Consider the following 72,089-nt stretch of genomic DNA (forward strand, 5'->3'; position numbering starts at 1 on the left):
TCCTTACAGCTCCATATGCTGCCAGCTGCCAATCAAGTGGCCTGGAACCCTGAAACTAATCGCACAGCCCCCTCCTCCTCTCCTCTCCGTCTCCTCTTCCTCTCCTTCAGCAGAAACGAAGGAGTTGGAATAATGTTTGTGTGTAAAAGGGGGGGTGTGAGAAGAAAATAAAGACATACAGTAAAGAAGAAGAAAATGAACAGATGAGACACAGGCCTAAAGCAGTATATCCTCCGTCCACTCAGAGCCCTTCATGCTTGTTTCTACCTAGAGCTCTTTGTTTCTGTTTTACTCTATGTATTGCATATAATTTAGTGCTTATGTGGGAATTGCTGTTCTGCTATAAAGGCTTTAAAGTTCCAAAAGTAAACAGTGTTTATGAAGGAACGTTGTATAATGTCCTAGTTAGCTGCACAACTCCAACACAGACTGGGCCAGAACTGCTTTACACTGTTGTGATTAGCAGCAGGTGAATGAAAATGGCAAAATAATTAAAGTTAATTAAAGTTATGGATTTTATCTATCACACGGTGTACTACCAGCTGAACCCACTGTCTTTCTAAAACAAGAACTGTCAGGGTGGTCCCCACTGTGACACGTTGCTTAACAATATCTGCGCTTCCTCATTATACAACTGTGTAAACTAAAGGAGAGACACAATGTGTGCAGGACTTAACCACAGGCTCAACCCCCATATAGTGCAGCAACACACTTAGACAAGCTTTCCATCATTAGAGAGACAACATTACACCTGCCTTGTTCCACATGACGAGGATTCAGAGTACAGATTTGCAGGTGATCTTCTCTGCAAATGTAGATGATCATGCACTGCAGGTATTTTTGCTTTCCGTTCATCTTGCATTTGCAGAGAAAATATAAAGTACAACTAAAGAGAAAGTGACAGCCACATGGTCTATCACGTTGTAAATGTATCACCGTCACGTCACAATATTAGATATTCTAACACTTACTGGTTTTCAGCTTGAAAAAAAAGAACAATTATTTATTATAATATAGAAACACTATTTCATAGGAAATAGATGCATAAAGCTCTGATTTACAGAACCAATGTTTTTAGTCACCTTCCTAGAAAAAAGTGTAACCAAACATCTTTCCACTGATGTTTCAGTTTGAAGACCCCGTGCCAAAACCAGTAGCTTGCAACATTTAAGGAGGTTCATTGTGGAGTCATTGGTATTGTAGTTTTCTTATGGAAGTTTTAATCTTTTGTCTTTTTATACAGGCTGTAATTCCAGAATAAACCAGTTCTTAATCAAACCAGTTTTCTCCTACACACACAGGCTGCTGGTTGCAAAACAAGTCCCTTACTTAAACAGTCCACCATCATCCTTCACATCACAGGAATTTTGTTAGATCGTTTAGCTTTAAACCATTTTTACCAACGATAATTTGCTCACTGTGGTCAACACAGATTTTACTTCATTTCAGTGGAGTTAAGTTAAATCATCTGCAATGCTTAACCACTTAATGCATTGGTATAAATTTTAAAGAATTTTAAGAAAATTTAAAAAAACATTAAATAAAAAAAAAAATCCCTATATTAAAATATGTCAAACTAATAAGAAAAAAACAGGAATAAAATAAAATGCTATTACATATCATGTAGAAAAGACCCTGCCACTCAGCTACTTCTGCCCAGAGACTGATGACTGTTAGGCAGCAGCCAATCAGAATTCAGCTTCCACATATCAAGTGAATTAATAACATCTAGTAAATGAAGATAATAAATAAATTATATGAAAAATAAATACATAAATAAGGAGTATCCATCTATCCATTTTTTAATACATCATAGTTCAGTTCAGGGAGTCTCACTTAGCAGGCAAGCGGCAGAGTAGACCGACCGGTCACCATTGCAGTTAAATAGTTGTAAATAAAAGCAAATTAATTAAGAGAAAGTAATTATATTTAAAAACGCGTTACAGTAAACACAGGCCAGAAATGTTTTTTCACTGGTTCCACCGCAGCTGAGGAGGGACTCAAACAGTGGCCTTTCTGTGTGGAGCTTGCATGTGTGCATGGGTTCTCTTCTGGTACTGCAGCTTCCTCCCATCATCCACGGGCATGCATGTTGGGTTAGATAAACAGGTCCCTCTTTTAAATGAAATAAAACAGAAGTGGTTTCACACAAGTCAGCCAGAAGTTCATTCATTCCTGCAGGAATACGTGAGACAATCGTCGGTAAATGTTTGAGGCGTTGCCTTCCTCTGCAATTTGACAAAGTTTTGTTGAAGTGTTTTAATTCATGTGGTGGATTTTATAGAAAGACTTCACCATCAGTCATGACATTTACAACTAGAAGCTTTTAGAGTTCTGGAGGTCTCTAAATCGTGTCTGGTATGTAAAGAAAATGGGAAACAGTGTAAAGAATGAAGTGCATTCCCACACACTGAACAACAAGAAATATAAATCTAAAAATAACCCACTGAACATGTGTGTATATACTGTAGAACTGAGTTTGACAAAATGACCCTTGTAAACTTCTGACACTGCTGAGAAGTGATTTTTCAGGAACACTTTACAATAATAATTTTTTTTTTTTTTTAAATTTTATTTATTTGTTCATTTCATTTCATGTTCAGTTTAATTTTACATTGTAATACATGAACAAATAGGCACAGATAGAAGATTAAAATGTGTATAATCTGCCCCATTAAGCACGAATAATAATAATAATAATAATAATAAGTTGACTTAACTAAATTAGATTAACCCTCACCCTAACCATGTCACCACACACTACTTAAGCAAAACAATAAGAAAAAAAACCATTTGTCTTGTTTATCTGTAGATAGATTTAGTAAACTTATAATTGTGTATACAGTCTCATAATTCAATCCTTGTACATTTTTTTAATATGAAAACACTTGTGCAACATTGTAGCTCACTTGTAAATTTGCTTAGTTACTGGTGAACGCCTAAGGAATGAACCAGAGATAAATGGTTAATTAACCAGGACTTACTAGCGAACACAAAGCCAAAACTTATTATGGGACTACTGGTTAGTCATCAGAGGAACAAATGGGTAGTTAACCAATACTTTTTCATCAATGGGAAACATAAGTTTATAAGATACACTTGTTCTGGGTACACTGGAATTCATCAGTAGAGCTTTGAGTTACCAATGATGTTTAGTTAACAGAAATTATGGCAAATAATCAGTAAAAAAGAACTTACTGAGTACTAAATAATAATAACTAATAATTACCTACTGATTCTTTTCATGTACCTTAATGTAAAGTAAGACATTTTACCAAGTATCTACAAAGTACTGAATCACTAGTTAATAATTACCTACGTAGTCAGATTAATTAAATTCCGTTTCATTCAGCTTTTTTTGTATAGCACTACTTCACAATAATGTCATCTCAGGGCGCTTTACAGACAACAAGTCAAGCCAGTTCATGATAAAAAGCCGAGCTGAGAGAAACCAAAGGAATGCATCAAATCTAGACTTTGATCAAATCCCCATCCGGAGCAGCACAAGGCGACAGTGGGAAGGAAAACTCCCGGCAGAACCCGGCTCAGGGTGGGCAGCATCTGCCCTCAACTGGTTGGGGTTGAAAGGATAGGAAAGAGACCAACATGCGCCGCAGCTTTTATCCAGGAAGACCTGAAGAAGAAGCAGGAATATGTTAATGATGTCATATGTGTATACACAGAGGAAAAGGAGCAGAGGAATGAAAAGGAAGCGCTTAGTGCATCATGGGACGACCCCATGGCTGCACGGATGGCTAGACTCCCTCTAACTACAATAAAACTTCAATAAAATCTACCTGAAATATCAAATCTGGTGCTTCTTGTCTTGAACTGCTGATCAGCTCTGCTCCTTCATTCAAAGAGAAATTTGTAAAAACCAAAAACAACAAGCTCTGCATCATTATGAAGTCTGTTGTTTTGTTATTCAGAACAAGCATGCAAATAAGAACATTCTCTAATTATAGTGACTACCTGTTAATCTTTTTTAAACAAACAAAACAAACAGAGTGTGTTGCATCAGTAGGGTTTCTCTTCACTCATCTTTGCTTTTCATATTTGAGGTCATTTCACTCATCAGCAGCATACACATCTTTCATTTTTGGGCAGGACGCCTCTCAGAAGACATGATGTCCTTCAGTAAAAAGTCAGCTATTGTACTGGGTATTTCTGTGTATCAGAGCCTGTCTCACACGCAGTCCTCATCGTCTCCCTCCTGCTATCACCATCATGTGCGTGTAAGTGATCCTGTCTTTGTGAGGTTAATTGAAGGCATGAGCGCTGACTGTCTCAGACATAATCTGCCTGCGTGAACAGTGTGTGTTTGTGTGTGTTTGTGTGTGTGTGTGTGTGTGTGTGTGGACAGAGTAGTGATATATGAAAGGAAAGGATGCTGTCAATGTAACCATGATAATTCTCTCTTTTACATACAAAAACACAGGAAGAAAACGGACAACTTCTTTTTTTTTTTTTATTCCTCCACCTGCTACTTCTTTACCTCAACTATAACCCCCAACAGAGATTAGCTGTGTGTGTGTTTGTGTGGGTGGAATTAGGGGGTGGGGGTCTTTCCTGGGGATTTGGGCTTTACAAAAGAGACAAAAAAAAAGCAAGAGTGATGCCATAAGGCTTGCTTTTTCCTCTCATATCAGCTCTTATCAGGGCAGTCATTTTTGACAAGAGAAAAAGCCTTTATCTGGAAGAAACTGTGTCCGTCTGGTCCCTGTGTGTGCACAAACACTGACAACCACACACACACACATATACAAAGAGTCATACTCAGGGCCTGGATAGGCCAGGACACACACACACACACACACACACACACACACACACACACACAGACACTGACAGAGCAAGTAATCGGCTCACTGGAAGAGTTAGGGGGCCAGAGAATGGAAGGAAAGAGCTCTCTTTGACTGGATTAGAGCCCACCAGTATTCAGTCCAGGTGCCCTGGAGGATGGAGGGGTGAGGGGTCCCACGTAGGGTTAATTTTCCCTGCAGTGTGAGACCACATCCTGCTGTTTGCCGTCTGACTGATCACATACGTGGGAGCCTTGGCTTCAGCCTGCTGCAACATCTGAACATGGAACCACACCTACAGAACACACACTCATTCCCCTAGTAATAAAAAAAAAAAAAAGCCCACTCTTGGGGCCTGCCACTGTTAATTTTCAAAACATGTATTACTTTATTATCATGTCATGTCTTTAGTCACATGCATATGCATCATGTTAACTATTACTATATAATAACACCATAATTGCTGCCACTTCAAGTGCAAGATGGTGTCTTCTTTAAATGAAGTGATAGTGTGTTTCTATTGTTGTGGATGACAGGGGAGGAGACATAAGTTAATTAACACTGATTAGGAAGAGCTGCAGTCACTGAACTAGCCAGGGTTCTAGCTCAATACTCAGCTCAGTAATTACTTCCTTTACCTTTTCCATCCTCTCCCTCTCTCTGACTGCTCCCACTTATTTCTTGCTTGTGTCCATCCATGCATGGGAGGTTTGACTTTCTAAGGAGAGAGTTGGAGCGCCCTCTGCTGGCAGTTTGGGACCGTTCACCAGTTTGAGAATCAGATGCGCGTGCGCTGTAAAACTAGGTGGAAGATATTGATTTGCAGTGTAGTTTGCTACTACAGCTGTGCTCATATGTATTCATAACCTTTCATTAAAGAAAAGGCTGAATTTACAACAGTCACTCAAATAACTGGAGACTTTAAAAAGGAACAATAACTAAACATTTGCAAAAATATAATTTAGTAATATAAGACACTTTTTTTTTTGTTTGTTTTTTTTTTTTTATTTAATTGAGTTGAAAAAAACAAACAAACAAACATATTGGTCCGGGACAAATAGAGACTTTTCTGTTGAACAGTGGGACAAAATACCTGTCAACAGGTGCAGAAGTCTGACTGAGAGGAACAGAAAACACCTGACTGGAGCGGAAACAAAGGATTGTTCAACTAAATATTACTTTATGACTGATGTAATATGTAATAAATTATCTTATTTGTTTGCTTTTTAAAAAAATATATTTCTATTGAACAAGAATTAGAAAATATAATAATTATAATTTTTTAATGTATTATTACTTTAGTCAATTTCAGCTTATTTTACAGGCAGCTGTTCTTTTCTTCTTTAATGAAAGGGTATGAATAAATATGAACACAACTGTATATTGACATATCGATGGATAAGAGACCCAGGCTGAAGCGTGTACCCATTCAAGCTATGAACAGATTTTTTGTTTGTTTTTTAGCTGTGATGCATGACAGACAAAGAGAAAAATGGCTGTAGTAATAGAGAGGAGTCCTGATATGTCATTCATGTTGATTTTATGTGTCTTGGCAGCTGTGTGCAATTTTCTGTCTTTTTGTCTCACACGGTGATCCGATCTGTGAGTTCTTGGGTCAAAATAGTGGACATTTCTGCAACTATTTGTCAGGTTTTGGGGAAGTTTACTTAAACGCGACTCAGAAAAACACAGAACTTTGATGGTTTTTGTAGTTCTAGATTAATTTAACAGTAAAATGTCTGATTATAAGGAGTAAAATTGATCAATTCTGCACGATATAGTAGCTACTACTTCTGGAAAACTAGTAAGACGTTGTTTTCCATTTGTCGTACAGCCATCTTGCCTCTACCAGACCAGACGTGGAAGTTTTCCTGCTCAAAAACTCCACAAGTATGCCACAAAGTTAAGTTAGTTTAATCAAATAACGTTATTGTGCCTCAGGCTTTACAATCTGGAGGTGAGATATTTATTGTTACTTCAGGTGGGAAAAGCTCTAAGATGTTTAAAGTCCAACTCCAGTGGTTATAATCCCCTGAAAACTTCTCTGGGTTTCTTGAATTGTACATTTCCAACCTGAGATGGCCTTAAAAATAGCCAGGATGTGACTAGAATTTGGCCCTGCCAACATCTCAGTGGCATCTTGGAATTCTGCATTACTTCATGCATGTAATAGCAAGTGGAAGTATTACAAATATAATAAGTTTATGGATTTATAGATGTAATATTATAGTATTTATATCTTTACATTTTCTCATTTCAGGAAAAGCAGAAGGTAAAATTATAAACAAACACGTCCCCATTGTTACGACTCACCATTCAGTCCATTTAATTTACTTTTCTCCCACAATTTCACAGCAATATATTTACAAAAAGAGATTTATCTCTTATCGTGGTGGAGGGGTTTGTGCATCCCGAAGATCCTAGCAGCTATGTTGTCGGGGGCTTTATGCCCCTGGTAGGGTCACCCATGGCAAACAGGTGCCTAAGGGAGGGACCAGACCAAGCACGGCTCATCGACCTCTATGATGACGACCAACCTGGGCATGAATGTTCCCTTGCCCAGACGCGGGTTACCGGGACCCCCCTTTGAAGTCAGGCCTGGAGGGGTACTTCGCCCATGGGGCCCGGTCGGGCTCAGCCCGAAAGGGTTACATGGGCCCCACTTCCCGTGGGCTCACCATCTGCGGGAGGAGCCGTAGGGGTCGGGTGCAATGTGAGCTGGGCGTCAGCAAGAGGTGGGGACCCTGGCGGTCCAATCCCCGGCTGCAGAAGCTGGCTCTAGGGACGTGGAACGTCACCTCTCTGGTGGGGAAGGAGCCTGAGCTTGTGCGCGAGGTTGAGCGGTTCCGGCTAGATATAGTTGGACTCACCTCAACGCATGGCTTGGGCTCTGGAACCAGTACCCTTGAAAGGGGCTGGACTTTCTTCCACTCTGGAGTGGCTCATGGTGAGAGGCGCCGAGCAGGTGTAGGCATTCTCATCAGCCCCCAGCTTGGTGCCTGCACGTTGGGGTTTACCCCGGTGGATGAAAGGGTAGTTTCCCTCCGCCTCCGGGTGGGGGGACGGGTCCTGACTGTTGTCTGTGCTTATGCGCCGAACAGCAGTTCAGAATACCCACCCTTTCTGGGGTCCTTGGAGGGAGTGCTGGAGGGTGCTCCTTCTGGGGACTCCATTGTTCTGCTGGGGGACTTCAATGCTCACGTGGGCAATGACAGTGAGACCTGGAGGGGAGTGATTGGGAGGCATGGTCCCCCCCCCTCTGAACCAAAATAGTGTTTTGTTATTGGACTTCTGTGCTCGTCATGGATTGTCCATAACGAACACCATGTTCCAACATAAGAGTGTCCATATGTACACCTGGCATCAGGATTCCCTGGGCCGCAGTTCGATGATCGATTTTGTAGTCGTATCGTCGGACCTGCGGCCACATGCCTTGGACACTTGGGTGAAGAGGGGGGCGGAGCTGTCAACTGATCACCACCTGGTGGTGAGTTGGCTCAGATGGTGGGGGAGGAAGCTGGTCAGATCTGGCAGGCCCAAACGTGTTGTGAGGGTCTGCTGGGAACGTCTGGCTGAGTCCCCTGTCAGAGCGAGCTTCAACTCCCACCTTCAGCAGAGCTTCGAATATGTCCCGAGTGAGGCGGGGGACATTGAGTCCGAATGGGCTGTGTTCCGTGCCTCTATTGCTGAGGCGGCCAGCCGGAGCTGTGGCTGTAAGGTCGTTGGTGCCTGTCGTGGCGGTAATCCCAGGACTCGTTGGTGGACACCAGCAGTGAGGGATGCCGTCAAGCTGAAGAAGGAGTCCTATCGGGCCTTCTTGGCCTGTGGGACTCTGGAGGCAGCTGATGGGTATCGGCGGGCTAAGCGGCATGAGGCTTCGGCTGTTGCCGAGGCAAAAACTCGGGCATGGGAGGAGTTCGGCGAGGCCATGGAGAAAGACTTCCAGACGGATTCTGGTCTACCAGTCGGCGGCTCAGGAGGGGGAAGCAGTGCTCCATCAATACTGTGTACAGTGGAGGTGGGGAGCTGCTGACCTCAACTCGGGACGTAGTGGGTCGGTGGAAGGAATACTTCGAAGACCTCCTCAATCCTACCAACACGTCTTCCGATGAGGAAGCAGAGCTGGTGGACTCAGGGGTGGATTCTCCTATCTCTGGGGCTGAAGTCGCTGAGGTGGTTAAAAAGCTCCTTGGCGGCAAGGCCCCGGGGGTGGATGAGATCCGCCCAGAGTTCCTTAAGGCTCTGGATGCTGTGGGGCTGTCCTGGCTGACACGCCTCTGCAGCATCGCGTGGACATTGGGGGCAGTACCGCTGGATTGGCAGACTGGGGTGGTGGTCCCCCTTTTTAAGAAGGGGGACCAGAGGGTGTGTTCCAATTACAGGGGAATCACACTCCTCAGCCTCCCTGGTAAGGTCTATTCAGGAGTCCTGGAGAGGAGGGTCCGCCGGATAGTCGAATCCCGGATTGAGGAGGAGCAGTGTGGTTTTCGTCCTGGTCGCGGAACAGTGGACCAGCTCTATACCCTCTTTGGGGTCCTGGAGGGGGCATGGGAGTTTGCCCATCCAGTCTACATGTGCTTTGTGGACCTGGAGAAGGCATTCGACCGTGTCCCCCGGGGGCTCCTGTGGGGGGTACTCCGGGAGTATGGGGTACCGGACCCCCTTGTACGAGCTGTCCGGTCCCTGTACGACAGGTGTCAGAGCTTGGTCCGCATTGCCGGTAGTAAATCGGATTCGTTTCTGGTGGGGGTTGGACTCCGCCAAGGCTGCCCTTTATCACCAATTCTGTTCATAACTTATATGGACAGAATTTCTAGGCGCAGCCGAGGTGTTGAGGGGATCCGACTTGGTGGCCTCAGGATTGGGTCCCTGCTTTTTGTGGATGACATGGTCCTGTTGGCTTCATTTGGTCGTGATCTCCAGCTCTCGCTTGAGCGATTTGCAGCTGAGTGTGAAGCGGCTGGGATGGGAATCAGCACCTCAAAATCTGAGACCATGGTCCTCAGCCGTAATAGGGTGGATTGCCCTCTCCGGGTCGATAGTGAGGTCCTGCCTCAAGTGGAGGAGTTTAAATATCTCGGGGTCTTGTTAACCCTAACCCGATCTACGTTCCTATGGTCATGAGCTGTGGGTCGTGACCGAAAGAACGAGATCTCGTATACAGGCGGCTGAAATGAGTTTCCTCCGCAGGGTGGCCGGGCTCACCCTTAGAGATAGGGTGAGGAGCTCGGTCATCCGGGAGGGGCTCAGAGTAGAGCCGCTGCTCCTCCGCATCGAGAGGAACCAGTTGAGGTGGCTCGGGCATCTGGTCAGGATGCCTCCTGGACGCCTCCCTGGTGAGGTGTTCCAGGCATGTCCCTCTGGGAGGAGACCCCGGGGAAGACCCAGGACACGCTGGAGGGATTATATCTCTCGGCTGGCCTGGGAACGCCTCGGGATCCCCCCCGCAGAGTTGGCAAATGTGGCCGGGGAGAGGGAAGTCTGGGCTTCCCTGCTTAGGCTGCTGCCCCCGCGACCCGACCCCGGATAAGCAGCAGAAGATGGAGATGGAGATTTATCTGCAAAAACAAAGAAGAAGAGCAAAACAAAAGCAAACATTTATTTCTCTGAATAGTACTTGTGGAGCTTTCAAGCTTATATTTTTAAGAGGAGTTAATTTTGTGTGTTCAGTTTAATGCAAAACACTTTGAATTATCTCCAAAGGTCAATTAGTTTAATTGAATTTATCCCTATATCCTCTATTATTTATAATTCTAATTGTTCTATTTGGAATTTATTACTTCAGTGTTACCTACATCTTTACACAGAAACTCAAGTATGCTAAAACTGATGTACAACATAAAATATATAGTATATTCTGGGGGGTTTTTTTGTGCCTCGTGTTCGCTACAACAGTGATGTTCTGGCCAGTTCTCCCTGAACATAATGTGTTGTCTCCATAAAAGGTTTTATGGTTCAGTATCACAGAGGAATTTCATCTAATTCACTGGTTATATTGTCAACTATTCTTATTTCCAAAAAAACAACACCACTATTTTAGTTTATTTAGCTGCTCTGCGAGAATCTCCAAAATCTAAAGCAAATCCACACATACAGACAAAATGTTTGTGTAAATAGCACAATCTAACATATCCAGTCCTTACTCGTGGTTAACGGGTTATTATGTGGTCAGACATTAACTTCCTGTTACATTTAACAATGTTGGAAATGCACATCTTCCCACTTTGTCAGCAGAGGTCCACACTGATGGCCCATCGGGCAACTTGCAGCTGCAAATGCTAAAAACCTCATCACAGGTGATTAAAAATGCACTCGTTTCTTGTTCACATTTACCAGGAAAAGTCATCTAGTTAAACCATCTTTGGACAAGATGTTGATTTTTTGATTGATAAATGTGTCAGATCTAACATCTTGAGAAGAGCAGAACACACTAAGTAACTTCCCTCCTCAACTTCTGCTAACTTGTCTTCATAACTTCTTCCAACTGTAAAATCCTCATCCAGGATGTAGTCAGGATCATTTCTGCCCATCATCTACACCAGTTGTTCTCCTGTAAGTACTGCTGTCCTGCATATTTTAGATGTTTCTGCATTTACAGGCTTTGAAAGAACTTGATGATAACATCCATTAATCTGAATCAGGTGTGTTGACAAAGGAGAACGTCTCAAATCTGGAGGGCATTGATATTCTTTACTTACTCATTCATTTCATCCTTTTCACCATGTGTTGAACTCCAAAAGAGGAACAAAAAAACCTAAGGTAAGGCAACTGTAACACAACAATAATAAACACATTCCATGTAATAAAAAAAAAGAGAAAACTAGAGTAGGAAGTAGAATTATTCTTATTACTCCAAATCCGTTCTTATTTCAAAATAAAACAAATGGATAGCATCATGAACAGCAAACACAGCTAAGAGATGCTTTTTTCCCTCTTCATTTTCCACTATACTGATTCGTAACATTCTTTTCATACATTTTTAGCATGCAATCTTCATATTTATATTTAAACTGAAATAAAAATTGAACAACTTTAAGATCACTTTAATTGAGCATCATTTTATGCCACCCACTAAAATACTCATTTGTTTGAGTGTTGTTGTTTTGGTGTTTAAAAATCACAATTTAACCAAAACAACAACAAAAAAGTTTGTAGTCCCAGTCACAACAAGAAATATTCAGCTTTATACGTATTTGAGGAGCAGGATTTCTGATGATGGCATCTAGCTTCACCTTTCTGACACTGCAGGTGAGGCCACGCAGATTAAAGCACAGACCTTTAGTTTTAGCATCAGTGGCTAATTTTGTTCATGACATCTCACTCTTACTCAAACATTTTATCAGGATCTTTAAAAACCTGATGTTTTTCCATTTAAAACATCTTAAACAGGAACATGAAAGCCAAGAAGCACAGCTCTAAAACTCGTGTTTATAATGATAAAATTTGATTAAATATACACGAATAACACAGGAACGAAAGTGAAAATAATGGAGTTTTTTCTGAATCACATGCAGCACGGATCAGCTGAGCATTTAATAGCATCATCATCAATAATAAATAATAATAATAATAATAATAATAATAATAATAATAATAATAATAATAATATTATTATTGTTATTAATAATATTAATGATAATAATAATAATTATTATTATTAATGATAATAATTATTATCAATAATAATTATCATTATTATCATTATTATTATCAATAATAATTATCATTATTATCATTATTATTATCATTATCATTATTATCATTATTATCAATAATAATAATAATAATAATAATAATAATAATAATAATAATAATAATAATAATAATAATAATAAAGCCTTCTCTTAGCATTGGGAGCAGCAGTGAAGGTGCCAAAAGAGCAGTTTCTTTTTTGTACATTTTTGTGTGTGAACATCAGGATATGCTTAGAAAATAACAGATGAAAGCCCCTATGCGTTTACACACTTTTAATTTAAGATAAAATATGAAAACAATCACATTCATTTAAAAAGTTACAATATATTCTCAAGTCTCTGTCTTCCTTTTCTGGATGATGTTGAGATGAACAAATCAGTCCCATGAGGTAATGTAGGATTTTTTTTTTTTAGTGTGCGTTTTGTATTTTCTTTTGCAGCCATCACTATTCTCAGTTTAATCTCTTTGTAATTGTGCAAGGTGAAACAGACGGATTACGCTGCAGGAACAGGGAGAGATAAAGCACTGGAGACTGAAATGGGATTGTTTAGAGGAGGCGGGTGGCTGGTCTGCTGCACACCAACTGAACCCACAAACAGCTGTTCATTTCTCAAAACCCCTCCCTGCACACATCAGTTCTCCTACAATTCCCCACATCTATCGCGCTCTCGCTCCACCCCTCCCCAACCTCTCTGTCCCAGCTGACCCTTTTTGTCTCCAGCCCAGCAGCCAGTCCTGCCTCCCACCTCAATCTGCTGCACTTGAATCACATGCAAAAATCTGAACAGGAGGACATTCGTTTGCAATGAGGAAGATTATTTTTATTTAAATATCTGTTGTTTTTACTCTTGTTGGTTTTCCAGGAAGTTTATGAAGTGACTGAACCTAACATTGGTCTTTTCTTTCAGTTCTTCTAAAACTATAACTAAGCTTATATTGGGCGTTAATTTTAAGCCTAAAATGTCCTTTTTAAAATTGGCTTTACTTGAACTATATTTTAACAGGTATAATCTACTGAGAACAACTTCTTTACATTGATGAGCTGGCACAAGCCACAGCAAGCAAAACAAAAAGGCAAAAGCAGACTAAACAAAGACATTTTCATCATTTCTTCTTCTCTTCCGCATATTTGATCAAACCAGAGCAGGTGCACAAAGCATTTCACTGAACATTGCATGGTGTGAATGTGACAAATAGAAGCAATTAGATTTAGATCTCAGCCTGAGGTCTGGATTTCATGGAGGCCATTTTAAAAGGTATGATTTTAATCTTCTGTTTTTATTCCAGGCCCAGTTTTCAGTCATTATTCTGTTGGTGCATCACATCTACGGACAAGCATTTTAAATTAAAAACACCTTTTGAAATCACTGTTATTCAACCCTCCTTCAAATCCCCTCCACTGGAAGGTGTTCGATCCTGGCTATTATGACATTGAGTAGATAATGAAATGTGTTTTGGTTGCTGTCCATGAATCTGTGATGAGAGGCGGCGTTTCTAGACTTGCTGAGAGCACAGCTCCCCGACTGAATCATCATACATGTTCCTAACTCATGTGCTGAACATTTGTCTTGACAGGAATGTAATATTTAAGCTCAACAAATTCCATCAAACTTCAAAAATATTTAGCTTTACCAAACTGTAGGCCATCATCATCATCATGCAATCATCTGTTGATTTTCATGTATAACATTAAACTTGGTTTATCTGAAAAAGCCATTGGATGGCTGCTGATCTGTGGATCGACCTTCTGTTGGACGCTTTGATTGGGTGAAGGCATGGTAGACTTCTGTCATGCCAAAGGTCGCTTATTTTTGTTTTTTCTATCCATTTGGCAGACTTACATGTGAGAAGTGATCAGTTAACATAACATGCATGTCTTGTGGGAGGTAGGAAACTGGAGAGAACCCACCCAGCTGAGGCTCAAACCAGTGGGGCCACATTGCTAACCACTACGCCTCCATGCAGCTCTTTCTTTTAGAGAGTTTCCACACAGAACGTCTTGCTTGTCATCTTCGGGTCTGCATTTTTGAGTTGCACTACGTAATGGTTTATTTATATAGTGCCTTTCAAGATTATTTAAAAAAAAAAAAAAAAAAAATCATAAAACACTTCACAACAAAACATTAAAACATAAAAAAACAAAACATCTAGAATAAACATAAAAAAAGAAACTAAGTAAAAGCAAGATTAAAAATATGTCTTGAGCTGCTTTTTAAAAGAGATCACCGACCCAGCCTATCTCAGGTCGAGAGGAAGGGAGTTCCATAAAGCATTAGCATCACTTTGTACCAGTCTGGCAATCATAAATTGTTTTGGGTTTACTTTGTGGTTGGAAAACATAGTAAATTGATGCCACCATATAGTGGTAACAATACGCCTCTGCCAGGTGCTGGAAAAAACAAAGAGTCACAAACAGTTAAATTTCTTAAAATTAAATGGGGTTGTACTCCTCATCTTCACTCTTCCAAACACTCCGGCTATACGCGGCCAAACAAATATCATATGAGCTACTTGTAAGGATCAAAGTGACCCAGATGCATGTTAACAACAGAGCTGGGAGGCAGACTGATGAGGGAAACATGTTTAATAAAGCCTTGACAGGAGAAATCGAGACTATTAGAATGAACTGGGAAGAAGGAGCTGGAAACCAAGAGCTTAAATACACGGAGACTAACTGGGCACAGGTGAGATGAATGAGCTCATCAAACCAAAATCAGACCAAAAAAAAAAACAACTAATGACAATAAACAGCTAAATAGAAAACCAATAAACATAAACCATGAACAGTAAACAACAGAGCAAACAGGTCAGGAAAGACCCTCGCTAGACCTTGTCAATGTCAATTCACTTCCCTGTAACTTAAACTTATCTTTGACTTGGGGTTTGTTTAGTAGTTTAAAATCTACTTGGTCACTACTGGTGTCAAACTCGTGCTTTTTTATGATGGCAGACACAAGCTGTAGTCAATTATGATCCCTCAGTGGTATCAGACGCTTCGTCAAGTTGTTGGCTTTCCAAGTGGACTCGTGGATGGGAGGGTAACTGTTGTTGATGCTGTAAAACCTATAATAAATCACAACTTTTGTCCAAAATTGTCTTTATTTCCATAAAACATAGATGTGCAATAAATTTGTTCCTGAAAGAAAAGTTTAAAAAAAAGAAAGAAAACTGACAGTATGGCCAAACAATTATATCCATGAGTGTGAACATTTACACATTCTGTCAATTACAATGATTTACAATGATCAGAAAATAGTTAATAGAAATCATTTTGTTCTTACCAGGTTTTAAAATGTGATCCATACAACCTAAAACTAAAACTAATAATAAGAGCAAGCTTGATGCACTGTTTAATTTATTTTTTTTTAAAAACTGAGCAGAAGTAGAAAAACTAAGTTCATCCTTACTACTTCCACAGCTCAGCTGCAGCTAATCAAATGATGAATTCTTCATCAGCAGGTGTAATCGCCTCTATAGTGGCAGGAGTTGTGTTTTAAGGAGGACAGATGGAAGCAATCATCTTAGAGAAGCACCTGTTGCTGCAAGAAGTTATAAATGCAAAGAATTGGAAACGTAACGGAGCAGAAATGGGCATCTTCTGTCGTCGAGGGCTGCAGTTCTGCAGGTTTCAGAAACATCCCTGCTCAAACACACCTGAATCAAATGAAAGGGCTTGTTGTCAAGTTCTGCACAAACATGTTGATTTTTCTGTACTGCAACATAAAACATCTCAAATCTGTAGGACTGCGGTCAATGAGGACCGACTTTGTCCACCCTGTTGTAGACACCCAGGGGTGGGAAACGTACTGAAAATTATAATTACGTCTACCAAGGAGGTTATGTTTTTACTGGCATTTATCTGTTTGTTGGCCTTTGTTGTGTTCAAGATGACTCAAAAAGTCATGGACAGACTTTCAGGAAATTTTTAGGAGTTGTTGGAAATGTGAAAAGGAAGAACTGTGGTGATCCGGATCACCACTTGGATTCAGGAACTTTTTAAAGACCTTGGCGGAGATTTGCGCTCTCCGGGTGCTTTTCTAGTAAATTAAAATATCTTAACTTTGCTTAAATTCCACTCAAGAAAAAGTAAAAGTACCCATCTCAAATTGCACCCAAGAAAAAGTAAAAACAAAAAACTGCCAAATTTTATAATTTACTTGGAGCAAAAGTTACGTAGTTACTGTCAGTTACCTGACGCTAACAAAGGACGAGTCGTAAATCCAACCCAACACTGCTTTTAATGGACTTTCAAACAGTTTATCAGTGAGAAATCCGTCTGCACAAATCCGTGCACGTCATGCACGCATGTACATGCATTTTCCTTACAGTGGGCGTCAAATGTGAGCGAAGCGCATCAGCAGCGGAGATGGTCAATGCATGACGTATTGCTGTTCAGACTGATGCTTTTTCCCTGCATTTCATCTCTTACTCAGTAACGGGGAGATTTCCAGTGTAGTGAAATAAAATACTTGGGTCAAAATGTACTTGAGTAAAAGTAAAATTACCAATTTTAAAAAATACATACAAAAATTGCAAATTACTCACAAAAACTACTTTATTACAGTAACGTAAATGTAAGTTACTTTCCACTTCTGGGTGTAGAGAACCCAATGTTCAGGGAACTTAAAATCTCAGACCCTACAAGGGCTCAGTTAAAGACACACTGCAGAACTTTTGCCTTTTTCCTGTCACGCGGCCCCTATCGACAGTTAATTCAGCATCCATCCTGCCTGACCTGTTAGCTCTCTCCAGCCAGCAGAAGACGAAATTACGATGACTCTTGTTTTGTCTCTTTCTCTCCTTTAATCTTCTAGAATTTCTTTGCTGAATCAGCCACGTTGCATGTTCAAAATAACCAGTGCGTTTTCTAGCATGAAGCGAAACTCTACACGCGGCGTCCCGGATGTAAGTTGTCTAGAGTCGATTTCTCAGTCATTGAGTCCACCATTAACTCTTTTGTACGCTGAAGTATTGTAGAGTCACATGTGAGGCGATGTGTTTGACAGCTAAAGCTTGACTGAAACCGAGTCACGCACCAGGACAACAATCCCAAACACAGTAAAGCTACAACAGAATGACTGAAAAAGAAAAGCATTAAAGTTTTGCAATGATCCAGTGAAATTAATAATTTTCTGATTGACAAGTTGCATTGGGACCTTTAGAGAGCTGAGCATAAATTCAACAAGCCTCACGGACATTTTATGGCTGGGACATACTCGGGAGTTTATGCTTGCGTACACAGCAATGTTTGTATATAATTACAGCAAACAACACAAGCATGATCCGGCCTAAACGTTCAATACTGGAGGTCACTGCTAGGGGGCAGCACACAGGATTTGGAAATAATGAAAAGGCCAATCTGCCAGTCACATCGTATTTGTGGGAAATCTCCGTAAACATGACTTTACCAGTCTGTTGTTAACTGTTAAGGCGGCAGTGTTTGTCACTGCAACAGGAAAGAAAAGTTGTGGAGATGCTGAAAGTTGCAAAAGAGGTCCAAGAGGTGATCTTCAGAACTATCCGGCATCGTGTTTACTCAACCAGCAAACATTTAAAAGTCTATGCAGAAGTGCAAAAATGTTGCAGTTTCCCCTTCATCCACTCGGGGCTCCAAAAACAGAGTGAATCCCCACAGACTCCCATGTTAAAAAGACCAACTTCACAGCAGAAATAAACATGTTTACATCCTAGTTCAAAAATCCATTTTCAGTTTAATAGGTCAGGTTTACCTTCATTTTTTGATTCTACTGTTTATAAGTAATTTCATCTCAATATTCAGCAAAGTTGGGGGGCATGTACTTTTGACTGAGAGGTACCCAGGAAGTATTCTTCTGCAAAAAGGCAGCATGAAGCATTACCGGTTTTTTTTGGCTGGTTAACAGCATGATTTAGCTTTAGCCCGCCTACTTCTGTTAGCTCTTAGCTCCTCGTTGCTCCAGTTTAGCTCAGTTAGCTCTTAGCTACAGTTAAGTCAGAGTACAATAGCTGTCAATCATCCACCCCCATGCTCACAGCCCCCCTCTGAGCACGATTTCTGCCATTTTTATTATTTTCCAGAAGAGACAACACACATGATGCTGCCCATATGGCAGTAGGAACCGCCCAATGAGCTTCAACTCAGCTCTTCAGAAACCTACGGATGACGTCACGGATGCTCCGTCCATCTTTTAGATACAATCTATGTGTTTACCTCGGATCTAGGGTTCATGCTCATGTTAGCATAAGTGTTTCTAGCACTCAAGTCAATATTGCAACTCGTGCATGCAACACATTACTTTGTATAAACGCAAGAAGCATATCTCCCAAATGAATGCTAGGCTGCCATGATTCATATGCAGACGCGTTGCTAACAGCAAATATATCCCAGCCTTCAAAGTGGCCAAATATCCTCTACACTAATATAATGTCATGATAACATTATACAGAAAAACGTTATTGCTGCTGAAGTTGGTTTTAAAAGTTTTATTGGTTTTGTGCTTGCATTTTGTATAAGTTTATTTCTCTTTACAGTGTAACATGTCATATAATGTGTTGTATGTCTGAACCATAGATTGTATATAAAAAGATGGGCGGAGCCTCCGTGACGTCACCCGTAGATTTCTGAAGAGCTGAATTAAAGCTCAGTGGGCGGTTCCTACCATCGCCATCTTGGCAGGGGCATGCATGTCGTCTTGTCCGGAAAATACAAATATGGGCAAAGAGGTGGAGCTGAGAGGGGGGCTGTGAGCGTCATGGTGGATTATTGACATCGAGCGAACTTCAAGCTGTCTGAAGCTAAGAGCTGACCGAGCTAACCCGGAGATAACAGGAGCTAACCAGCTAACATTGGTAAGCGGGCTAAAGCTAAGTCACGTTGTTAACCGGCTAAAAACCGCAGTTGTTCTACGTTCTTCTGACTTGAAACGGTAGATCGGGTACCTGTCAATCAAAAGGACACGCCCCTAAATATGCCGAACTTCGAGATTAAATTACTTTAAAACAGGCGAGTTAGAAAAAAATTCACTCCCCCCACAGTAGTCATGAAGGTAAACCTGACCTATTAAACCTAAAATGGATTTTTGAACCAGGCTGTAAACATATTTATTTCTGCCGTGAAGTTGGTCTTTTTAACATGGGAGTCTATGGGGATTTGCTCTGTTTTGCAGCCCCTAGTGGATGAAGGGGGAACTGCAGTTTTATGCACTTCTGCATAGGCTTCACTTTTAACCGCCGGAGGCTCCGTCCATCTTTCATATACGGTCCATGATCTGAACTATATGGGTCTAATCCTAAGACCCAAAATCTTCCTTTATCTTATATCTGTAAACAATTTCCATCTGAAACTCCATGTCCTACAAATGTGCAGCTGAGTCTCAGTGCAGGACATAAAATGAAGATTTTTTTTACTCTCCGACTGACCATGTTAACAGCTCATTTGCTGGCACCCAGCGCACGACCCACCAACACAAAAACCAATCCAGAAATGAGCTCCAGAGGCACACCGGCTGCAGCTACCATGAACGACAGCCCGTAAAGTAGTGAAACCTGTGGGTTTGGACATGATTGTTCTCTCTCCTGCAGAATGTAGCTCCTCACATCCACCACTTCCATCCACAGGACATAGAGCAGCAGCATGAGCAGGAACAAGCAGGCTGTCATAAAGAGAGACAGGGATAGAGATTATCAGTGACTGTAGAGGAATGCAGCTCCTCTTCCTCTCTGCTGTTACCACAGTGGCAGTGTTTACACCTGCTGTTGTTATGGCGACAGCTCTGCAGACTGACATCTGCTGCTCTTTGTGTCGTGTTTACCATCTGACTGGTATGAACAGCTGACAGCCGCCGACACTAGAGCGTGTTTGTCTCAGAGAATTTCCCCTGTTGGCAGGATATGTTTCACACCACACTATGAACTCTGCATGCACATATGGTCTTCTATACGGTACCTGCAGCGAGGAGGAAAGCCCCGCCCAGCTTGTACAGTTTGTGACTGAAGAAAGGAACACCACAGACCAAGAGGAAGCCTCCAGCAAGAGCCGAGACCAGCCCCAAGATTATCAGGACAGTCCAGAAACCTCGAAACACTGCAAGGAACACAAGCAGAGATGTTGCACAAGATGCAACTGGCAGCGAGAACGCAGGGTCACACGTTCAGGTCTTTTTTTTTTCAGAATTTCTCAGAGTTTCCCAGGTATTTAATCAATAGTTTGAGAATTTGTTTCTGCTTTCCTGACAAATTTATGGCAAGATTAGTGATATTAGTCACATGTGAAGAAAAAAATCTACTTTTTTTTTTTTTAACTCATGTTTGAGGTAACTGGTGCACAAACATGCACACCACAGAAACTATTAAGCAGTGGTTCTCATACTGGGGGTGGTGACCTTAACAGGGATCGCAGGGTGATTTCAGATGAACGCCAGATGATTGAAAAGTTATTAGCCCATTTAACCTACATCTATCAAACAAAGTTGGGATTTTTTTTTTAATCACAGATATCAAAATAAAACTATTAATGCAGAAATAAATTTGCAAAATTAGCACCTTAGTTTTTTAACACATTGAACAACAGAATACAGATGTCATATTAAAAATCTGTCTTTGGCATTATTGTGGTGAGAAAAGCTGATTTTGGACATGTAGGTGTTTTATATCCACTGCTTAATCCTGCTTATTTATGAAACTTCAAGTAGTTTTTGAGCTTTATATTTAGAGTGGTTACAATATGGAGCATCTGCATGCTTTAGAGGCAACCCTCCTTTAACACACCTGACTCAAATAAATGGCTCATGAGCAGGCTTACAAGGAACTTGATGAGAGATTTAATTAATGTGACTCAGGTGTGTTGGAGTTAGAAGGAAGTAAGACATGGAGGGCAGGGTCCCTGAGGGTGGAGAATCGCTGTGTTACACTGTGGAAAGCCGTTACTTCATCGTGTTTTGGTCCATTTTTCTGCTAAAACTTTACTGCAAAGAAAATACAATGTATATTCTGTATTTTTTCATTTTTCCTGTTTTTCATACAGAGAAATACCAATAAAACTGACTAAAATGATACTGTAAATTATGTCTAATGTAAAATAACATGAAAAACCTGAAGTTATAATAATTAATATTTCTTAGAGGAAACATAGCTTAATTTATTATTTTTCCAAAATGTAATTAAAAGAAATTATTAAACAGCTGAATTCAAGTCTAATTCTTTTCATAATCTTTCATTTAACTGTGAATTTATTTGTTTAGTCATGTAGTATACATATGTGTCATGATATTTTGTGTTTCTCTTCAGTTCTAGTTTCCTATTTTGGTTTGTAGTTTTCCTTGTTGAGTTCTCTCATGTCTAGGTTCCTGTTCATTAGTTCACCTGGTTTGATTTTCTGATTCTTTCCACCTGTGTTTAGTTACTTCCTTTGTGTATTTATACACCTTGGTTAGTGTTCTTAGTTGTTGGATCATTGTGTTAGTTTCCTAAGTTCCTTCTGAGCCCATTAAAACAGTCTTGATCCTACATCACAGTTTCTCGTCTCTGCATTTGGGTCCACACCTTCACCGCCACCGTGACACATACGTGTGTTTAGGTTAAAGACGTAAACCCTGGTTTAAGTTCTGGGACGACAATAAACAGAATTATTATATCATTAAACATCAACCAAAACAAAATAACTTATATTGATGGTATAACTGGATTTTTATAATGAAACTTTTTTGTAAAATTAGCACTTCCTATTATTTTACATTATTTTCAGTTAGTTTTTGTTACTGATGAAAAACTATCATTTTGTACATTTTATGCTTTAACTTAATGAAAACCTAAAGAGATATAGATTTTATCGTAACACTCTTTGGATTTATTTTAAAACTATAACACGAGAAATTCAAACCAAAAGTTGAAATAGGAAAATAATTGTAGATTTTAGTTTGCCTGCTTAGTAAATAGTTTTCAGTTTCAATGTTTTTCTTGGAGATTTTTTGTGGTTGGCAGCATGAAACTTTAACAGTATTTCATGTTGAAACGGAAAGAACAAAACATTACAATCAACCAAAAGAAGAAACACAAATTAACCACTATGCAAGACCACCTTGTGAGACCAGTAATTCCAGCTTCAGTCCTGAGATTCAAATGTATTTATTGCAAATAATCTTCCAACACCACTGAATAATTTAAAGGAAGAGATAGTAAATCCCATCTATGTGTGTTTGCATACATGTGTGCACACATTTTGTCTTCAGGAGGGAATTACCTGCAGTAGCATCATACTTTGGATGGGGGACTTGTCCAAGTGCAACTGGCAGTGGGAAGAGGTAACCATGGATACATACTTTGGATTCTGGCTGGTTAGCTAGTTGAACAGAGAGGTTCAAAAAGAGAAACACACAAATGTAATAACATGATGTAGCTGTGTTGCACTTTATTATGCAAGGAATAAATGGATTTCATCTTTATTATGGATGTTTTATTCTTTCCTGTACCCATTGGCATGTAAAACAAAAGCAACTCTGCTGGCAACATGATACACAAAGCCAAAAACCACGGAGCAACCTCAGCAGAAGAAAGCATTATCTGCGTACTGAAGAGCGTAGCCAGGAACGCGTGTGTTGTCGGCTCCAGCTGAAACACACAGCGCCAGAAAAAGCCCTCATGGTGCAGAGTGAGAGACGGAGGAGAAGCTGTCGTTGCTTCTTCTAAACGGATCTAAAAGAGAACAGAAGGGACAGACTGACATCGCAGAAACAGATGCTAAAAAAAAAAAAGAGATGGATGTTTTCTCATTTTTTTTGTCAGCTTTGTCAACACATGTCTGTAAAAGCCCCTCCGTGTGATTCCGTGTTTGACTGGTGCCACGACATCCAGCATGGTTCTGATTATGGCCTGCTGGTCTGTGAGGTTTTCTACAGGGAACTTATGAACACGCATGAGCGATACTCTCCAGCTACTTGTCAAAAACATGATTGATGGTGCTGAATAACACAACAACTTTAATCATCGTCTTTTATTGAAAATGAAAGACTTTATCCTCCTGTGATGTTGCAGAGAAGCTCGCTTGGGGATTAGCTTTATAAAAGAGAAACACATCCCTAACTTTGTGCCTTGAGAATTTCCATGCAAATGCTGCTCAGGAGAGGAAAATGGAAGATTAAAGGAGGATTCCACTGATTTTTCAGATGAATATCTCTGGATTTGTTGTGGGGGGGGGTCTGGACTCTCTGTGTGAGGATGGTTGCATAGTTCATGGAAGAACTTTAAGCTCAACCTCAAGGATATTTTTGTTTTAAAAGCAACAATGATATTTTTTTAAGTTTTTATTTAACCCTATAATGGGCGATTAACTTTTTTTTTGCATGTTAAAAACACAATGGTTGTCTACATAACAGAGGTCAATCTTCATCTTAAAAACAAGGCAGAACTTTGGTTCTCACAACTTACTATTGTACAACGCTGGGATTTTAGTAAAAAGTAACCAAATTAACCAGTGATGTAACCAAATAAGTCTTGTATCCTCCTATAATATTAGATAAAGAGTTAAATATCGACCAGGGAATCATGCAACGATGCCTCAACTTGGGTCCCTAAAGATAACAAGATCACAGGCTTTGACTGTACAGAGACTGTGTGATTATTGAAACTAAGGTCATGTCCCACACACACACACACACACACACACACACATTTAGAAGTAGCCATATCAGTTTTTTTTATCATTTGGATACTTTGTTCACCTGGAATTTACTTTTTTCAAGCTAAAAAAAACCCACATTTCTAAAAACCTTCAGGTGAATAAATGGGGGTCATACATATCTAAAATATGAAAATGTGTTTAATGAATTATAATTTATATCCTTAACAATAATAATAATTATAAAAACTAAACTATTTAGAAGACCACACCTTGTGCAGCCATGCTTTGGTTGAGTAATGTGGTGGAGTTATGTCCTTATCTATGCTGGTAACCTTGATTTTTTTTTTTTTTTTTTTTTTCTGCAGCATTTCATGAATGAAACAAGTCTGAGAAATGCCACAGTGCAGATTAACAACAAAGCCTAAACATAAATAGATAGCTTAACTTCTATTTCATCAAAGAACAGCACAGGCGTCGACCAGAATGAGTCATAATGTGAAACTAGCGAGCTATAATTTTTAGCCAAACATGGTTTCACAGCTGGATAAAGGAGCAGTTCGCTACTTTTAGGTAGCTGCATGAAGCCATCCTCAGGTTGAGAAGTCCAGCACTACTATGTAAACTCTGTAATACAAACATTTATTCAAAATAAACAGACAATTAAAATAACAATTCTGATTATCAAGGGAATCATTCACTTACGAAGCCACTCCTGGCAAATTTGCTCATCAAAACAACGCTCTATCGTTCTGCTTGATTTAATGATATGGAAAACATTCTTAACCCTTTGAGAGCCTGCTTGACTGTTTAGGAGAGCAAGTTTTAACTGAATATAATGAATTTTATTAAACTGTGTAGAAATAAATCTGCCTGAACCATCTCACCTCTTGGTTTGGTTTTGTGATGCTAAAAGTATGTTACTACTTTCATTACTGCTTTAAAGTTCTAACATTTCTTTGTTGGTAATGCATTACTAACTAATATTTCCACCTAATTACTGTCAAAAGGGGGGGTAAAGTTGCAAATTATGCATTTTTATCTTGTTTTTTTTCTAAATGCAAACTTTAAATTGGGTTCAGATTTAGGGATGCTTGGTTGATGCAACACCATAGTTCAGTCTAAAATATCACAACAGCTGCATTGAGCGCTGTCTCAATCAAGTCTCAAGTATTAATTATAGTCTTAGTCATTACAGTCTTGGCTGTGCACCATTCCTTAATCACCAAACATGCATAACCTACAGCTAAAATACGATGGTCATCATAAACAACCCTTCTAAAAGCATGCTAATATTAGCAATTAGCTCAAAGCAATGCTGTGCATACCTACAGTTTCACACCTGCTACAGCTTTTGTCCATATTTTATTAACAAAATCACCTAAAACATGCTGTTTTAATGAAATGGGTATTTATGAAGCAGGAATGCATTAGTGACAAGATGTTCTTTGGCTGTAAGATCATGTATTTTGAGGCTTTAAATCAGGATACATCAACCCTTCCTTTGAGGATTCTAGCGTGCCTCTTGCTCCTCCTACCTAAAACAAGTGCAACACTAAATTACTTCAGTACATCTTTAAATATATTATGGTGGCACAGCTTGCACGCCACCGCACACAACATCTGATCCGGTTCCACACTTGTCTGTCTGACCACATGAGCTGTCATCTTCAAAGTGCTGGGACTCATTTGTTTTGATGGAAAGCATCAAATACTTTTAACAAAAATCAGTGACAATAAAATTCCCTCTGAATTTTATTTCTATTGATGAAAATAGAAAATTTGTGTATGGACATTTATACCCTACCTCAGTCCCATTGGCATCTCTGTCCAGTGTAGTATGGCTGGGCCATGCATATGGTCCACAGTTGTCACTGGCTACCAGCCAGTAGTCTGTCCCAAAGGCCAAGAGGAAACATAGCGTCCCCACTATCCCAAAAACTCCTCCTGCCAAGGCTGCAGCTCCCACTCTCATTGCCCCAGCCTTAAACCTTCTTTTTGTCCTTGTTGTCAAGCTTTACGTCTCCTGGTCCTCACGGACGTCCACTGTGAAACCCTCTGCCAAACCCAAGTTCTAAAGAAAAGGCTGTCCCGGCCACTCCCTGGCATGCTGAGAGCTGCAGGGAAAAGAAGCTGCAGTAACTGGGGAGGTCAGATTGGGGGACAGGAGTTATTTTGGGAGACCGTAAGCCTGTCCTTGTCAAATTACCACTGGGTGTGTTGTGCATTTGAAAAGGAAACAAGGAGACGCTGGACTGTGGGTGAGCATGCTTGTAATGTGGACAGTGGGTATTAGTATTTATTACTTAAAGGTATTTCTAAACTAGGTGCTACTCTTGGAGCACCGCTTTGAAAATGAGTTCAATGGAAGATGCAAATAACCCTTCAACCTTCAGAAGAGCTGCTCAAACTTGGAGAAGAGGACAGCTTTATTGTCAAGATAAGACAACCATTTTGGCTCATTTTATTTGGAAGATTAGACTTTGCTGAAACCTTTCAAACCACTATGACCTCACCACTATGACTAAAACAATAACAGGTACAGATCCTTCATACAGCCATGATTTTCCATGTTTTCCTCTCCGTAGCCTTGTCTTCATGTTTGCTTCTCGTTCTCCAAAATGAAACTAAGTTGTTTCTTTGGGGCTCTTTCCATCGGGACCTGGTGCTGTGCACAAGCCTGGTCCTGTAAAGTAGGTTTTGGCTCCAATGGCCGAGTCTGAGTCAAAGCTGCTGGGACAGAAGAGTCCGGAAGGAGCCGCCTCGGGCTTATGGAGCACACTGCCAGGAGGGAAAAGGATAAAATGATATGGTTCAAGCCTGAATTCATACAACTCCTCATCTGTCGTTGTTTTGTTTGAGAGAAAAATCATAAATCATGCTGAACAAAGTACTTATTTTGTTATGATTAGCCTTTCCATTGAAGTCCAGCTCATTTACTTACAGCAATATATTACTTACTTTTAAGGAAAAAAGTAAATAAGCATCAGATCCATATTGCGAGTACCAGGTTGGAAACTATTTTCCCTTCAGATCCGCCTTAATTCTTGGTTGCATAGATTCAACAAAGTGGAAACATTCCTCAGTGATTTTGCTCTAAATTGACATGATACCATCACACAGTGGCTGCACATCCATGATGAGAATCTCCCGTCCCATCACATCTCAGAGATGCTTTACTGGACTGAGATCTGGTGACTGTGGGGGCCGTTGGAGTACAATAAATTCATTTTCATGTCAAAGCAGTTGGAGACGATGTAAGCTTTGTGACACGGTGCATTATCCTGCTGGAAGTATCTATAAGAAGTTGCTGCACTGTGACCATAAATAGATGGACACGGTCAGCAGCAAAACTCAGATCAGCTGTGGTGGTTAAAGCATGCCAAATCCCTCCACACCATTTTACCACCAGGACCAGCCTGAACTGATGATCCATAGCGGGGCTCAATCCAGCCTTTATTGTTGTTTGATCAAATTCTGACCCTACTAATGTTGCAGATTATTTTTATGCTCAGTTTGAACTTCAGCAGGTCGTCTTCACCATGATGAAAAGCATTGCATTGCCACCGTGTGATTGACTGATTATATATCACATATGTGTTATATTAGCTGTACCTGTGTGAGATCTGCTGAGTCCTGTTCTCACTCTGCGTGCCTCACTGAACTCCCCATTATCCTCCTGTGACAGTGAAAAACAGAATAAAACACCAACAAGGACATTCTCCACGTAAAAAAAACCCTCTTGTCATCCAAACATCTCAGAGCTGCCATTTTGTCTTGTAGGCTCTTTAAACTTAATGTTGAATTTTCTGTGATACAACTGAGACTTTATCTCACATTTTAAAACAAAGAGGCTCAAAATGAATATATCTGTCCAGTGATTAATTGTTGAGAAAAATAACAATAATATACGACACATAACTTCATTTAGAAACAGGAACTGGTACCTGTGGCCAGTGTGTGATTGTATTATACGTGCATCCATCTCCCAGACTCTGATGCCTGAGAAGAGGCTTCCTTGTTCTGCTCGTGGCGACGTCTTGGTGCAGAGTGTGTCTGCTGTAAGCTGGTGTTTGCTGGAGTCAAGTTGGACACATTTCATTATGCGTGCTCAACAGTTATAAATGATTTTAGTACATTGTTTAGGTAAATCCTTGGGATGCACCAATACTGATACCAGTATCAACTGATCTGGAATCACCTTAACTACATGACGTATATCTGAATGATCAGTTGCCAACGGCATCCCACTCCACTACATCTGCCACCCTCATCAAAAGTCATCTATACCTGACAATTTGACCCACATATGATCAGTGCAGTTTTTAACATTTATATAAAATTATATTAAAAACAAAAATGGTTATAAAAACTAATACATTTCTGTGTTTGTGGGTCAGAATATTCCCTCTTGTGGTCCAATCAGATGTTTCTACTGCTCAACAGTTTTAAATCCGAGCTCTTAAAATGTTAACATCCGCTGAGTAAAGGCCGTCCTTTCCAGGCACCCTTGTTTATACCGTGTGTGCTCATGTACCAAATCAAAGTAACAAAATAATGGTAAATAGGTATGTGTCTTTTACAAACATCAGTACCCAAATGTGTGTACTCGTACTTGGTATTAATAAAAGTGTACCGATACCACACGGGTCAAGCCAGCGCAGATGTGTTTGATGCTTCGGACATGTTTTAAAAGAAATAAATGCCTTGAATGTTAAAATGTGACATTTTTTGTTACACTAAAAGTGAGATCTTTGTTTCAGAACCACCCATTTATAGTTATATTTAGGTAAAATGTGACAAATCAGAATAAAACTTGCTGAAATAGTTCGATCTGTAATGTTATATTTGTATTGGTGAGGTAACTTCAGAAAGGATGGGTCATTTATTACAACCTAATGAAATCTTACACATTTATAACAGCAATAATGACCATAGTCACAATAATGGTCACATAAGCAGATTTGGTACCTGCAAATATTGGTATCGGTAGATATTCAAGTTTCAGATATCGGTATCAGAACTCCCAAAAAGTGAATCGGTGCATCCCTAGTAAAAACAACATGTAGGTTTTCTTGCACACTACCTTGTTAAAGTTTTGAAGGTTTCTTGAGAGTATCCGCCTGATGCTGTCCATCTCTTCTGGCAGGAGGGGACGGCTGCTGGGTCGAGGATCCAACCTGAAAGCAAACTTAATATTTGTCTGTATCTTTTGTGGCTTGCCAAACAAATATTCTACAACTTTAGGGTTGAAGCTCCACGCTTATGGCTTTTAAACTAGAGCTTAAGAAATGGCTCAAAACCAATCAAATCTGTCAACAAAGGTAAGGTTTAATATGTGCAATATATTTTGTTTGTTGGATTGTTTTCTGTATATAATGGATATAAGTTTTTATGAGTCTTGTAATCAGTTACTATCTGAGGAATACAGATGGAAAGTAGCATCTGGCTAAATCTGCCATATTTACACAATGTACAGAAGTTGTACAAAGAGCTCATCAATGTGGCTTTTTCTCATTAAATTAAACTAATAAAATAAATAAATCAGGGTTCACCACTGATGAATATCAGGAACAGTTCTGGAACAGGTCCTAGATCCTTACGTTGGAGGCGCCTCCTCATCGCCCCTCTGCTCCCTCCTCTCCAGCTCCTGGTAGACTCTGAGGATGCTGGAGCGAGCCTGGTGTTCTTCACGGATCAGGAAACGCCGAAGGTACTTCTTGTTGAACTGCTCAAACCTCACACACACACAGATGCAGAGAGAAAACAGACAGCATTATGAAGCCTTTGCTGCCACCAGCTGGTAGGTTTAGGTTTTTACTTTTGAGGGGAATTTTCATGGAAACCCACAAGCTGAAGTAAAGCAATAAGAAAAACTAACTTGTCTTTCCAGTAGTGCTGCCCCCAGTAGCCAACCACATCTTCTATTCCTGCCAGCAGGTGATCTATGAGCTAAAAACATGATTATGGTTCGGAGTCGATGTGTAAATCATGACTTTGTGTCATCATTGTCTGATTCATTTCTTTCTCATACTTCTGGATCTTTCCCACCTGTTTTAACTAACGACAGGTGAGCCGAACAAATCTTCAGCTACAGTGTGTTTCTCACCCTGCTGTGGATCTCCTCACTGACAGTAGGCAGAGCTCTCTTCTTCCTCTTCACATCCAGGAGCTCCACCAGAGGCTTTATGGTCATCCCCTGTAAACAAAGCTCAGCCAATAAAAGCAAAAAGATACCCTTTGAATGAACGTCGCTGTTTAGAGGCAAATGTGAATACAAGCACACCCTGAGGTACTAAAGACATCAAAAACAATGATCTGGTCTTAAAATGATTTTTAAAAAGTAACCATACATTAGCAACCTGTTACGAAGTCCACTTTCCCAGCTTCACTGGGGTATTTGGAATTGACTGATTATAACGGTGGCCCTGAAGTGCAAACCACAACAACAAAACAAAAAAACGCAACAACAAATTCAGAAACAGCAACAAATTGAAAATGACAACAATTAAAAAATACACAATGACAAATTAAAAAAAACACGACAAATTTAATTAACACTACAAATAATTCTAAAAAACACAACAAATAAAAAAAAATTAAAAAAAAAACACAAAAAATGATACAACACAATGACAAATAAAAAACAACAACAAACTTAGAAAAAGCACAACGACATTAACATACTGGAAGAGGTAGGTACCAGTGGGCAACAAGAGAAATCGCTGATTGGACGATGGTGCCAGACGGCTTTTGAACTGGAAGTTGTCGTACTTTTGTACCTCGTTCAGTTTGAAGTAGAGGAAAGGCTGAAGCAGTACTAAATCCGTTGTGTTAAATACTACAGAAGTGTTCAAAGTAGTTTTAGTGTGCTGATTGAGACACATCTTGTGTAAAGTGTGTAATAATCAAAATATTCTTGGATAGCAGCAGCTATGTTCAGGCTCCGGGTTACGTACATGTTTTGAAAACTGCGCTACATACACAACAACTTCCGGTTCAGAAGCCGTCTGGCACCATCGTCCAAGCAGCGATTTCTCCTGTTGCCCGCTGATACCTACTTCTTCCGGTATGTTAATGTAGTTGTGCTTTTTCTAAGTTTGTTGTCGTTTTTTTATTTGTCATTGTGTTTTATCATTTTCTTCATGTTTTTTTATTTGTTGTGCTTTTTAGAATGTTTTGGTAGTGCTAATTCAATTAATTGTGTTTTTTAATTTGTCATAGTGTTTTGGTTTTTTTTAAATTTTGTTGTCATTTTCAATTTGATGCTGTTTTTTTAATTTTGTGTTGCATTTTTTGTTTTGTAATTGTGGTTTGCACTTCAGGGCCACCGTAGATTATCAACCAGTGTGAACAACCCAAATAAAAAGCTGTTTGCTGGTCCCAATCATCCAATCTTTAGAGAAGTCATCGTCACTGCTAATCAGTCTGGGGAGGGTTATAAAGCCGCATTTTGCAGTAAGAAAGATTATCAACAAGCAAAACATTCAAGACAGCTGCAACCCAGAGGCTTCAGTTCAACATCATACCATGCAGTAAACCAGAGAGCTGCGTGTCAGATCTTGATACGTTAAACGTTACGACAGCACCATCAGAGAAAGGCTGAACAAGTTTGGAAGGTTTTCAGGAGAAAACACAACTTTTGCATCTGAATGAAGCAAAAGACTTCCAGAATAGTGACCTCTGAACAGACGACACCAAAGTGGAGGCATTTAATCATAACGTAAAGCACCTCATTGGGTAAAAACCAAACGGCAAGAACACTTAGCAACATCTGGAAGAGTCAAAGTGAGGCTACCTGGCTGTTTTACAGTGGTGTACTGTTTGTTTTTTACGTGCTGTATTCTTTTGCATGTACAACTGTGTTGTTGTTCATCTGAGGATTTATTGAACCAATTAAAGACCAGATTAGTGTTTATCGTGACAGATAAAACTACTGACGTAGAGGGTGCAGCCCTGCTGTGTTTATCAGAAGTAAGTTGCCTCTAATACGACTTTCACTCCCCACCTGTACGAAGACAGTAAAGAGAATGACCACAATGGTAGTTGTGATGATGAGTCTTTTCTTTGGGAAGTCATCAATCAGGAAAACCAGGGAGAAGCAGATTGCCCCTCTCAGGCCACCGTAGGCAATAATGAACTGGTCTCTGAAGGTCACTGCGTTCCTCCGAAGCTTGTTCACCACAGCAGTCAGCAGGAGAACACCTTACAAGCAGGTAAAATGTGAGCTCAAGTGAACTTTGTATAAAGTGCAGGAAAGACCCTCTTAAAGGTACCTGTAGCCCTCCAGGTGAGGCAGAGCAGGAGGGTGGAGCAGACAAAGGGCCAGCTCCACATATGGATGTCTTGTATGGTGGACACACCCAGGAAGATGAAGATTAAAGTTTCACTCACACTGCTCCACATCTTGAGGAAATACTGGATGCTGGTGTTACTGCGCTCCGACACGTTGGCTTCCACGTACTGCTTCATGGTTACAGCACAGGTCACGATACTGCAAGGTGAAGGAAACATCTCAGCCGTGAGACAGCACAGTAAAACAAAAAACCCAGAATAAAAAGTGGAACACTGTGCAAAATGGGAATAAAATCATTTCTAGAATTCACTCTGATAAATTATAATAGAAACAAATTAATAAAAAAAAGATGTTAATTGAAGCCTAGTCCATCAATCACAAGGCGATGGGCAGGGTACACGCTGGACAGGTCGCCATCACAGAGCGCAAAGGGAGAATTTAGAGTGATGAAGTGACCTAGCATGCATGTCTTTGGACAGCAGGAGGAAGCAAAGTCGACAGGCAGAACCAACCTGTATACTGAACAAAGCCTACTCTTCAAACCTCCCCAAGCTGAGCTCAAACCAGCAACCTTCTTGCTGTGAGGCTGAAATGCTAACCACCTCACCACCATGCAGCCTGAGGGAATAATTTATTAAATGTAAACATGTTAAGATTAAGTACTTTCTAAGAATAAAATAATTGGAAAATACAGAAAAACAGCCTTGCGGAGGATAATCCATGCTGGAGAAGAAAAACTCTTTTAGTAATGAAAATGACCGATATGACTCAGGAACCTATGGTCATGAGCTGTGGGTCGTGACTGAAAGAACCAGATCTCGTATACAGGCGGCTGAAATGAGTTTCCTCCGCAGGGTGGCCGAGCTCTCCCTTTAGAGATAGGGTGAGGAGCTCGGTCATCCTGGAGGGGCTCAGAGTAGAGCCGCTGCTCCTCCGCATCGAGAGGAACCAGTTGAGGTGGCTCAGGCATCTGGTCAGGATGCCTCCTGGACCTCCCTGGTGAGGTGTTCCAGGCACGTCCCTCTGGGAGGAGACCCCGGGGAAGACCCAGGACACGCTGGAGGGATTATATCTCTCGGCTGGTCTGGGAACGCCTTGGGATCCCCCCCGCAGAGTTGGCAAATGTGGCCGGGGAGAGGGAAGTCTGGGCTTCCCTGATTAGGCTGCTGCCCACGCGACCTGGACCTGGATAAGCGGCATGACGATGAAGACTCAGGAACAGTTGCTGTCTGCTTCAACCGGTTTGAGATTTGTCTGTATTATGAGATAAGAAAAAAACGATCTTGTCGCTGTGGATCTCCTCTTCAATTATAAGATAAATTAGATTTGCAGCTCATTTTATTCTGTTTCTATGTGTAAAAGATGTTTTATTCACATTTTGCACAGCATTTAAACTTTATATGAAAGTGAGAGAAGCCAGGAAGGGAAAGTTAAGTTGTTTCTGGAGCACTCACGCCATGATACCGGAGAGGTGAAGCATCTCAGATGTGAGGTAGGATAGGTAGGAGTAAAGGAAGACGAAGAGCGGGGCGATGACTTGAGCTCTAGAGGTGAAACGTGAGGTCAGGGCTGCCACCAGACCGAAGAGGAGACCGACAAACAGGCCTCCCAGGCCCACCACCACCACCCTGCACCCCCCCAACAGGACATCCAGCCCAGACACGGATGGCAGGCGCAGGAAAGACTCAAACAGCTTGTAAAGCACCTGAGTGGAAGAATTGTGTTTTTAATATGCACTTTATATCAGGGACAACCTGCCTGGACACACACCACTTCATATCTCACCACTGTGACGGCATCATTGAGTAATGACTCTCCAAACACCAAGATATGCAGCTGTTCGTTGACCTGCATCTCCTGGAAGACGGACAACACGGCCACAGGGTCGACGGCAGCGATCAAAGAGCCAAACAACAGGCAGTGGAGCAGAGAGATGTCTCCTAAAGAGCTGGAAGCCAGCAGGCAAACACCGTACAGAGACAGGCCAATGCCCAGAACGTTCCATAAGGTTCCCAGTACTGCATACCTGAAGGTGTTCAACACAAAACCAGCTTTAAAAGATCTGGAGTGATGAATCACCAAATGGTTGCATGTCAGACAGCATCTGCATCCTCCACACTGCAGTCATGGAAAGTAGCACATAAAGTCCCACACAGACACATAAAAACACTTATAAACTACCAACCAGAGAATGGTACCAAGGTTTTCAAAGAACAACCTCCCTGGCAGGAAATATCCTGCATCCAAGACGATGGGCGGCAACAGAAAGAGGAAGAAGGCATCAGCGCTCAGAGTCGGGGGAGCAGAGTGGCGGACCCCGTAGATTACCCCTCCAACAAGGAGGCCCACCATGATGAGGACGCAGCTTTCTGGGACAACAGCTGGGACTCGACCGGACCAGTGGAAGCCTGACACAACGAGACCCAGAGAGGGGAAAAAAAACCACAAACATCAAAAGATGTTTGGAGTTAGCAGAGGGGTTTTCTGTCCTTCTGAGCTTCTAAAACCCACCTTGGGATGTTCAGCTTCACTGAGTCTGTGATGTTATTGTATCTAACCAGATCAAGTTTTTTTTTATTCAATATGTTTTTTTTTATGTTTTGTATTGTCTTTTAATCATTTAGCTTTAGAAAGCTAAATAGCTGTGATTGCTTCCATTTTGTGTTAAGCTGGAATTTCCTGAGGTTTTCCAGGGAACCAATACAGAGGAGATGGGGAGCCCAGTTGTTTCTCCAAGTCTTCAGAGGTGTTTGTTTTGTTTTAGTGACTTCTTTTTAATTCCTAAATAGCAAATGTTTTCTTTATGTGACGTATCTGAATGGCATGTGGGCCAATTTGGTATCCATCCATTTCCTCAACCTCTCTGTCCAATCAAGGGCCACAGGGAAGCTGGGGTCTATCCCAGGTAAACCCAGGACAGGTTGCCAGCCAACACAGAGAAACACAACCATTCACACTCACACTCCCTCCTAGGGACATTTTAGAGTAACCAATTAAAGCTGAGGTAGGTAATCTTAGAGACATTATTTGTCTCTGAGTGAAGTGGTTCCTCGCCCTGATAGTAGTCTATACATTTTGTAATCATGAACAATAAGAAATATAGTTAGACCCCTCAGTTTACTGTAAAAACCAATCCAAACGTTCTGACCCAAATGGAGTTGTTCATTTCTTATATTCTGTAAGCTTCTTCTCCCGGCTCCCCTCCTCCCCCTCCAGCAGTGCATACCTGATAGCCACACCCTGCATATAAACAGCGTGTTAGGATGAAAATACAAACTAGTGAAGAAGAAACTCGGAAGGCAAACATGGCTGAGAAAATGCAGGAAGGATTTCCCGACCCAGTTCCGTTTATTTGCCTCCTCCTGTTAAACAGCCGAGAAAGAGAAAATCGTTGGTGGAAAAAACTGCAAATAAAAAAGCCTTGGATCATGCAAGGAGCACAACCAGAGGGGGAGGAGCCATAACAGGGGGCCACTTTCACATCTTGCTAGCTCCCCAACATTACCTACCCTAGCTTTAATCTACCATGCATGTCTTTGGACAGTAAGAAGAAGCTGGAGCTGTTAACCGGGAGAGAACCCACTCATACACGGGGAGATCATGCAACTTCCACACAGAAAAACAACCATTTGAACCTCTACCCCAGCTGAGGCTTGAACCAGCAACCTGTGAGCCCACAGTGCTAAGCACTACACCACCAATACAGCCCATCTTAGTTTCCAAATTCTTTAACATTGCTGTAATTTTGTTCTCGGGCGGCACGGTGGAATAGCGGTTAGCACCGTGAGCTCTGTGACTGGGGAAGTTCAAACCGTGGTCTGTCTATGTTCTCCCCGTGTATGTAGAGGCTCACTCCAGGTTCCTCCTGCTGTCCAAATACATACATGATGGGTGAATGGGTCACTTTAAATTGTCCCTAGGGGGAGTTTGAGCATGAGCAGTTGTTTGTCTCTCTGTGTGGCCCTGTGATGGACATGTGACCTGTTCAGGGTGTACCTGCCTCTCACCTGACAATTGCTGGGACGGGCTCCAGCTTCCCTGTGACCCTGAAGTGGACTAAGTGGTTTGGAAAAGTATTTTATTCTAAAACCTGACCAGAATGTTCTTCACAGATCCCCATGATGCACACGAGGAATAGAGTACATGAATATATGATGTTATTAGTCTCTGATAGCATCAGTTCACAATAAGGCCACTCAGAGTCACACATTTACATTTTTCACAGATCTCCTGCATATTAACAACAACAGGTAGTGTGTCATGTGCCAGCAGCAATGCAGTTGAGCTGAGGCTTACCCAGCTTGGCCAGCGAGGCCAGCATGATCCACAGCACGATCTCAAAGGGAGCCTGAACATGGTGGTAGTCCACGCTGAACACCCTCAGAGCCATAGGGAGATCCACAGACAGGCTGGTGTTGAAGCCCAGCGAGGGGGCCAAGTTGTGGGGCTCATGTCGCCCAACAGGTGGGGTCAAGGCCAAACATCCCGACAGAGGCAGAGAGGAGCAGAGGGAGAGTCCACAGAGCAGCCATCCTGCAGCCATGCTGGGAAAACAGGGGAGAGGCAGAGGGAGGAAGCTGGACAGAGGTTATTCAGACAAGGGGGAGGGGGGGGGGCACTCACTCACTCACTCACTCACTCATACACAAAACAACCTGCGCTGAGCACACACAGCTGCTAATGTGCACAGGAATCCCTGAGCTAGCAATGACCCCCCCCCCAGCTTGTACACATCCACACACCCAGTCCTGTTTCCATCAGTGCAGACGACATATTCAGGGGACAGAGTGACCACCAGGTCACCTAAAGCTCCATCTAAAAATCATCATTTACGCTTCTGTTCCTGCCAGATTCCAGGAGTACATATCAGAGACATGAGCTGACTTTTAGCAGCTTTGCAATGATGTGCATGTTTTTATAAGCTTGGATAACATGAAACATCTGACAATATACAGTTGTGCTCATATTTATTCATCCCCTTTCATTAAAGAAGGGAAAAAACAGCTGTCTGTAAAATAAGCTGAAATTGACTAAAGTAATAATAAATAAAAATTTTATGAAAATCATTACATTATTTTCTCATTCTGGTTCAATAGAAGTTTTTTTTTTTTTTTTTTTTTAAAAAGCAAACAAATAAAATAATTTATTACATATTACATCATTCATAAAGTAATATTTAGTTGAACAATCCTTTAATGTTTCCGCTCCAGTCAGGTGTTTTCTGTTCCTCTCAGTCAGACTTCTGCACCTGTTGACAGGTATTTTGTCCCACTGTTCAACAGAAAAGTGCTCTAATTTGTCCAGGACCAATTTGTTTGTTTGTTTGTTTTTCTTTCCTCAATTCAATTAAATAAAAAACAGTGTCTTATATTACTAAATTATATTTAAACTAATTTTTAGTTATTGTTCCCTTTTTTTAAGTCTCCAGTTATTTGAGTGACTGTTGTAAATTCAGCCTTTTCTTTAATGAAAGGGGATGAATACATATGAGCACATCTGTATTTCTCTACATGGAGAATATTAGAGAAGCTTCAGGAGTTCATTTGCAATATTTGCTTCCAGGTTGTGACAGTAAAGCTTCATTTTGCCTTAATTTAAGACACATCAGGTCCAAATCAAAGAAACCGCCATGGAAAAGTCATGTTAGGACTGCAGAACATTTTAATTATATTTTTACTTTATACTTTAATTATAATGTGTAATATATTTCTTCAGTTGTGACAACAGTTATGCTTTTATTATCAACTAAAACTGTTTGATTCAGGTGATCATAGTCCCTGATTAGTTTCATCAGACTTTCAGTGTCATCATGGCAAACAGGGCAACAGGTTTCTACTCTGGTGGTTTATTTCACAGTAAATACAAAGAAATGTTGGTTGTATGACTTTTTATTTCCCCCAATGTTCTGTAGAGATGCTACAGATGTAAGCGTATTTATTTTACATTTCCTTCATATTTAAAAAAAAGAATACATATAATAAAACCTAATTGGATTGTCGTGTCTGAAGTTTCTTTTTCTTAACGCTGGTCATAAAACAATAGTAACAAAATAAAAAAAAATTAAAAAACCATCAAGACACAGTTTAGCATTTAAAAATAGAAATCAAATCGAATCTAATATCAAATATAATCTAGTTAATATAAACTATTTTATATTTATCCTCATGCTGAAGGAATAATAGAATATAAAATACAATGATAGTGTCAAACCAAGTTTTAGATTTTTCTATCAATTTAAACAGTCAGAAGGTATCTGTGACAATTTTTTCTATTTTTCATTTCATTTTACTTTTTTTTTTTTAAATTTCATTTTATTTCATTTTAGCATGGCTCAGTTTAACTGTGATATATTTCTTTTTATTCTTTATTTTGTAAACAGTAATGCTACATTTCTTACAGCTAACTTACACAACATTAAAGAAACTAAGTAAAAAAAAAAACTGAAGAAAGTAAAAGCCTCCACTGGCTTCCCATCGTGTTTAAAGTCCCTCTTCTCACTTACAAAGCCCTTCATGGCCACCTGCTACCTTACAGAGCTCATACATCCCTCCACTCCAGTCCACCGACAACAACTTCCTTTAGACCTCCACTCAGAACTAAGCAGAAAACCTGGAACACAGCCAGGTAATATGCCTCAAAACGAAATAAAAAAAATTAAATTAAATTGAATTCAAATAAAATAAAATACATTAAATTAAATAAAATAAATTGAATTAAATTATTATTGTTTATCAAAGTTTTTATTTTCATATATGTGTTATTTATAGCATAAAACAAAATTGTTCTCTATCATAATCATAAAAAATTAATGAATATGAATAAGCATATACTTAATAAAATGAGTAAATAAATCCCAATGTTTAATGTACAATCTGTCTTTTTCTTTTCTACTTTGAGAAAATTAGAAGCAACTAATGCAGCTTGAAGACCACCTGGAGTGAAACTGATTCTCTGTGGAGTTGCTCGAGATGTTTCCTTAACTCACCAACTCACATCATAATAACTGAATTACCGCTGCTCCACAGGAACATCCTGACACACGTACAACTATCCCAACCAGACTTTTGAAGTCAGTCTCACACTCCAGCATGTGGGAGGATCACAACCTTGAACGCTGCAGTACACTTTGATTTTCTCCTTGTTTTATCTACACATCAGCTTTCTTTGCTTTTTTTCTTTTTTTTTTTTTTTGTTGTTTTCTGTTGGGTAAAAAAATGTCTCAGCCTTTAAAGTAGAACTACAGACCAACAGATATCTCGGTACAGTAAATTCATCTTGCAAGTAGTTCCCTTTCAGCACAAATACAGAAGACAAGAAGATGTAAACTGAAGCTAAGAGCGAACAGAGAAACATGTTTTCAGTACAAGTATAAAACTGCATCTTCTCAGCGAGGTCATGTTCAGCTTTCCCACCAGAAAATCGACTTATGTGTAATATTCAAAGAACAGGATGTCCACAGCACAGAATATGAAGACATAGTAATCTTACATGTATTATTACAGGTATTAAGTACAAACAATTATAATAAAGAAACTATGAATTGTGGGTAACTTTCCATTAGGCTTAGACTCGATTCATCCCAGGATCAGTTTTCAGATATTCCTGCTCTTTGTCTTTGCATTAAATGTCTAGATTAGCTCTTATAAATTCCCTGTTATAATCTCCAGATCCTCGCTGTAAGTAACAGAGCCTGATTAAACTGCCATGTCTGATCCATTAAGAGCAGGAAAACCTTGGTGAATCTCTGTTTTCTGTCTTTTTGCACACATGAGGAAAGCGTCTCAGCTTTCAAAGAGCGTTAGTGCATGTTAATGGATCACCACCAGCCTCACTGTGGGAACCTGGGTCTGCTGATTTGTGCTTCACAGGTTACAAATGAAACTTAAATCCATATTAAGTCTTGAGATTATGGCTCTGTGAGTTGAGACAGGGACTTACAATGAGCTCTGAAAGAACTGCTGCTAACTTTTCTGAGTGTAATCAGCGTGGCGGAAGGAGCTGCCCTGCAGTCTGCCATGTTGTCACATTTATTACACACTCACTGATCCCTTTATAAGTACACCTGATCAATTGCTTGTTGGCACAAATTTCTTATTAGCAAAACAGCAACTCAACATGGTCAAGACAACTTGTTGAAGTTCAAACTGAGCATCAGAAGGAGAACAAAAGGGGATTTAAGTGACTTTGAACGTGGCATGGTTATTGGTCCGAGTATTTTCTGGGATTTTCACACATTACCAAGAACGGTATGAATACCTTCCTGATGTCAGAGGTCAGAGGGTAGCTTGATTGGAGATGACAGAAAGACAACTGGTACCCAAATCCAGTTCCAACCAACCTAGAGCATCTTCCCTGAACACACAAGACGTCCAGCCTGGAAGCAGATGGTCTCCAGCAGCAGAAGACCACAGCGGGTTCCCTCCTGTCAGTAAGAACAGGAAACTGAGGCTACAATTCACACAGACTCACCAGAACTGGACAATAGAAGATGGAGAAACGTTGCTGGTCTGATGAGTCTCCAGTTCAGCTCCACATTCACATGATAGGATCAGAATCTGCTGGAAACATCATGATGGATCCATCCTGGATCAACGCTTCAGGCTGCTGATGTAACGGTGGGGGGGTTTCTTTGCACACTTTGGGAATGGTTTAACCACCATAGCTGCCAGAGTATGTTGCTGACCATGTCCATCCCTTTATGACCACATTGTGGCATCTTCTAATGCACATTAACATCCTATTGAATCTCTGTAACAAAGTTAGTTTTAAGGTAAAAGGGGGTCCAACTGGTTACTGATCAGTGTATGAAGCAGTTTGGTTCTTGTGTCAGATTTAGGTAAGTAGGTTGTGTTATTGGCTTGATTTTCATCAATTACATAATGACACAGTGTAGCATTTCATGGGTCGTTTATAGGTGGTTGCATTTACCTCATTTGGAGATCTAGTAAGGACCAGTTCTGAAATATAAAACCTTAGAGTGATAAAAAAAAAAAAAACTTTTAGGAAAGTACTTTTTCCCCGCAGTATGATGTTTTATGCTGATCATTTTCTGTACGTTTCTGTTCACAGTCGCCAATAACACTCACTTATGTGCTCATCTTCAAATAAACTTAATAAATGCAAGAAAGAGATCTGAGCTTGGATTACAACTTGTTTAATAGGATCTCACCTCATTTATTTACATATAATTATAGTCAAATATATTTCAGCACGTTAGATAACTGGTTGGAGGTGCAGTACCAGAGTTGGACAGCAGATGGCGTATGGACGCAGCTGTGTTTTGAGGCATCATTGCATTAAGTAAACAAGGCAGTGCATAAAATAGCTCTGGTACAATGAAATGCACTTGTTTTCACATCACAGCTCTGTGTCAGTATGTGCAAGCTTAAGGTGTAAATTACAGATGCGTAAAAACAAGTGACATTTAAAATTTTGGCATGATGTTTCCTTGTGGGTGAAGACTCTCTGACTCTGAAATCCTCAACACTGGGGAGCTGAAGTTGGATGAGCAGGCACCTAAGTTGTGGGTGTTCAGGTAACTAATTTTGTTCCTGCTGTCCCCTCCTTCTTCCAGACTGGCTTCGAGTGAGTAGGGTACCCCTGGGTGGCAGTCGGGCTGGGGTGGCAGCACCAGGCCACGCAGGAGGCTGTTCTCCAGCTGGGAGTTGCAGCGAGCTAAGTTATCAGTCAGATGCTGCATGTAAACCTCCTCCAGCTGTTTTTCCAAGAGCCCATTCAGGACTGAGTTTGACATGGGCTCCAAACCTGAACCAGGGAGATCCAGGCTGATGTTCTCACTTGCCCCCATGACCAGATAACCCTGATCTGGTATGGATGTAACTGCATCACCAGGTGGTTCACTCTGAGGTTCTGGCTGAGGACACACTTCAGAGTCAGGAGGCTGAATTCCAAAGCCAATCGGGCTGACGGCGAGTCTCAGAGGGTTGTTTGAGATGCGACCTGAATCAGCCACCTGTAGGTCTGGATATTGTTCCAGGAGGCTGCAGTCTTCGATGCAAACCGGATGCAGGGCAGTTATAGGTGAGCATCCAGGAATTAAGAGGCCTGGACCCTGAGGAATCACTCTCAGCGCCTTGGCTTGGCTTGGGTCTTGCAGTTCCTGCTGTGACCCTAATTAGAAAGAGCCCAGTGGTTATTCAAGCACTGGTAGCTACATTTTAGACTCTTTTGAGGTTTTTCCAACCTGACATCAAATGTTTTGCACTTTTTATTTAACAAATTCGATTAGTTCAAGATTTAAAAATATTTTCAATAGTTCAAGAGTTGAATCCTTCACTTTAATTCTTTCTGACTCTGCATAAAATGCAAAAAAATCCATTTTTACCTCACAAATATAATAAATTTAGAGTTAAATATGTTAAATATAAAGATCAAAGCTGCAACAGACAAGAATATTATCAAGAACAAATAACCAGTGGATCATATCAGCTTACAAATAGCACATTATGTAATAATAACACATTTACCCCATTATCCTGGTGGTAGAGTATACCCTGCATAAGTGTGTTAGTAAGATTATCACAGACTAAAAGGGAAGCTGCTTATTCAGCGTGAACTATAAGAACTTTCAGACAAAGTTAAATCAGAAAAGAAAACTTCGTTCATCCAACATCAGATGGTAATTTGATCATTAAATTTCAGTTATATTAACAAGGTTATTTACCTGCTTCAACCGGATAATGGATCTGTGGGTCTGCAGATCTTGAGTCAGAGGGAGTACAGCTGACTGGGTCAGCACAATGAGCGCTTGTCTGCCTCATCTTTCTCTTGCAGTTGGTGGCAAACTTTCTTTCCTCCCTGTAAACCAGTAATCTGAGGAAACCTTCAGCCAACATGTCGCCAGTTTTCAGCCTCTTTTTGGTCCCTTCTGGCTTCGTGTAAGTATTAAGTATCGACGCTGCTGTGAAACTAAAAATGGGTTGATTTAGTTCTTCTTCTCTGTTTCACTTCTGCATCTGAAAACTGGCCCCTCCACCCACCACTTCCTTCATCAAACTGCAACTGAACATCACTGTCGTCAAAGAAGAGAATAGTGTATCTGTACAGAAGGTGGGAAAAGTAAAATAAAATATAGTGAAAGGAGGATGGTTCACACAGCTTATGTACAAGTCAGGTTGTTTGTTTGCTTTGTGCTTCATGCTCAGATCATCGGACTGTTCATGAAGACCTGAACCAGAAGGTAAAAGGTCTGTGATGTGTAGTCAGAGATTTCACAAGCAATAAAGTTCTGTTCTGTTTAGAGCATCAGGCTCTTGTCAGATGATCAGAGGGAATTTTTTTTCTCTTTGTCAGGAACCTGCTGGTTTTGTATTTAATAAGTAATAATAGTCACATCCCATACAGAAAACCTCAATAAGATCAGTTCTGTTCATTCACTTTTTATCATTATTATTATTATTATTATAACAGAGGCTGCATGGTGCTGTGGTGCAAAGAAAGTTCCTGTTGGGGTATTTCTGTGTGAAGTTTGCGTGTTTTCCACATGCACATGTGAGTTCTCTCAGGAAAATCTGCCTTCTTTCCAGGTTAATCCAAAAACATGCATGTTGGGTAATGTGCAGATATTCCTGGCTGGACACATCAGGCTGTCCAGGTGTAGTAATGAAACGCACCCAAAGGACTGCTGCACACTGTGTTAGCTCAGACAGCTTCTCTGTATGTGAGTTTGTCAATGCTGCACCAAGTTTGTGACTCCTGTTAGTGTGTGTGCGCATGAAGATTTAATCACACACACACACATATGTGTAGTAGACTGGAACAGATGTTACCGTTAAACATCTCTTACAGATGCTGCTGTTGTCTAAGTTTCTAATATTGTGGGGTGGGAAGCGAGAAAAAAAAGCCTGTTGCACTTCATGTCAGGACCTGCGTCCAACTGGACAGTCCACTAGCACCTTCCTACGATGTCCTCTATTGTTTGATTTCATGCTTGTGCTGTTCTCACTCATATCTAAGTTGTTTGGGATAAAAGCGAAATGACTGTAGAATAGAACAGAACAGAATATAAAATAAAAAGTATACCTGTAAGATCCCATTAAAGATTTCTCACTGTGCTCCTGGGAGGCTTTTTACTGAAGACTTGGGTCAGATTTGCACACATTAGCGCATTTAACAGGTTAGTTGTTGGTTGTTAGATCTGTCCAGGAGTGAGTGTGATTGGTTGTTTGTTTCTCTGTACAGACCTGTTCAGAGTAAACCTTACCTGTTGCCTTGCAGTTGCTGGGATGGTCTCCAGCCCCACCGCAACCCTGCACTGGATTAGACGAGTATAGACAATGGATGGATGGATTTTTACTGATTAAACCTCTTCTTCACAAGAACTTCTTGCACAGGAGACGAGTGCAGGACAGACCATCTTTGGACATCCCAATAAGCACCAGTATTAACATGCAGCTCGCCAAATAAGGAGAAAATCAGCTGAAAGACTTTATCCAAAAATCTGCATACAAATAAAAGTGGACGTGTAACAATCAGCTCTGTCCACTTTAGTGCTTCTGCTAATTTCTACACGCAAAACCAGACAAAACTCTGTAAGGTATCAGCCAAAGCTTAGCAAAGAAAGAAGTCATAAATCTTCTCTTACTTTTGCTGTTTCCTAGTCCTAGTATTAGTTTTCCTGCTAGTTTCCATAGAGATAAAGGGGTTTGTAAGATGTCCAATCTATTTATCTCAGATCCCACAAAGGATTTCTTCACTAACTTCATGTGTGAATTCTGCACATCATTCCATGAACCCACCACCACTATGCTTTAACCTTATGAGCCCTGTTTGTTTTTCCACTTTTTCCACATTAGTATTTTATTTTATCCTATTTTATTTTGTTTTATTCTATCAACATATTTAATATTTTTAATGTTCTTAGCCTATGTTATTTGGTATTTTTAAACTATGTCTCCAGTGTTCCTCAGTTGGGGCGGCCTGCAGTGAGGGCTGCTTTGGCCCTGGCCGGACTATCTCCCTCTCATGCCGTATCGGAGGCATCAGGTTGGCCTGTGGCCTGTATGGGGGTGCAGGACCTGGTGCAGGCGACCACTTGAGATGGTGTTTACTGACATAGGGTCCTCTGTATTCAGCAACAAGTTTCTGAGGTGTATTAGTGTGTCTTTATGTGTGTGTATATGGTGGGGGGAGGAGTTGTGGGGTGTTTTTAAATCTGTAAATCACTTTTTGCCATGTTTTTAACATATGAAAAGTGTTTTTATAAATAAAATATGATTTGATTTGATTCAGAAGTATTAAGGCCACAAACATATTTAAATACTTTGACTATTTCAGTACTGTAATTCTTGGTTTGGATGTTTTGTTTTTTTTAGCACTAACACTTGTGCAGGACCTGATATGCACAAGTTTTTCTGCAGCAAGTCTGAATCCATCAGATTGTTTCTGATAGAAAACTGTGAGGTTTAAGATCCATTTGATAACTAAGGCAAGCAGAAAGCACCTGTCAATGTAAGTGACTAAATATACAACCCGACCTCATCATGCATGTTAGTGAAGGGTGTATTCAATTACAACAAAACTTTTAACATGAATAAAAAGTATTTTCACTAAAAGAAGAGTCAAAAAACATTGAACTTAAAATTATTTATTGTACATAAAAAAACACCACGTTACGAGGAGGCAGAACTTATTTCGTATTAGGCTAACTGCATTAAAAGTCATGTTTTCTTTTTTAAATTTACTTCAGGGAGAATATTATACGGGAATTAACAACACAAAATGAAACAGAATTCCTACAGCAAGAAGAAACTGCAACTTCATTAAAAACAAAAACAAAAAAAATCCCTCATTTGGCCATTTTGGCACATGGTCTTCATTTTTTTCAGTATTTATCCTCTTAGAAAAAGTTTGCTATTAAAATAGCATTAAGACAGCATTGAGTAAATATAACAGAATCAGGCATTCAGGAATAATTTTCCTGGTGGTGTGAGCTCAATAGTTAGTGCTTCATGTCTGAGACTTAAGACTTTTAGCATTTAAAGTAGCACTCTTACTTTCTGACCTTAAACGTGTCCATTTCTGTCTTGTATCCAACATCATGAACTTTCCTGGAGCTGCTGTCGCCCTGCAGCGTCTTTAGCCTGAAAATCCATCTTAGCTCATTTTTTCTCAGAGATTCTGCATCACATCACAGCTTTACACTTTACACACCGCGTCACATGCTAGCAACTGGATATCAACACATTTGCACAACTTTGACTCGTCAAGGAAACACAGTAGAGGTGGATGCAAGATGGATGCTGACTTGGCTGTCGTTGCAGGCCGGATAAATTGACGTCTATCTTGAATCCTACCAGTACTCCGAGCTCTCTCCAGCAAGTAAAATACATCCAATGTTTTGTCATTTCTTCTCTTTCCTTGTCTTTCTTCAGTCCTCCTGCTTTTCTTTAGACTGAAGTGCACATTCATAATAATAAGTGTGTTGATATCCAGTTGATAGTAAGCGGCACAATGCTATAAAGTGTAGTTCTGCTGTCAAGTGATGTCGTACTCAATGCTGTGTTTTGGCCTGGAGACACTGCTGGGTAATGGTGGCTCCTGAAAAAGGCATGACGAATGTCTCGCTGGCATGAAAAGAAGTCAAAAACACACATTTTAATGGTCAGAACCTTCCATAGAGCTACTTTAAATGTAATGTAACATAGATGAATATTATGTCTTGTGATCCAGTGTTAACATGAATGACTGAATCTGAATCTATATGTCTGGAACATTTTTGTTGTGCCTAACAATGTGTAAGCTAAGTGGGAACTACACATTCACGCTAAAACAGCTGATTGACAAGCCATTGGGCCAATGGGCTTAGCAGGCTGAGGCTTATGAGAGGTTGCAAATATCTTCTTAGATATTCATAGTGCTTTGCTCTTGTACCTCTTTTCACTGCAGCTAGCAAGGCACAGGTGAAAACTGATTATAAAAAAATAATAATAACAACAGTTAAGTGAAAAGGGTCCACATATTTATAAGCTGAGTGAAGAGTTGCTTTGTTTCAATTCTTTCTTTCCCGGGTCAGTCTGGGTCCAGGTCTGGGTCTGAGGAAGGCCTGAGGTTTCAGGTAGAAATGATGTAAAGATGCTACTGCTGTGCTTTCTTTGCTAAAGCCTCGGCCTCCTGGTGAGAAAAACAATGAGATACCAGAAAAGAAAAAAGAGAACGGTTTAGATTAAAATGGAGGATATTGGTTTATATACCCCCCTGCCATAGCTTAGAGGAAAGCCCCACTGTTTCTATGGTAACTGGCACACCTCTCTGCACTTGCTGCTGTGGCTGAGAGGAGGCGCCAGTGTGCAGTGAGAGACGAAAAGCCCTGCTGTGGTGTTAGGATATCATAAACAGATGTATTATGCAATATGTGTGACTTGTGTATGAAAATCACACTGTCAGTACAAATATATATTTAGACATCCATGCCTGCAGAGCAGTTCAAAGAAATAAACATTAATGTGAGTAAATGCCTTCATGAACTCACCTTCGAGCCCGGAGGAGCAGTCAGACCCAGAAATGCATACACAGCATTGTCTTCTCTCGCATCGAAGAAGGCCTCGTAGTTCTGAAAACAAGGAAAAGCAATTTCAGCCCTTTTAAACCTCAACTCAAGATATGATCCTTGTTGAAACAGGCCCTGATTCGGCGCCCTAAAGCAGCAACCTGAGCAGAAAGGTCTCAGAAGTCAACCTGATAGGACGACATTGTCTTACAACAAGCAACCAAAACTGAACAAACCAACACACTCCCCCGTTTTCTGTCTGGCTGTGCACAGTCGCTCTCATTCTTGCTCCTGCACTCCTTCTCATTCCTTTGTATTTCCTCCTGTGTTTCTCCTACACACACAAACATTTTAAACAGCGCCCTACAGCTGCAAACATCCTGGGAATTGCCGTGCTCTTTGTCTGTGAAATTCAATACGGCCCATCCTGCATGTGCAGCTTCACATCTAGCGCTCACTCTGAACTTCTTATGTGCTTGTATTAGGACTTGCATTTGGTTTTTCTGGAGCGTACTGAGCAGCGCCGTAGGTCGTTTTAGAAATGTTGGGGTCATGAGCTCCCCCGTGCTGCTGCCGTCAGTTATTTGGATGCAGAAGTACGTTAATGAACACAGGATGGCTGATGAAATGTCCATTATCAGGAACAAATAGACAGCAGAGAGGTCATTAATCCCTCGTGTGGGTGGTTTTATCCCTAATGATAAATACCTGACTTGGTTGCATTTGTTTAACTATAATCCCATTAAAACCAGCTTAATTCTGCAAGATTTTAAGCTTGATCTTTACTTTGCAGATGTATTTTGGAGGAATCAAACATGTAGACCTGATGTGACTCATTTCTGCTTTCAGCTGGAGGTTCCAATCATGATCTGCCAACTCGAGGCACCTCCCAGACTTCAAACCAGTATCTGTCATGTCAGATATTTTGTAGTGATTAGTGGGGGAGGAGTTCTTCAGTTCAGAGTCAGTGAAAGTGAAACAGATGGGATGGGTGAAGGGAAACCCGGAAGAGAAATACTGCATGGATTTTACAGCTTCCATCAGGGAGAGAGAGCGTGGAGTCCTGGTTCCCTTCTTAACTAACCCCGAGTGATTCTTAACTTAACCTTCTCTTACTTACTATCTTACTATGCCAATCATATGGTGTCACAACAATAGGTGTGTTTGTGTTCCATGGTTTAAAGCCTGGTTAAGTTTGTTTTAGTATTTTTTATAACTAGCTGTAAACAGCTACTGGTCAGGAATATTCCTGACCAGAGTGATGACTAAAAGTTAAGTTTTACACAAATAAAACTATATCTACACTTCCAATTTTTTTGTACACTGAAGACAAATGGATATTATAAATAAAGAAAGTGCTCTCTATTAACAGAGATCCATCAATAATATGAAAACCACATTCGGCCCACAACATATATTGCTTTATTTACCAGGATGCTCAGGCAGCAGGATGTGCCAGTTATTAGTAGTTATATAGTCGTTAAATAACCCTAAAATTTTCTTGAATTTTGATTTCATGCATATAAACTGATGACAGATTTGAAACTTTTTCATGCATTGCCATGTGAATATATCTATTTAAACTATGAGGCGGTTCTCAACTTACCTTGTTCGACTTTACGACACTCATTAAATAAATGTAAATTTTCAAAAAAGGAAGTTTCAAAATTATGAGGTTTTGCATTTTTTTTTTTTTTTTTTTTTTTTTTTTAATGTCTATCTTACTTGCCTGTACTGTTTTTCCATTAATATGGACAATACATGTATTTAGATAGTGATTAAGGGGGTATTTAGGGAGTATTTAAGAGTAAAAATCTGATTTATGTGGAGTTTTGGGTTATCCGTCGTAGGAATGGAACTTGTTGGTAAACCAAGGAACCGCCTCTATAGATATTTGCATTCAAAGCTGCATTATAAAGAAATTACTTCAAATATAAAAACAATTTTAATAACAAATAAGAAACAAAAATACATTTCCTGACTACTTGCACTTGGTCGTTACTATTCCTGCACTACTATATACTATACTATATACTATATAATATACTACTATACTATTAGCTTAAAGGTACAGCGTGTAAGAATTACTGACATCTAGTGGCAAAGACGGGCATGAAAATCATAGATGTATTTAAGTATATAGATGCCATTTATTTTTGATTTACTGCTTATTATAGGGACACGTTTTAAACCAGAAGATGATCATATAAATAATGTCTGTTTTGGTAAATAGGAAAATTTACTTCATCCACTCCCACAAAATGCCAACTTTACCTTCCCTTTGACAACACAATTTTCTCAACCCATTCATTTTGCACTGAATACATACGTTAATCCCAATAAACCTTACAACCTATCAATTTTCACCACAACTCAAGTATTTAAAATCCAATAAGCTGTTTTTTGTTCTTTTTTTTTAGATTTTCAATATTTAGTCCAGTTTAAAAGACGGTACCTTTAACTCATAACATCTCTGTTGCCAGGAATAAAGCCTGCTACACACTCCACGAGAAGCAGGAACATTTTTCTTGTTCTTGAGGCCCCAAGATAAAAATTTAGGTCATTTTGTTCCTGTGGATGTGATTTAAGACCATTTTTTAACACATAAAGTTTGCAGAACCTTTTTTTTTTTTTTTGAGGAGCTTTAAAAAGTATCATGTGATTGGTCAGATATTTGAAGTGGGCGGAGTTAATGTGGAAAAGCATTTAGCAGAAAGTTGCAGCTTCCGCATTTTTGCTAATGCAGGTACAATGGAGTGTTTTGATAAAACAGCGGATCAAGGTGGCGAGAAAGTACGACCATTTTTACAACATGTGGCATTTAAACACACGGTGCACAACCCGCCTTGCCACGGATGAAATTTCTCGTAAAATATGAAATTTGTTTGTTGTACATAAAAGCAGACATCCTCCTGCATGGATCCCTTTCCCAGTTCAGGATAAAATTTCTCATAAAATGGATTAGATGAAAAAAATTCATTATTTCTTGTTCTTGCAGCCTCGAGAGCAGGAAAAAAGTCCCTGCTTTTCGTGGAGGATAGAACAAGATTAAGTCGTTGAATGTTCTAACATATCGCAGCAGTGGGTTGAGGAGGTTAATGTGGCATCTACATATATATGTCTATGATGGAAATTACTTGCCAAGCACAATTCTGAATGTATGGTGGCCATCAAAGCCCAAAATTCTTCCTGATGCAAATGTGTTTTAAGCTGTGAGTGAATCAGTGATGAAGGCACTGCAGGTAGTGACTTTTGGTGCTTTTTTTTGGCATTAATGTTCTACTATCAAACAAAGCCTGTTGTGCAGTTTTAAAGATCACACTTCACACAGCTGTTGGTCCTTTCTGAGACACCATAGTAAAAATGGTGGAATAATTATGGTCGCTGTCTGTAAAGGTTGCTCATTCTGAGAGAATAAAACCATGATGGTTATTTTACTATAATATCAATAGAAACACTTGATTTTATTACATACTGCACCTTCAAAGGTACCATCAATATAAACTGATACAAGTAATGTTATACTGTAAGAACACACTTTTTTAAATCAAATGACATATTTTTGGAGTTTTACAATCCGCTATCACCCCTCTATTGATTACGTAACGATTCATCAAATTAGAGCAGGGTAGCTCTCTTTCTTGTAGATTTCTTTAGGAAAGTATCAGCAGTACCACCTTCTTCTGACAACAATTCTTGGTCAAATTTAGTTAACCCCTTAAAAACGGGTGAGAAAAGTCCATTTTTTTAATTAAGGTCAACAAAATGCAAAAAAATGAAATAATATTTATTTGAGGAGGATTTTTACCATTTATCACCTTGTGTTAGAGCCATTTAGGTAATATTGTTGGTAAAATATTCCGTTGTTTAATTAAGAGAAAGTCTGGTCTTAAACAAGCTTAATTGAGGACAATTAAGGCTACTCTGAGCTCCGGCTTTTGATTGGTTCTGGTTTAACAAGCCATCCATGAAGCTTAAGTTTCTCTTTTCTGTTAATTCCTGCTGTGGAGCCCAGAGAGTACACTAGTCGTTGACCATGTTTAAGTGTATTTACTCATAAGTAATACCTTTTTGTATATCCTTTTTTCTCTTTTCTGTAACGCTGAAAAGATTTAGTAAACAACATAGAAACAAGCCATGGACTTTCAGTGGTTTTAGGAAGCAAGTGTCAACTATATGCTCGGTTTCTACAGCTAGAAGAGGACCTTTACAGTCAGTGCCACTCTTACTCCATGCGATATATCAAAACTATAATAGTGTTATCTTCTGTTTCCTAGTATCTATTAGGCGACAGAAGAGAAGTATCAGATTGTGTTCAACAGGATTTTGAGCAAAATTTTTGCCAAAAAATCATGCAAATTGTCTCAGAAACAGTTTGATTTTATAGGGTTAAACTTAGTTGAACTACAACACTGACAATCATCATTTAAAGAAATTCTGCGACATTTAATTTTTTTTCTCTTTTCTGATTTATTGGAAGCCAAAAGAGCAAACTAGCTTAAACACGTTATAAGCTAATGTGTTAGCATCCAAGTTGCACTCCGTTAAAGCACAGACCAAAATAAGCATTAGTTTAAAAAGTCATTGTAGTTGACAGTATTCAGCCTCTTTTCAGTTTCTACAAGTAAAATTTTCCACGTCACATGAAGCTTGTCTCTAAATTTGTCACTAAATTTGTCAATTTGCTTTGTTGTGCTGAGCAGTAAAGGTGCAAAGGGTGTTTTTATTGCACTGAAAACTGTTTTTTGTTTTTAACATCAGCATTAAAAAATCTAAAAGATATGTTTTGTATGACCTGGATGCTCTCTGTGGTCACTCTGTGGCTAAGATAGCTATCAGATTAGCTGCTGTTTGGACAACCTCATCCCAGTGATTCAGTGTGTATTCATCTCACCCCACAATATTTGCTTTCATTGAATATCTGTGGGGGGAGTGGGTTCCCCGTGGTGGGTCTGGACTCCTCCGGGATATTCTCTCTCATCCACTTCCTGTTGGCCTCATTGGCTGCGATGTCACACTCCTCGAATTCGATCTTATTGGCCGCCAGGAAGCCCATCACATCCTGCTGCTGCTTTTTAATCTGCATGTGGGGGAGACAAGAGAGGAAGTTGTCATTTATAGCCACGTGTTAACATTACAGTTACAAGGAAACAGAAGGGACCTCGGTTTGTCACATCATCTAAAAAAGGAAGCTTCTTTCCTGCTGTGAAAAACGACAATATAGATTTAGCAGACTGCTCTGCTGTTACTAAGCTACCACTTCCTTGCACACAAGTGGATGAAGTGATATATGAGTGCTGAAGAGGATGAACTTGAGAAAGACTAAGCAGGGACATGCTATTTGTTGGGAGGAGCAGAACAACTCTCAAAATTGAGCACCAATTGTTCCAAATATTATGTCAAAGGAATAATTGGTGAAAACTTATGATACACTGAGACTATTTCCAACAATACACTGCAAAGGCTGTTTTAACATCCTTACAACTATTTACTACTTTCATGTAAGCCTGACCAGATTTGACAGGTATTTCAGTCCCACTAACAAACATTAACATTTGCCTTATTTGTGATCTAATAGTCAAATTGAAAAGAAAAGATAATAAAGATTCATTTCAGCTTTCAAGGTCTTTTGTCACAAAAAAATAAATATACACCTGTACAAGCAGACAATGAAGGAGCCACAGAATAGATAAGACAGTGTGTTTAACTCTATTCTCTTATTTCTTTTCTATGAATCTCTTTGGAAGTGTGTGTGTGTGTGTGTGTGTGTGTGTGGTTAAACTGTTGTCCAATGAGCATTCAGGGGGTGTGTGTAGTAAGGAGGATGGCCCTACAAGGCCGTACGGAAACGAGAGCTCCTCTGGGACTCGAGAGGAGGTAACTGGTCAAACACGAGCCAAATAAGGCCTTCTGCAAAGAGATACACACACATCCAGCCTCAACTGCACACATACACTCACACAAATACACACACCTAAAACCAAACTATATCTACTTCAACGCAAAAGCAGAACAGGGATCAATTTCTCATGCTCCCGTCAGCTGTGACGCCCCCATGCGAGGGCTCCTCCCAGCATTATTGCATACGGGTGGATCATTTAATAGCCATCTGTTGAAGCAGCTCTGAGGCATGTAAATGAGGGAGCTGACAATGCTGGACGGATTAGCTGTGCTACAATTTGAATCAGTTAATGGCTGTTGCACTAGGAAAGGGCAAAGTCCGAAAACCACTGCTCTCCCAACCTGCTTCTGAAAGCGGTGCAGGTTACAGCAACCAAGTGAGACAGCACAGTACAAACATTTTAAGGCCCTGTATCTATCAAGATGGCCACGAAGACATTCATTTCTCTGAAAGAATTCTGCACAGCCTTCCGCATCTTCTTCTGCATTTGATTTCCATTTGGTCAGAACACAAGCAATTAGCTTAATCTTAAATTGCTGCATTAACAAGTTCAACATCAAGCTTTTTTGTCCCCTTTTCGCCTTCACTTTGGTGCATTCTGGCCTTTGCTCTGACAAGCCTGCATTGTACAGTTGCCAAGCAAAATTAATTTGTAAGACAAACTGGCCACATGCCATCTGTCCCTTGCTCTAATTGCGCAGTGGGAACTCTCAGCTTTGCCCATTTGAAATGCTCTCTGGTATCCACAGTTTTGAATTGAGCCCCTAGTAATTTTAACATGGAAAAACGCTGACTGTTTCCGGATTTGAAGGAAGCAATAAACAAGTGATCTTCTTCTCAGTTCACTCCTTATCTATTTCTCTGGAATGCTACAAAAATATTGCCCAGTCATCTCCTCCAAGAGAGGCAGAGAAGGTGCATTTGCCAACAGGAAGGACTTACAGGTCTCAAGATTTCCATGAGCCAAGCCTTGTCCTGCTAAATATCACAATTTTGCCTAAACAACATGCAAATAAAGACTGAAACAAACATAATGCAAATGTAGAACAACCAATTTTTCTTTTCTTTTCTTGTCTACATCTGGGTCAGACAGTAACTTGTTTTGCAGTGCGTTGATACAACCACAATGAGCACTGTCAATATCTCTAATAAGCCCATGTAAAGAGATATTATAGCCATGCTAATATTGGGTAACTTGTCAAACTAAGGATCCAGAAGATTTTGGTTATCCATAAACTTTTCTGATGGTGCTTCCAACAGGTGATAGTTTGATTCATCCTGTGAAATATTGCAATATCTAATGATTGGACTCACATTCCTAGCTTCCCTGACAATTCCACAAGCAAAATATTGTAGTTTTCATAAATTATACTATGAATTTAAATCAAACTGGCAAGCATTAGCTAGCATAAGAAAGTGCCAAATTTAGTTAAACATTGAACCTGCTAATGTTGGCACTGTTAACACTGTCAATTTGTTTCTCTTTGCATGTTCAACATAGGAATGCTGTGTCTTCACTTCATGTCACCATCCTGTTTCTGAAGAATGGAAATGGACACAGCATCAACAACTCAAAACAGTGACGCTATCACTTAACTAGCACATTGTTTATAAGAGGAGACTGATAAGATGATTGCCATGTCTGAGTGGTCAGAAGTGGCTTCATGAGAGAACCTTTCTTGTGTCTTTCAGTGAGCATGTTAGCATCCTGATGTTAGCTCTTTGCACAAAGTATCAGTCAACAACAACGACTACTGCAGAGCTGCTAGCTGCAGACTGATTAAACCCATTTTTTGGTTCAGAGTTAGTTTCTGTAGCTTTTCAAAAAAGCATAAAAAATGGCGATTTGTGTCTTCATGCATGTGCTAATAAGCAAAACTCCCCATAGCTAACAGTGCAACAACCTTTGGTTATGATGCTACATAGGTTAAGTCCCATCTAAAATGCCTAAAGTAACAATTAAAGCAACTTTTAGAAGTAATTCCCTTCTTCTTGGTGTGTGTGTGCCTGCAGGAATTGCAGCTCAATGTGGTTCATGGAATTGCTTTTATAAACTTAAAAAGTAGAAATTGGCTAAAAAAAAATTGGCTGTAAAGCTCACAGTTTTTAGGGTTAGTTGGTTTCTCTCTGTAACAAAACAAACAGGAATGGAGTCACATTGGAGCCACTGGATTTATCTAGCTAGCATGTAAATTAGTTACACTGTAGTTTTTTTATTATTATTCTTTTGCAACCAACTGGCTGTGTATCATATCAGTTGTCCTATCTAAAAGGAAGCCAGAAAAGAGGAGGGTGTCCTTTGGGAAGTTCCTGGCTCTTCGAAGAGATTAGACATCCCTAGTTCTATCCAAATGTTTCCATTATCTGATCTGTACAAAGAAATTCTTTGTTCACTGGGTTTTTGTCTTTTGTTTTTTTATTCTTGTGGCAGTAAAGACACAAATTAACAACCAAATGCCACAAAACAAGAGTAACCTTCAGGTTTTTTTGTTTTTTTTTTTACCTTTTTTTCAAATAGCAACAGGCGAATGCCTTCTATGAGTAGCACCAAAACAGTGCTACGCTAGAGGATTTAGCTTGTGTGTCCTTGTGGTGTCACTCACATCCAAAGAGGCCTATCTAGTAATAATTTACAAAGATGGAGGGTACCAGAATGAAATGCTTTTACTTTACAATTTTAAAAGCTAAGCATAAGCTTGAAAATGTAGAGCATCAGCTGTTAAACCAGCTAAATTAGCTAACTAACTAGCTAAATAAGGGAAATTAGCAAAAACATGAGTATCTGTACTAATACCCTATGCATTCACATGTGGAATAAATGGAGATCATGCCATTTTTTGACTCCTTATCTTAGAATACCTTGTTTACACATTTATCTTTATAAATTATTATTGTCAAAATCCAATGAGGTTGGGATAGCTGTCACATTTTTTTTGGGTTAATATTAAGAAATTATTAGTGTCGATGTGAAACGCAGCCTTTCAGATCCTGTATGTCCTTCACAAACCATTGCTATTGTCACAAACAGGGACTTTACACTGTGTTTACTTCGCCTGAGGGCTGGCAAATCAAACTCATCACCGCTTTGTTCCAGCTTCAAGTAAGAAATTAGGATTTACTCGCTGTTGCTTTCACTGTCCAAACTAGCCAACATTTACAGAACAAGTTGATAACAGTTATAAGTTATGATGCATATTTTGTTTGCAAACACCATAGTATTGTGCTAACTGATGTAGGCTATTGTTACTTTAGTGTAAATTAAGTTTAAAACTGCAGCTGTCATCACTGGAGGTAGCATGGAAGCACCATATTAGAGGTTAAGGTTGGGGCAAGTGAGGTTTCTCCATCTTTGAAGATCAGAAATGTGATTTTAAGGGGTGTTTTAATACTTTTAAATTAAATGGTATCTACAAGTGTGGATTTTATCACAACAGACCATTACTTGCATCCCCCGAGGAATAAATGCAGATATTAGTGCGTCCATTTGTTCTGATTAGCCTGTAAATCCATTCAGATTAATCCAAAAACCCCAATTTCGGGTTAATTACAGGTTCACTGTTAAAAGAGCCAGTAAACATTCTGCTTTTTCGTAACTTCTGAGCAACACGAACCTGAGTAAACTGCAGCTGTGGAAGAAAAATTCTGCATGATCATGCACTGTGGTTTAGTTTCCATGTCATCATGTGAGAGATGTGGTAAGCCCGAAGAGCTCACATCCAAACCAGAAAAAGGTCAAAGCCTCGGCATTAGTAGCTGCTCGACAATGACAGGCATTGATCGGATGGACTGTATTCACAACACAGGCTTGGATCAATGAGCAGAGACTTATTTAGTCCATGTTGCTGACTCCGAGTGTGGGAGGTCAGTTCATGTTTGCTTCAATCAGGTTGAAAAGAAAATATATTCAAAGTGAATCTGTGAAATAGTGTTCCACGTAAACAAGGCTAATTGACCTTTCTGGTCTGCATGAGGCCCGACATTTAAATCTGCCCCTCAGAGCTAAAGGAAGCATGAATCAACCACAGCCCTGTGTGTTTGTGTGGGATAAAGGTTTGTCTTGATTAGATCAAGTCAGATTTCTACTGAAAACAGCCGCTTACTGGAACGTCACCAGCAGCAGTAGCCTCCACCCAGTTCTCAGCTCAGTTAGCAGCATTACAGCATTATCACAAAAGAGTCTTACAGTGCTGTTCTGGCTGGATTTCCTTCTGCTGCCTAAAGGTGAAATAACAACAGGCGGTCCGATTAACCAGTGAATGAATAAAAGTCACCCGGTAAATAAGTTGAGTCACTGCAGAAGCTGTTACAAATCAAGCTTGACCCTAATTCCCTAAGTGAGAAAAAGTGCAGCAAAAGTCTGACCTGTTGAGCTGGACAGCATGAGATGTGAACATACACACTGATATTATGTATGCACAATCTCACGTGCTATCGTTGTGGTAAGAAGGAAAAGGTACAATACAGCAGCTGTAGCACATAAATGGAAATGAAGGAGTAAATGTGCTGGAGCGCTTGCAAATTTCAACCTCTTTCCATACACATCATTTCACTTTCAAGTTGCCCTTGTGCCTAAGAGTCCAGAAGTACTGCTGCAGCTGTTTGTGACATTTGCATGGATGCGTTTAAGTAAAATTCCTAGTTTGTTTCTCAAATGTGTCCTTCATGTAAGCACAGGACCTGGGAAAGGAAATGTCCGCTTATTCTTTTAAAGACGCTGTTACTACAAATTCTGAGAAAATAAATCATACCTAAAGTTATTAAATGAAGACTTACTGCAAATATATTGATATACTTAATAACCTGTAGTACAACTACATTTCTTTATAGGATCCAGATACAGTGAAGGGGGGTGTCATGCAGTTTGAAGTAGACCATACTGAATGGGACGAGCATCAATCAAGACCATAGTCCCCTTCAAACCAATTCCCTTGGTCATTTGTGCAAGTTCTTATTACGTCATACCATTATGATATTAAAATAAGTGATGATTACAAGACATGATGTAAAATGTGTAATGGATTCATTTAACTATTAAAAAATGAGCATTCAAACATGATGAGTATCCTGAAAGAGTCAAGTCTATCCCCAACCATGATCGTCTCCAAGCCGTAACTTCTATCCAACCAACCAACCAACCAAACCTCCTCAGAGGAAAATTTAAAATCAGAAACACTCAGGATTCAATGTTTTACCTTCTCACTTGATAAAGGCTCATTTTACATTCTGTAAGTGTTTAAACAAGGACACAGCAGCATAAAAAGTATCAATCAGTTGCTTGATTAAGCACTTCCCCACATCCAGAAGATGATTATATAATGGACTTTGACATTATTCTTTATATTTTATTCTATTCTACAGTCATTTAGCAGACACTTTCATCCAGAGTGACTTATCTGCAAGTGAGAGCAACACAAGAAAGAAATCAAACAGTAGAGGACATCATAGATAAGTGCTACTCAGACTGCTGCGAGTCCAGTTGGACGCAGGGGTTGCTACGTAAGTGCTGGAGGCAGCGATTTTTCCCCTCCCCCCAACAGTCTTTTGTCAAAATACAGAAACAATAGATCTCACAATTACAGTCACGTCATTTTCTCCCTCAAACTGCATCTTTATAAGAACTATGTAAATAACTATGCACTTTTCACTAAAGCGCCTCCATGTACGGCTAATTTGGCATCCGTCTTGTCCCCTACCTGTACTCAGCTCTTTCCAACAAGTAAAAATCAGTGATTTGTTTACCGTTGTCTTATCTATTGCTCTGTCCTGTCTCTTTTCACGTCTTTCTCTGAAAATGTTTTCTTGCCTTCCTTTGCTGAGTCAGTCTTGGTAAGAGCTCAAATCTAAACTTAACTATATTCTGATGCTCCAAGCTGGAATGGTGGATGGTGCTTGGCAACGATAGCTCCAGAAATGTACAAAATAAAAGTCAGTATGTCATCAAAATAAGTCGCATTTTAAAGGTCAGAAAGTTACATCGTGCTACTTTAAAGTACAGAAGAGACAAAGTGCCAAACAACAGCAAGAGAGAAAAGGCAACAAAATGTAATTTTCAAAAGAAATGTTGTGTTTTATGATGTTGGGATTTGTAAAATGTCATTACATCTCTTGAAATGTTAAATTTGCAACATGTATTTCCAGACACTTTGCTGTCTTCTCTCTTTAGTTGTTTTGTACATGATGACTGGTCATATCAGAGCTGATTATATTGGACTGCTACTTTCCAAGTGGAGCATCCAACCTGATCTCCATTTACCAATAAGCCCTGTTTCAGGTCAGGCTAATTCAGTGTGATTCAAAGATTTTTGAATGGTCCAGCCACTTGAGGTGAGCATTCCCACTGCAAGTCGGACCGCCACGAGGCATACAGGGTTCAGGCCAAATCCATAACGTGGTGCCATACCAGTGCAATGACAACACACGTGATGCTACAAACAACAATGGAAAAAAACGGGTATAACTTGGAAAGTTTATACTTCCAGAGCCGACCAGACCTTATGGTTGTTTGCAGGCATCATTTTGCTTTTCCAACCTGAAATAGCAACTTTGCATTTGTTTCGTGGTTCCTTCTGTCGTGGGCGTTGACATATTTTTGTCCATCAATCAGTGGATTGTATTGTCTGACACCAGTAGCACCACCCTAACCATACCGTACCACTTTCCTATGGACTACAACGGAAGGGGTTTGGTTCAGTTGTATAGGACGCTTTTATAATGGATATACACAAAATAGTGTATCTGACTGTACCGGCCAGAACTGAACCATTCAGTGAGAACAGAACCATCTCATCTCAGTTCTTCATGATCCATCCAATCAACACAGTACTTATCTCTGATTGGCTTTCTATCACATATGTTGTGAATTTGTGGTCTTATAATCTGCTAAATAAAATCCATAAAACAAAACTGATGGATTAATCTCTAATAACCAAGTATTCCCACATGGATCAGATCCTGCACCATATCAACGAGCAGCCAAGCTTGTAAAAAGGTTTCAACACAGCTAAAGCCGAATGCGTCTTGTTGACTGTTACAGCTTGTCAGGTACTGTATCCGGCACATCTCTCTTCCTAGTTTTACACCGTCTGTCTGTCTTTTGAGAGCATAATCTTTAAACGCTGTTTTGGAAACACTTCTTGTCATCTTCCTGCTCTTGGCGGTTCCTCCACTCACATGCTGAATTACGGTGGGGTGACTAAGGCAGCAGCAGACAGGGCTGCCTAGTGGAATGTAATCACATTGTTCTGCACATGCTGTTGCAATCAAACTGCAAGCTTGGTGAAATCCGTGCGATTCAGCCACAATTTAGCACTTGGAAGTTTGGAAAAGCACAAAGAACGTTAGGGGGGAGTCCTATTACATGATGTAAAGTGATCGCATAGCTTTTAAATCAGTAACAAAGTTAGGAACCGCAGCAGAGAGCATATCAAGGATAAAAGTGTCATAAAAGTTTATGACAACACAGGTGTATGAGGAAGTGTGTTTGCATAGAGCAGAAGTTCATAAGCTTGTCTGCTTTTATTTTTCTTTAGTAGACTGTGCTAAAGACAGATCAATGAGGGTTAATGCATCTTCCCAGGCAGCTTCCAGCACAGTGATGGCCTTGCTGGCTCTAAACTCCATCCACTTTCAGAAGGTCATGTCATGTAAAGCTGGTTCAGAGCCTTTGCAAATGTCATCTACTGTAAGGGCAATAAAGCAGCCCATTGCTGCTCACATGAAGCGTCTCTGTGCTTGATTATTTCCTCTACATATTAAGCTGTGAAACAAACTGTTCAATGAGGATTTTAACTTCCCAAATGTCATTCAAACCACAAGATATTTTCCCTTCGCAACAGCTGCATGTAAAAGAGACTTAACAGCAAAAGAGTATCACTTTATTGGCAGAAAGTTAGGTTTATTAAACCTGTTTGGTCAAATATAAACCTAGGTTGATCCAAACTTCAGCCAATCCTATACGCTGATCCTGCATTGCAGCTGTTTGACTGAAAAGCAACCCTGGAGAATTGCATCACCATCATTCCTCTGCACTCTAAAGAAGTTTGTAAGTTTACAACTGGAGGTCTCAGAGGGTGCACAACAGCCGAAGCTAGCGTTTAAGAATCATCAGTTTTCTGCCAGGTAGAATCTAAGCTATCCTCCTGATCGAAAGCACAAACTTCAAGTGACACAGCACAAAATTATTGATTTATTTTATTTTAAGAATCTACCATTCTGTTTGTCATTTTGCAGACTAGTTTCTATTGCAAAAAGTGTCACTTCAGGAAGCACAGTGACAAGCCACAGCCTTGTACCAAGTCATCCTGCCTCACACTTCCTCTCTGTCTCTTTCACCCTTTTTTTTAACATAAAGAAAACAGGAGACCAAAAGAAAAAACCACTGAGAAACTCCAGCTGTGGTCAAAGTCCTGGTGAGAGCAGAGCTGCTTACTTACTGATGAGTCAGACCACTCCAGACTGAGAGGATGACAGAAAGATGGACATCAGATGTTCAGTTCAATATAAGTTCCCAGAAACACTGGAAGCTGCTGATAAAATCGACTAAAAACAGAAGAAAAAACTACAACTAAACAGGCCAAGCCATCATTTTGTCCCTTACCGAAGTGGATCCCGAGGACGACGCTATGTACACTTTGATCACCATGGTGTGTAATCCCTATAGCTGTCACAAATCCGGATGCAAAACAGCAGCTCGCTTTTCTCCTTGCTGACACTTTGCAGGATGGTAGCAGAGAGAAAGCCCGCAACAAGAAGCAAACTGGAATCGCGCACGTCTGTTGTAAAGCAGCGCAGACAATCTGCGCAAATGCGCCTGTTCTCAGCTCTGGATGGAGCTTTGCATTCCTCCTCCGCCTCCTCCCCGCCCCTTCTTCTAGTCTCTCCCTCTAATGCCCGGACACACACACACTTACACACACACAAACACGCGGAAACACGCACATGAACGCACAGACAGGCGATAGGCCTGTCAAGATGGCAACACATCGAGGCTCATATTGTCTGAATATTTCAGCATCGACCTCTTTGTCTGCGCGCCAGACTCCCCTCCTTTGTTCACATATCTAGGGGGGTGAACACGCTCAGATGCACGTGCCCTAGTTAATCTACTGTCGTGTAGTTTGCACAATCACAACCAGAAATGATAATAAAAGCAGAAAATCTGCAGTGATTCGGAGCTACTGCTTTGTTTTAACAGCACAGCTTCTGGAAGCAGCCACTTTCTCCTCTCAGACGGGCTTCGTGAGCCCCCTGCAGGCGTCTGTTGCAGGCAGAGAGAGGCAATTCCCTGAAACGAATTTAGGAAAGCCGATTGACAAACAAAAAAAAATGTGTCGGAGAGGAGTGGGCGCCATATTGGACTGAAACACGGGAGTGTATTTCTGGTGAAATGTGTCCTCCCTGTGCACCACAGATGTGAACTCCCGCTTTAAAACACAAGCCAGTTGGGGATGCATGGCGGTAACACCGGGGCATGTTGCCTGCTGTCGGGGCCTGTGTGCGCGTGCAAACAGGTTACCCGCCTCGCGGTGAGAAAAAAAAAAAAACGGCACACTTCACGCGAAGGCAACATGTCCTCGAATGCAAAACCCCTCCATTCTTGCAGGCTTCCTCCCATTTCTCCCTGCAAGATACCATTCGCGCAAAGCCCAGAACATCACCGGCTCCCAAATTCCAAGTGTTCTGCAGCCCCGAATGGCGTCATCTGATTGGTCCAGAGCCTATCAATCATGCCTTTAGCCGCACCCCTCCCCCCATTCAACCACTCGCCTCTCTGTTCCAGTGTGTTTACTACACTGCCGAGCATAAGGGAGACACTCGTCTTCACATGCACTGAACCCACTAAGAAAAACAGTTTTTAGTTGCATTTCTAAGAAAACCTCCAAGAGATCAACATGCCCAAGAGAAAGGTACGTATTCTGAAAATAATACAAATATTTCCGGGAGGATATCGACCATGTATGCAATGCAAACGATTGTGAAGACATCCCTTCTGAGACATTACTTAATTATAACGCAATGTATATCCGCTATTTCTCGTTGGTAATTTTTTGCCTATTTTCTAGATATAATGTACATTTTTTGTGTGTAAGAATGAATATTTTCCTGCTCGGACACGGCCTTTAAATCGCGTTTCAGTGTGCGAGCCGCTGTCCTTTTGGGGGAGTCAGAAGTCTCTCGGTCTCCATGCAGTTAAAGCACAAGCAGCAGCCATGCTTTGCAGCTCTTGTCCACCTTCGTCGCCGACCTACCGAGAACAAACGCTTCACTTATCGCCGTTTCGCCACCAAACCGGCTGGAAGTACCCCCACAAAATGCTTTAGTGCCTTTACTTTCTATTTTGACCGCAAAAACAAACATTCACCGTCGCGTTTCGATAAAATTATATATTTTCTCTCTTTGTTCGTAGTCCCAAATGGCTGCGATGGCGTGCATCCGCCGCTGGGTGGCGGACGGGAGCCTCGCAGGTCCCTCCCCCTTCTCATAGACTCCCGCGCCAGCTTTCAAATCTGAGCTCCATGCATTGAATGAGAGAAAGAAATGGGGGAGTGAGAGGGAAAAGAAGGGCCTGGACCCTCAGAGTATGGCTCGGGAGACCCACATGGCGGATCTCCCGCAGCCTTCCTCTGAATTAATTCTTTATCTCAACATTTCCAGCCTGTAATCTCTTAAATTTACCTGTTTTTGATGTCTTTTTTCATTTTTACCTGAAATGAAAAAGTTTTTCCAGGGAGCCTGTAACTAATCAGAATATGTGAATAAACCATCTGGCGGTGGTCTGCTGCAAATAAAAACACCAGATTAAACACAGGAATGCTGTTTTGTTTATATTTTGTCATTTTAACCCGATATTTTGGTGTTTTTCAGGCACAGGGAACAGAAGGAGGAGAGAAGGAGGAGGTAAGAGAAGGACACAACCGCTACGTCCACATACATTTGATTTAAATGCAATTATAGCGTGGAGCGTCGAAGTGTGCTTAAAGAAGCAGAAAGCATTTTTTGTGTGTAATCTACCTTAATATGCACCCCCAACCAGACTAAAGACCCCATGATAACAATTTTTTTCTGTTTCAGCCCCAGAGGAGATCAGCTCGGTTATCAGCGGTAAGAAAACATGCCGGCACCCCCACTAATCACATTTACATAAATATAAACTATTAATAAACCTGTATTACATAGTAGGAATCTTCAAACTGGTACTTAGTATCCAAATCCCCAGAAATAGCAGTATAATACCATTAATGGATGAAAGAAGACAATATAACTTAATTTTCTTACCTTAAAACCTGAATCATAACACTAAAACACAACTAAACGTGTTATTTTCCATCGCAAAGTCTCAGACTAACTTACAGGCGCGTATAGTCCACTTAGTGGCCTTAAACATTCAAACTCTCCAGCTTTTAAACAAAGACAATTGCTCAATTAAGTCAATAAAAACATGCATCTAATTGCAAATCAAACTCAGTGTTTTCCTTTGGGAAAACATTTTAGACACGTTTAGTTTATATTATGCAACAGAGTCCCTTTTCAGTTTTTGAAATCCAACAAAAAAAGTCCCTAAAACAGCAAAGAAAGTGTTTTAGTATTCATCTGTAACTGTCACTTTAACATTTTCCTTTTATTTTTCCGTAGAAACCGGCCCCACCCAAGCCGGAACCAAAGGTGAAGAAGGCAGCAAAGGTAGGAAAAGTCCTCTGAACGCTAAGTTGGTGAAGATGTTGTTTTCAGGCTGCAAACAGCTGATTCTGATGTCTTTTACACTAAAAACAGAAAGAAAAGGCTGTGAACGATAAGAAGGAGGACAAGAAGACCAAGAAGGCAAAGGAGAACGCCGAGGCAGAGGCCAACGAAGAGAACCACTCTGAGAACGGAGAGGCCAAGACCAACGAGGTGAGTTCTTCCTCCGTCTCCCGCAACGCTGTCGTTTTTTTTACACGCCAGAGTTTGACTCGTGTTTTTCCTGCTCCATCCCGCAGGTGGAAGCAGCCCCCGAGGAGGCCAAGGAGGAGGCCAAGTCCGAGTAGCACCACTGCCCAAACTTCCTCCTCTACAACCACCTCCTCTCAAAACTCTCCCCCCCGCCCTCTCAACCAACCAGCCAGCCCTCCCTCCCCAAGTCTCACATGGTTTCCCTCCAAGGCGTATTGTTAACAGAGGAATATTTTTATCAATGATTTTATAAGTATCCGTACAGATTTTTAGCACAAAAAGCAAAGCTGATTATGGAGCGCCTTGCAGATTTGCAGTGGTCATATCAAGTGTCTGCAAGCAAGATAAACACACTAAAATCTTTTTTAAATGGCATTTCATGATTGTTGAAGGCTTGTTTTGGTGTAGAAAGCGTGTCCCTGCCAGATTGGCTATGTCGTGAGTTGTGTATTACTGTGTTTATTGCCCCACCCCACCCCCCTACCTTCCCTGCTCCACCCGTTCCTCCCTTCTTCTTCCTCCACGGATTAAAACCCCCCTCCTTCTCCTCCACTTCCGACAGTTCAGCCTTCATCCATGTTTTATTAACGGTTCGGCCATGTTAATGTGGGTGATTCTTTTAGATCTCTAAATGTGCAGTGAGTTCCCTTTGCTTCTGTCTCATGGTCTTGTTTCTTTCTTCTTTTATTTTATTTTATTTTTTTCTGTTAAAGTTGTGTTTTAAACAAATGACAAAAAAAAAAAAAAAAGCAAGCGTGTTTAAGCGTGATGTCCATAAGAAAGAGGAAGACGTACATGTGAAACATTCCGGGAACAGCGATTGCCTCCAACCCGTCTCCTTGATGACCCTGCGTGTAAAAACAGCTCCTGCACCATCCAGGCTGTCATGTCGGCTTTTCTAAACACTGTTGTTCTTCATTTCTTCTTTTTCGTTTCCTTTTTTTTTTGTTTTTAACTATTGAATTTGGAATCTTTCTCTGACAAATGCAGGTGTCCGGTCCCTCTCTTACGTTCTGAAATTCTCTTAATAAAAAGAAGTCCTGGGAATTTTCCTCACATCAGTCTCCGGTTTGCTTCCTTTACTCTAATCCAAAGTTGATCCACAGAAAGTAGCAACAGTCTGGAAAGAAAAGTGGGTTTTGTGAGCATTTTGAATGAAATTAAATTTAAAATACTTGATTTTGTCCCAGAGGAAAACTGGAATTTTGTCTATTATCTCAACCAGCTCTCAGCTTTAACTACTGGCACACATTCTGCAAGTAGATTTCACCATATAGTCCCATAAATCTCCCGTGGAGCTTCACTGCAGCCTGAAAACCATATTTATCCTGGTTATTTTGCTGCCTCCAATCAGAGGCTTGCATTCGTTTAAAAAGAAATTCATCTGCAGGAGTCTGTTGATTCAAGCTCCAGCTCAACAAACACACCTGTAATGTCATCTAAATACACCAGTTCCTTGTGAGAGAGCTTCTGCAGGACACGGCATCCCATCTGCAAGGTTGAAGTAATACAGTTGTTCTTCAGATCTTTGATTTTTGTGAAGTGAGAATCTGAATTTAAGTAATTTATTGCATATTTTTGTTGCTACTTAGCAGGAAGATCAGGTCAGATGCAGGTTAACAACTCCATCATTACCTGATAAGGAATTCATATCCTAGTGTTTTCTTCCTCACCCTTCATCCCCCCTGATTTCTCCTTCCTGGTAGTTTCTGAAATGCTCAAGAAAAGGTCAATATACTCAACTGACTGAAGGCTTTCAGTAAAGCCTTTCATAATGCCGTCCTGCAGCCTCTATATCCACTCAAGAAGCAGACGACTGCTCTCTTCCTTTCTGGTTCCCTCATCCACATTAAACTCTTCCTGAACTCATGCATGTGTGCCGTGACCCACATTCACCTCCACCCCAAAGCAAAAGATCACTGGCTTATTTAGCGTCACATAAAAAGAGCTCCATATTTAGTTTATGCATACAACGCTGCATGCATGCAGCCTTTTAGAAGAAGAGATGAATAGCATTAAGTCTACTAAGCAAAGAGGCCACTCTCTGGGCTTTAAAGGTGTGTTTGCCTCCATCTCTGAATGTGTGTGCATGCTTTCTGCTTTCTTTCAAACCTTCACTTTAATGGGCACATTTAGCTGTGGGTGAAAATGCACAAAGATACACTGGTGTTGTTGTGAATAGGATGTATTTATAGGTTTTGGGAGGTACAGTAGTGGCAGCAGCAAGGCCTCAGGTTTGTACTCTACATCAGCAGCATGTCTGTGTCTTCCTGTCGCCGTGAATCATTGGTGTTTTCCACAAAACGTGACTCTTTGCTCGTTTTTGACCATTCTTCCCATAGTGTGTGCAGCACATGCAGCCCCTCTGACCTGCATTGTCATGGCCGAGCACCGGGCTCCATTTTGTCGATATTTTGTTTTGTGAATCGTGTTGTTGCGCTGCACCTCCACTAGATGGCAGCCTCATCTCACATTTCCCTCCACGCGCACAGACACGCGGAGCTCTTGCCCTCCAGTGGAGCTTTTATAAGTTTCCCATTTTTCAAACTATCATGCTAAAGAAGTTATTCATTTTCCTGAGGCATATACTTCTTTGAAACATTGATAGAGGTGATAAAATGTTTGTAAATGAAAAAAAAAAAAAAATCAAAGTTTCCCGGCTCCTTTCTCCCTCCTGCCTTTTCATCCTTTGTCACCATTTTCTGTCTGATGCCTTTACCTTTCATTTGAACGTTTCAAGTAGTCGTCCGTGCACAGGTTGTAAACCCAGCATCCCTTTGTCATGCGTGGGAGGTATTGATAATGTGCAATGATGTGAGGATCACTAAAGGAAACAAATTATTGATTTGGCAGAAAGTTTCGACTCTAACACACGGAAGTCTGTCTTAATGCTCTCCCTTTCATCTAGCCTCGGCTCCTGCACCCTGAAAGATTCGTCCATTCATCCTGTGATCAGACCTCAGAGGCTTTGATAAAGAGACGCAGACACGCAAGCGCGCGGCTCTTCCCTCCAGCTGTCGGCCATCAGATCGCTAATCAGCCAGCATCACTGTACGCCTGCACCAGTATATTTGTCTGCCTGCTTATCTGTCTCTCCAACCATCTGCCAGTCTGCCTGCTTGTCTGCTGCTCTTCCTCTTCTGCTGTCTATGAGTAATCATATGGAAGATTTGCCCCAACGTTCATCCTCAACTAAAATAGCAGCTTTCTGGATTTTATTTAAAAAAAACAAAACAAAAAAAAAACCATTGCAATAATCTGTGATCCCGCGTGTTTACAGACCCCTTGCTGAGTCCACACACTCATCCATTAACATCAACTGCTCCCATCTTTTAGTCAAACGCTGTGTTTGTTTTTGTGTGATCACGGGGACCTGAACCCTGAGAGGACACCTGCTGATGGGGACCTCCTGGAAATGTGGGACCATCGAGTCCTGCGTGATTTTTCACGGTTTTAGTTAAGAGTGAGGCTTAAATGTTTAGTAAATGTTTCACAGTTAACCTTTTTAAGGTGATAGTGAAGGTTGGGGTGAGGGGCAAAGGTAGACATTACATCAACTGAATGTCCTCATAAAGACAGAAGAATAAAAACGCATGCGGTGGGGTCTTCTCTGAGTAAAGAATGAAGATGACCTTTTATGAGGAAGTGATTTAAATGATGTCCTGTCGTCAGCAGAGATATCGCTGTGTGAATGTGGATGAGCAATTGTTGTGGAAAGAACGTCACACTTTTGCTCATGCGTAAAAGCAAGAGAACAAAGCGCACACACAGGCACGCACACACAAGTTTCCAACAGGTACATGGACACTTTTAGTGTGAAAAAGAGAGAGTCAAATATTCCCCCCTTCCAGACCTGTGGACCTCAGTGCTGCTCAATATGAGCAGATGTTTTGTGGCAAGGTTCTAATAATAACGCAATTCAGCGAGGATGTTGCTGTCTGGCTGTCTTAAACTGTTTGTGTTTCACTGTCTTGTTTGTCTGCAAGACTGGCTGCGCTCTATGGGGGTGGGAAGTACAAGAGAGAATGGGAAGAGGCAGGATGAGAGAGAGAGCACTGGGAGGTGAGGAAGAAGAGAGAGTTGGGGGGCAAAAAGGAGAGAGAGAGAGGAGAGGAAGTGTGCAGGGGAGATGAGCTGGATGCGGACGGGGATCTATTCTCACTGTGCACGCAGACAAGATGGAAATGAGTGGGCGTCTGTGACGTCAATCAGCGTATACACACACATACACACACACACACATACACACACACACACACACACACACACACAGAGACAGTCCTCTCCTATTCCGATCCCATGCTAATACATGCTTCACTGAAAGAAGCTACGTATCAGCGCGCGCAAACAGCCAGCTCCTCCAGCATAGAAAAACACAAGCTGTGGTACATTCAGACCCAACCAGGCTCATGATGTCACATACTCATATCTGTCATTCATACACACATAAAGGATCTTTTTAACATGGTAGGCTATATTTAGTAGTGGGGAAAAGAAGAAGAATGACGAGGAATTCAAGAAAGAAAATCTAACTTGATCAATCCCAAAGTTTTATGGATCAGGTTATAATGAACAATGATCTGATCATAGGTCTTAAAAAAGAGATACATAGAACCTCAGTGTAATGTCACGTGTACTGTTGTTCATCTGTTTTATTATTTATTGAACAAAAATGAACCCAGCCATGAAAAGTTGTTGCATCATTAACATGTATGTCTCCTGTCTCAGCAGGTCTCCCTGGCCGGGAGTAGCAGTTCCTGTTGTCTGTTGTCTTTCTGTCCTCTTCCCCCCACACAGCAGAGGCAGATGGCTGCCTGTCCTTGAGCCGGGTTCTGCCGGAGGTTTCCTTCCTGTTAAAAGGGAGTTTTTTCCTTCCCACTGTTGCCAATGTGTTTGCTCAGGATGGGAGATTGAGTTGGACCCTCCAACTCAATCTGTTGGTTTCCTTATATAGGCTGGTATGAATTGGCTTTCATTATGTTTTTTTTTTTTGTTGTTGCTTTTTTTCTGTTTGTGAAGCGTCTTGAGATGGCATTGCCGTGATTTGACGCTATATAAATAAAGCTGAATTGAATTGAATTGAAAAGGTGGTTTCCAGTCCCTCCAGAAGTTGATGCAGCAACTTCAACACCAAGCCGGATGCAGTTTTCAGAAGAAGTGGAAGAAACAGGAACTATGTCTGAGAGCGTTCAGGCCTCAGTTTGCATCTTCCATTTTAAAGTTCATGATATCAAAACTAGAAAAACATGAACATGGCTTGTTTGCCAGATCTACAACAAAATCTCTGAAAAGAAAAGACTAAATGTTTTGTCAGGATCCACTCAAATTCCAGATGTCAACCCAGGCTTCACAATTTTGTAATTCTGATATACTAATGTTTCGATGTGTTTTGTTTTTGAATTTCAGGTTATCCTCACCTATCTAATTAGTGGAGCAGATCCCCTTAGCCCTTCCAAATGAAATAAACCTCAAATTTTAAGGTCATACTTACTTATTTAATAAAATCTCCAGCCTTGATATGATGCTGCTTAAATTTCTCAGTGCAGGCTGACTAGACTACTGGTGTAATCCAGTAACTTTACAGTTGCAGTTGCACCAAAATTCAGCTGACAGATGCCAGAAAAGCACAAGTTAAAGCAATTTTCAGGTCTCTACGGTGGCTGTTTGTTTATTTCTGAACTGATTTTTAAATCCTTTTTTGGATATCTATTTTTCCTACTTATATAAGAGTCTTATTTATTTGATGAACCTGCAGGACCTTTGGGTTTTCCACATTTTTCTAATTATCTCCAAAGAGAGAAGCAAAGCGTATGATGACACCTTGTTTAACCAACATGGGCCACGTCTGTGAAGTAGCCTTCATGTATAATTAACCCTCGACCTTATTGATTTGAAAGGGGATTTCTTGCAGTTTCACTGTGATGGTCCAGACAACAACACATTAAAAAATTCTCCCAAATAATCAGCAAACCCACCTCATTCTCAAAGTTATTGGAGTTTACCTCTGTAGTCTTTAACTGGAGTTTTTTATTCATTTGGTTTGTATTGGGTTTTTTTAAGCAATGTACTCCTTAGCACAATCTAACACCTGTGTTTCAATATTATAATAACTTTATACGTGCACACATCTGTAACCCATTAGCATGGTTAGCACCAGCACTGGCTTAGCTAGCGCTGTTGTTACCATGTGAACAAAGGGGAGATTGGTCATTATTGGTATGTGAAACCATGGAGGTAGCATAATCTAACATCACAAGCCAAATATCAGAGTTTTTCCAGTCAATACATAAACATTACAATCAATAAAAATCATTAAAGATTTTCACCATTTTCCAAAATGTTTCTTTTCAGTGTTTGTTCAAGACCAG

At 40.4% G+C, this 72,089-nt stretch overlaps 4 protein-coding genes across 4 annotated transcripts; 1 reads left to right on the plus strand and 3 right to left on the minus strand.

Moving 5' to 3' along the window:
• Positions 1-15,132: 15,132 nt before the first annotated feature.
• Positions 15,133-26,200, minus strand: LOC306762947 (transmembrane protein 182-like). Its single transcript, XM_079249603.1, has 5 exons — positions 25,895-26,200; positions 23,042-23,165; positions 22,714-22,812; positions 20,422-20,559; positions 15,133-20,128 (listed from the first exon to the last, which is right to left on the minus strand). The coding sequence occupies exons 1-5, from the start codon at positions 26,060-26,062 to the stop codon at positions 19,908-19,910; spliced, it is 750 nt and encodes a 249-aa protein (XP_079105729.1). The 5' UTR covers positions 26,063-26,200; the 3' UTR covers positions 15,133-19,907.
• Positions 26,201-26,512: 312 nt separating this feature from the next.
• Positions 26,513-36,915, minus strand: LOC306763596 (sodium/hydrogen exchanger 2-like; the record flags this gene model as incomplete). Its single annotated transcript, XM_079250443.1, is given in 14 exon segments — positions 26,513-26,868; positions 27,703-27,766; positions 28,035-28,163; positions 29,171-29,267; positions 29,691-29,825; positions 29,969-30,039; positions 30,197-30,286; positions 32,096-32,292; positions 32,364-32,581; positions 33,838-34,088; positions 34,169-34,409; positions 34,569-34,791; positions 36,680-36,870; positions 36,872-36,915. Coding segments are annotated over 14 exon segments (2,136 nt in total). The 3' UTR covers positions 26,513-26,683.
• A 9,058-nt stretch (positions 36,916-45,973) lies between these two features.
• sh3bgrl (SH3 domain binding glutamate-rich protein like) lies at positions 45,974-62,634 on the minus strand. Its single transcript, XM_079250392.1, has 4 exons — positions 62,390-62,634; positions 52,786-52,971; positions 47,874-47,954; positions 45,974-47,515 (listed from the first exon to the last, which is right to left on the minus strand). The coding sequence occupies exons 1-4, from the start codon at positions 62,432-62,434 to the stop codon at positions 47,480-47,482; spliced, it is 348 nt and encodes a 115-aa protein (XP_079106518.1). The 5' UTR covers positions 62,435-62,634; the 3' UTR covers positions 45,974-47,479.
• A 930-nt stretch (positions 62,635-63,564) lies between these two features.
• On the plus strand, positions 63,565-66,777 carry hmgn6 (high mobility group nucleosome binding domain 6). The gene is made up of 6 exons (XM_079249971.1): positions 63,565-63,698; positions 64,657-64,689; positions 64,864-64,893; positions 65,425-65,472; positions 65,563-65,682; positions 65,769-66,777. The coding sequence occupies exons 1-6, from the start codon at positions 63,684-63,686 to the stop codon at positions 65,814-65,816; spliced, it is 294 nt and encodes a 97-aa protein (XP_079106097.1). The 5' UTR covers positions 63,565-63,683; the 3' UTR covers positions 65,817-66,777.
• Positions 66,778-72,089: the final 5,312 nt, after the last annotated feature.

Source organism: Telmatherina bonti (assembly GCF_933228915.1).
Source record: "Telmatherina bonti genome assembly, chromosome: 12".
Classification (NCBI taxonomy): domain Eukaryota; kingdom Metazoa; phylum Chordata; class Actinopteri; order Atheriniformes; family Telmatherinidae; genus Telmatherina; species Telmatherina bonti.

Excerpts from the sequence above, each read along its gene's own strand:
- LOC306762947 (XM_079249603.1), bottom strand. The coding sequence starts at position 26,062 with ATGAGAGTGGGAGCTGCAGCCTTGGCAGGAGGAGTTTTTGGGATAGTG. Across the intron at positions 23,166-25,894 it reads GAGATGCCAATGGGACTGAG|ATCCGTTTAGAAGAAGCAAC; the intron begins GTAGGGTATAAA and ends GTTCTCTTTTAG. Across the intron at positions 20,129-20,421 it reads GGCTTTCCTCCTCGCTGCAG|CCTGCTTGTTCCTGCTCATG; the intron begins GTACCGTATAGA and ends TCTTTATGACAG.
- sh3bgrl (XM_079250392.1), bottom strand. The coding sequence starts at position 62,434 with ATGGTGATCAAAGTGTACATAGCGTCGTCCTCGGGATCCACTTCG. Across the intron at positions 52,972-62,389 it reads CGTCCTCGGGATCCACTTCG|ATTAAAAAGCAGCAGCAGGA; the intron begins GTAAGGGACAAA and ends CCCCACATGCAG. Across the intron at positions 47,516-47,873 it reads CTGCTCCTCCGGGCTCGAAG|GAGGCCGAGGCTTTAGCAAA; the intron begins GTGAGTTCATGA and ends TTTTCTCACCAG.
- hmgn6 (XM_079249971.1), top strand. Across the intron at positions 64,894-65,424 it reads GATCAGCTCGGTTATCAGCG|AAACCGGCCCCACCCAAGCC; the intron begins GTAAGAAAACAT and ends ATTTTTCCGTAG. Across the intron at positions 65,683-65,768 it reads GAGAGGCCAAGACCAACGAG|GTGGAAGCAGCCCCCGAGGA; the intron begins GTGAGTTCTTCC and ends TCCATCCCGCAG.